We start from the raw sequence: 72,089 nt of genomic DNA, 5'->3' as shown, positions 1-72,089 counted from the left end.
TTTCCTTCTTAACTTCCACCATAATCATCTCCTTCTTACCACCTTTGTTTTCAACCTTTTTCTGCATGTGGGCCATTGTATACGCTCACACAATGTTGACTACAGTACGGTATTAATAAACTCTTGTAATACACTGTATTGAATGTAACTTCAATAAGGCAGAAGAGGAAAGGGTCTATATGTGCGGGCAGTCTGACCTAGAATGAAGCAAAGCATTTCTAAGCTTCCTCTGGTATGGAAAAGCAAAGGACTGTCCATAGGTGCTTTGAAGTGACAAAAAATGCACTAGTGCCAAATACTCTTCCAACTTTCTGAAAAATCATGGATTTCTGCCGAATATCACAGCCTAAGACTGATCATCCAAGCATGGGAGAGATCACCCACAATCCCACAGAGACAAAGACAGAGAGAGAGAGAGAAGAGAGAGAAGAACCATTGACTCTATTGTGACCATGTGATATTTGGTGTCACGTACTACACATATTGCAAGACATCATTCATTTATCAAATTAAAATTTATTAGAAATGTTTGCTTGTCTTCTGTTTTTTTTTAAATGTTTTATTTTTATTTCTAGGAGAGAGAGAGAGAGAGATACTGTGAACAGGGGAAGGTCAGAGACAGAGGGAGTCACAGACTGAAACAGCCTCCAGGCTCTGAGCTGGCAGTCAGCACAGAGCCCGACACGGGGCCCAAACCCACGAACCACAAGATCATGACCTAAGCAAAGTCAGATGCTTAAACGACTAAGCCACCCAGGCGCCCCATGTTTGCTTGTCTTCTGGAGCACTCACAGAACAAGTTACTCTTAATCCAAGATTATACTGTATATATGCTTGGTTTGTTTTATATTTATATTATATATGTGTATGTAAATACATATATATGGGGGCGCTGGGTGGCTCAGTCGGTTAAGTGTCCGACTTCGGCTCAGGTCATGATCTCATGGTTCATGGGTTCAAGCCCTGTGTCGGGCTCTGTGCTGACAGCCAGCTCAGAGCCTGGAGACTGTTTCAGATTCTGTATCTCCCTCTCTCTCTGACCCTCCCGTGCTTGTGTTGTTTCTCTCTCTCTCTCTCTCTTTCAGAAATAAATAAAACTTTAAAAATACATACATACATATATACATTCCAACATAAAACATTAGCAGATTTAAAACAATAATAAAATAACATATCATTCTAGCAATAGCTAATTGGCCAGTTTAAGACCATTTTTTTTTCAATCAAGGACAATTTGAATATCTAGGAGAAAACCTGAAAAAAAAAGTTTGAAGTCAAGGGAAACCTTGAGGGCCTGGAATCCTATAGTGAATAGAAAACCCAGAGGACACAGCAGTATTTGGCATTGCTTTTCTTCATGAGGAATGTAATGCTATGAAATTAGCAACTGAGAGACCAAGAGTGTGAACAGGACATTTAGCAGACTATGGAGTTGTTTGTATAAATAAAAGGTTCAAAATTGCTAAGTAAGAGGTGCCATGATAATGATATCAGTCTTTCAGTAAGGACTCCTAAGGAATTGTGTTCTTAGAATAAGGCAGGAACTGAAATAGGCCAGCCCTCAAGACTGAAGTTAATGTTCAACTTCTTTCCATCACTGCTTGGCTTAGATCTTTTTGACCCTTTCATTATTGTATTTGGTGTCCAGAAACAAAAGGAAATCCTGTCTGAAGGAAGATAACACCCATGGTCTCAATTTATCTCCACAATTTTTCATAAACATGATGTGGTATTCTGTGAAACATGCTGAGGTCTATGACAGAAAGAAAGAGAAAGAAAGAAAGAAAGAAAGAAAGAAAGAAAGAAAGAAAGAAAGAACGAACGAACGAACAAGAAAGAAAGAAAGAAAGAGAAAGAAAGAAAGAAAGAAAGAAAGAAAGAAAGAAAGGGAAAGGGAAAGGAAAGGAAAGGAAAGGAAAGGAAAGGAAAGGAAAGGAAAGAAGGAAGGAAGGAAGGAAGGAAGGAAGGAAGGAAGGAAGGAAGGAAGGAAGGAAGGAAGAAAGAAAAAGAAAGAAAGAAAGACAAAGAAAATGATATCCTGTTTCCCTCTGCGTGGTGGCAATGGAACTGGGTCACCCTGATCTCCTCTTGAGGGCAGCCTGCAGAAAACAGACCTGACTGACAACATCCATCAGCCATGCCTGTAGAGCCACTGAGGTGTCACAGCAAGGGCACTCTTTCCCCAGGCTTGTCCCAGCGATAACTGCGCATTGCAGGTATATCAGAACTGGGATATTTCTGCCTGATCAGGACAATGGTTGCACTCAAATTCTTTTCGAAGTCAAGAATTGATGGATGAGCAAAAGATTTCCAGGCACAAAAAGAAAATACTGCATCATCATCCCATTAGTCATCGTGTAGTGAGCACTTCTTCACACAGTGTTTTGTGACTAAAACCTAGACATCCCAATTTGGTAAAAGAATGTATGACCGTATTCTTTTATTTTTATGTTTGTCCTCTGAATTGTACTTGATCTTGTTTGTAGATGGTCAAAGGCAAAAAGCAGGCATACAAAGATGACCGGGAAGACGTTGACGATGTAGTAATTTATGTTTATTTTTTATTTCTGAGATGAGAGTGTGAGAGCATGAGTGGGAGAGGAACAGAGAGAGAGGGAGACACAGAATTGGAAGCAGGCTCCAAGCTCTGAGCTGTCAGCACAGAGCCTGACATGGGGCTCCAACCCACAAACCGTGAGATCATGACCTGAGCCAAAGTTGGATGCTTAACTGACTGAGCCACCCAGGTGCCCTGAAGATGTAGTAATTTAAAAACAGTTATTGGATTGACCATTCTAACTAGGGTTTCTAAATCTAAAAATGAAAATATTTTGTAATTACAGAGCAAGAAATGGTTATCACCTTTCAAGCAAATTAGGAGTCAAAATTTCAAAGGTCTTGAATTTTGATGACAAAAGTACAAGAAGAATTTGAGGTGAATGTAAACAATAACATATTAGAGATTCATTTGAAATCTGAAATCAATATTTATAAGATGGGTATTTTCCAATTGAAAAGCATTAATTATATTGAAGTCATCTTGTTAAAACAAGATGATGCAGAAAAAAAACCTTTAGATGCTATGATTAACTCTTATTACAGTTTCCAGTAAAGTTGGTTACACTCTTTATTCTTACTTCTATAAATTACTTTAAAATAACTTAAGGTTTAAAATCAAAAGGTCCTTTGGATCTAAGTGGTAAATGTTGATGGCTACTTTTACTGGCATAATCGAAGGTTAATACCTCTATCTGCAGTTAACTAATTGCCCTACTTTTTTTGACATTTCATCCAGAGACAAGCATCATCAAAATATACATTCCGTTTTCAAGCAGGCTGAAATAATTCTCATTATGTTCCGGTAAATTATAGTGGAATATCCACATTCTGATAATTCCCAGTGCATTTATTCTATTTCTCAGTTTCCTGGAAATTGCATAAATGGGTTTTGATTTAAACTACAGAATATCAGATATCTTGCAAGTATAAATTGGCACATTCCAGCCAAATTTTAAAATATTGCTGGTTCCCACGAATTGGTGACAGATAATGTAGAATGTAAGGCTGACAGGAAATTTCCTTCGTATTCATGCAGCATGGCATTGATGAGACCTGAATTTCACCCCTTAAAAGAGAGAAATATAATAGAATCATCTTCATCTTTTATGTGCATATCCAAAACTTTAATACTGGGGGAATCTTTTAATTCATCTCTGAATGAATCTTTGAATACACACACACACACACACACACACACAAACACACACACACACACACACACACACACAAACAGAATGGGGATTGGAATAGAGTTTAATATGTTAAGATTTTCTGCATTTGACATTCTAGCAAGGGTGAACCATTTTATCAAGACCATTTTTCCAACCAAGAACAATTAGAAAATTAAGGTTGAAAATGTTCAAAAAGACACGCCTGTTTGAAATCAACCCAAAACTTGAATGGCAGAGACCCTAGGGCATAGGAAAGCCCAGAATGGTGAGACATATTTACCAAAGTTGACACAAATCTTGTATCTAAGAAGGAAATTGAATTGATAATTAGAAATCTTCCCACAGAGAAAACTTCAGGCCAAGATTACTTCACTAGTGAATTGTATAAACATTTTGAAGCATAAATAATATTCAGATTATAACTCCTTCAGAATGTGGAAAAAGAGGGACATCCTTCACTCATTTAATGAGAACAGCCTAAACTTGTGATTGAACCTATAGAGAGCATTCTGAAGAAGGCAAAATGTAGACCATTACCCCTCATAAATATTGACACAAAGAGTCCTCAACGAAAATATAAGTAAATCAAGTACAATAAAATGAAAAAAAAAAAGTAATATGGCCAAGTAAAGATTTTCCTGGAGCTAAAGTTTTATTTTACATTCAAACATCAATCATTGAATTCTAGTTTGCACCTGGGAATGCAGGGGGCAAAAAAGGAATGTTGTTCTCACCCTTATAAAAACAAAAAAGAAAAACAAAACTCTGGACAACCAGCAAGTCTGATTTTTCTTGAAATTATCTGAGAGCAGACATAAGGCAACCAGCAAAACTGAAATCTGAGGAGAGCCAGAAGTCTGCAGGCAGAAAGAGGGGACTGAACCCCTAATCCCTGGGAGTGGGGGCAGCGAGAAACGGGCAAGAATCCAGTTAGAACAGTTAACCTGGAGGCTTGGTGTGTCTGTCCTGTCCCTCCCTGGGGGGAGGATGGAGCCTCTGAGGGCGAGAAGCTATGAAGGAGAGTGTGCAAGTGGCCCCCAATGAGCAAGAATCATGAGAAAACATCACCTCGTGGTGCAGGTCTGGGAGAGGAAAACAATACTTGATGCAAAAATGCCATAAGACTCCACTGGTAATCTCCCCTCTGGCACAAAATGACTCTGTCAGTGGACAATTTCTTTGCCTTCTGGGGTCTCTGAAAGTGGACTTTGGCGATCTCTAAACTAGATAATAAAAAACGGTATTAACTTCTGCGGGAGAAATAAGTGTACATTTTTTGAACTTATATTATGCATGTGATACATAAGAACAGAACATGAGACATTTTTATCTTTCTTCTGTTTTTTTTTTCCTTCTGAAATGTGTGGCTATGTCCCTGTGCTAATAATGACCTGTATGACATTAAGTTGTTAACTCCATTATTCTCCTTGCTGGAAACTTTCTGAGGACAGCCTGACCTCTGCAAAGCGGTATTTGTCTTACTATGATATTTGCCAATTACTGATTTCTGCTTTCAACAAATATTTATTTCTTTAGTACCACTTATGTGTCAGTCACTCATATAATGAAGATTCATGGACCTTATATATCTAAAGGGAGAGAGAGAACTTATCAAATAACAAAAAGAGTAAGTTTAACATACCGGAAATTAGTGTTAAACAGGAGAGAATGGTGACAGCTATTAGGAAAGACTCTCTCTGGACTGGGATGTCTCAGAGGGCTTCTTTGAGGAACAATATCACCTGAGATCAAAGAATAAACAGAGGAAGGATGGGAGAACAGAGGATGATGGGGGAATGTGCTGCATACGAAGTGCCTAAGGCCTGTACAGATGTATGTACAGTAGCCCTGGGGCAGAAGGACCATGAGATCAAGATGCTGAAAGAAGGCAAGTGACAAGAACCAAGAAGCAAAGAGTTGAGAAGGCTGCGACGAGCCAGGAAGAGACAGAGCCTGACGTGCAGAAGAAACCCAGCAGCTCTGTGAAGGAACTTGGGCTTTGTCCTAACGGAAAGGAAAAGCTACTGGAGAGTTTTAAATTAGGCAATGCTGGCAACAGCTTTGCATTTTGAGTAGCGCCTCTTAGTGGCCATGCTAGGAACAGCTGTGAGGAAAGCCTGATGATGACAGAACTGTGTTCAGAGAAACTTTGTGGTAACCCAGGCTGTACTTTATGCAGCCTTGCTGTCTGAGCCCACGTGGTGTGGTTGCCGTTGTCCCTCGGCTCGTTTGTTTGACTGCATTTCTCAGGTCCAGTTGACTTGAAAACAGTGTTGTTTTTTTCTATTTCAGGAGAAAAATACACGTGAAGAAAAATGATGTACAAGAGCAATGTGAGCTTGGCTGTGAGAAGCTGTCCAATGCTATTCCCCAACAATGGTAATTTTAATAAGCAAAATCATTGCTTTTCCTTAAAGGAACTTATAATCATTCATTTTATTATCACAGCAGAGATACTTGGCTCTCTAACGCCAAAACAGAGTCAAGAGATACACTTAGTGAGTTCTTTGGGATTGATTTTTCCACACTGAAACACAGCCCACACTGATGGTATAGCTTAGGCAATGGCATTAGAATTAAATCCTTGAGATCTTTATTCCTACATTCAGGGGCAAAAGCCACAGTTCTTAATTCACAATCTCTTCTGTGATCATAAAGCAATATCATGGTAAAATTCAAACACATTTTTAAAATGGCTTATCAAATACATACTCAAAAGAAGAGCTGTATGACCTTTAAGTTGTGATTTCTCTCCTTTTTTTTTTTTATTTAGAAGTCTGATATGATTACTTGAAAAGAACTTCATGTCATGGTTACTTCATGGTATGGAGGATTTAGAAAACATCATTGACTTGATAGAATATTCAATTCCATATTAACATTTTAATTGAGGTCCTGGCTTATGCCGCTAGGAATCAAAAATGTGAGTGATCTTGGAGAGCTTCTTGGCCATGTTCTCAATAGGATGAATGTTGGCCTCTCCTTTACTTTCTTTTTTTAATTTTTTTTTTTTAGTTTATTTATTCATTTTGAGAGAAAGAGAGACAGAGAGTGGAAGCGTCAAAGAGAAGGAGAGAGAGAGAATCCCAAGCAGGCTCCACATTTGTCAGTGAAGAGGCCAATGCAGGGCTTGAACTCACATACCGTGAGATCATGACTGAGCCAAAATCAAGAGTCAGATGCTTAACTGACTGAGCCACCCAGGCGCCCCAGCCTCTCCTTTACTTTCTTAGTAACATGGTAGATACAAGGACAATTGCTGTACTCAGAGAGGAGGTGTGGTCACTTTGGGTCACTATAAGGGCCGAGGTTCTTAACACTGGTGTCAATCCATATTTTCTTGAAGCAAACAAAGTATGTTTTAAAGCATTTATGGCATCATGTTCTTCTTACCCCCCTCCACCGAGAAAACTTCTTTTCCCACTGATCAGAAAGATGGATGTTATAATAGCAAAAAGAAAAATGAATAACTTTTTATATGAGGGTTGACTAGTGTACCAGCAAAGGATAACTGTTAGCCAACAGAACAAAAGAAAATTCACTTCCTGAAAGTCACAGAACCACAGGCAAAGGGCAGCTGCAATCGACCTGTGAGGTCAGTGAGCTGGAGAGAGGTTAGGATGGACAGAGAGCTGAGAAAAGGCCCCAAGGCAACATGAGTTCCAGGTCAGGGCTTGTGAAATCACAGTTCGTGAACTGACCCTGGAAATCAACCGTCATCAATGCTTTCCTCTCTGCATCACTTCACTTTCTGCTCATTATACTTTATTTGGAAGCAAAGTAGAATCAATAAAATAGCTTTTCAGGCAATCCACAAACTTCAGAAAACTTGTCATTCCACTTGTCCAAAGTTTATTCTAGAGCAGAAAGACTAAGATTTCATAATCATGCTGATGGTTGAGGAGCCTGTAGGTCTATGATGACCTCAAACCAATTCTGCTTCTCTGTATCAGGCACCCCTGTTCTGGCAACAGATAATGTCATGCCCTTTGCTGTGTCTTCCTTACCCATCAGTGATGAGCTGGTATTAATTTGATAAGAAAAGAAAAAGTATTTCTGAGTGAATGCTTTTATATCAGTGGATTTTTCTGTACTTTTAAAAAGACTTCTGTACAGGAACTATGGCCAAGGAAAGTAGGTTTAATTTTTCTCCTAGCTCCCAATGCGGTCATACCTGAATCTAAAGTATTCTGATATAATACCATGTAAGGTAACTATGGAGCATTGCAGCCCCTTTAAAACTGTTTGGAAACTTAAAAAAAAAAAACAAAAACCATGTGTAGCAACATGGATGGAACTTGAGGGTGTTAAGCTGAGCGAAATAAGTCAGGCAGAGAAGGACAGCTACCATATGTTTGCACGTATAGGAGGATTAGGAGAAACTTAACGGAAGACCATGGGGGAGAAGAAGGGGGGAAACGGGGGGTAGAGGGAGGGAGGCAAACCATGAGAGACTCTTGAATGTTGAGAACAAACTGAGGACTGATGGGTGGGGGGGAGGGGGGTGATGGGCATGGAGGAGGGCACTTGTGGGGATGAGCACTGGGTGTTATATGGAAACCAACTTGACAATAAACTATTAAAAAAACCCCACATTTTCATAGGATGAGCTCTTCCTTCCTTTTCCCCCTTTTTTAATCTTACTCTTTTGTGGGTTTTTTTTTTGAATGTGAGTTAAACATTCAATAAAAATGTCCTCTGAATTAACCTTTTGATGCTAATCTTTAGTAATATATTTTAGAAATGTCATGGCATATGTGAAAATATATCCGGAACGGTTGGGTCTGTCTACATGTGGAGATAAACAAGTTCCATCAGGTGCAGAACTATGTCAGTAGCCCAGCACTGGCCACTCAGGGAGCAAACGGTCTCATATGAAAACAAGTCTGATGCAAAACATCAAAATACACTGAGCAGTTCTCTCTTCCACTGTGGGATGAAAGCAAATTCGCTCAACACATGTTTACTGAGACATTTTTGGTCTTCACCAGTGGTTAGTGCCCAATAAAAATATTCAATGAGGCTAAATAAAGTAAAAACATGAAAAATATGTTGAAATTATATTTAATTTGCACAAAAATGTATTATTTGCTTATTTATAATGCAACAATCTTCTCTAAGAGTTAACCAATTTGCCAGTTGGATTAAAATGTCACTATCTGTTAGCAGATCTTCAGATGGTCTGTGAAAGCACCCTGGTGATAATAAGACTATTTCAGAAAACCTCCTCTGCATTTGGATTTTGAGGAGCACATGTGTTTCCTTGTGATGAAGGTGTGACCTCCAGAACCGCCAGCCTCAGCCCAGATACAAGCACATCAGAAGGCCTGAGGTGTTGCAGAGAGTATTGTGCAAGCCTTAGATGTGGGAAAATGAGTGAGTCGGTCAGCTATCTTCATTTTTAAAGACTCGTTTCCTGGATCTGAGTTTTTGGAAAAAAAAATTCACCCTCAATTCTTTGTTTTTATTCTTCATTAGGGAAAGAACCCTGAGATTGGAGGAGAAAAATGTAAACAAAAAAAGTATTCATTTATATTTTCTAAAGACTGACTGCCAGGCTTTTATTGACATCCTGTTGAACGTCGAACTGGTCTTTTTTACTGTCCTCTAGCCAGATACCTTCCTTAGAATTCTGCCAGTATAGTAGCTCAGGCTTTATCTGCACTTTAAAGAATGTAGCCAGTCAGCATGCCTTAAACAAAACCCATCTCCCTTGCTTTCTACTCAATCCTTGGAGTTTATGCTAAAATTTGTATGGCATTAAAGACTCTTTTTTTTTTTTTTTCCCATTGTGGTGTATTTCTTTTTAAAGTATCTCTCACTACACTTTATTTTTAAAAGAATTCTGCTCTACAATGTGTGTTTAAAAAACATTCTTCTTTTAAAAGCAATAAATACCAAAATAATTTTAGTTTTGCCCGTTCAAATTTATTCTGAGGCAAAGAGAAGAATTCTTTCAAATATAGCCCCTGGTAAGGATGAATTCAAGTTTGGCAGCAGTCGTATTCATTTCAAAGAGCTTGGTAATTAGAACTTATCCAAATATCTTACTTTCATTGTTTCTTAAAATCTCTGGTCCAAGTGTCATCTCTGATCTGAATCAAAATCGTTGATGTTAGGGTCTTTATTTCAAAGCACCCACAAGTTATTGCTGGGCACTTCTGGCTAGAGACTTAAATTTTATATCTGGCATCCTTTGAGGGAGATCAATGTTTAATATGCTAATCAATTGGCTTACCTAATGACACTTGGGGAAATCATTAACCAACCTTACATGTAAAAGTCACTTCCATTTTTATTCATTTTGGACCATATCACATGGAGCTGTCTATGTGACAAACAGATTGATTAGGAAGCAACACCAGCCATCCAAGCCTTCTGTCCATGTGACTTTTTATAGTAGTTCAAAAAAAAACCAAAAACCAAAAAACAAACACTGGTTTTTGTTTGATTTGGTTTAGATTCTCCCTACAGCATGTGACTACTGAATGGTGTGCAACCATTCCTTAATTTCCGCAGTTCAGAGGGATGACTATTGATCCGTATGACGTGTTCGATCGGACTTCTCGAAGTGAACTTGCTATACGCCAGAGGGCCATTTAAGTGATATCACACCAAGAATATGCTTCACATTGTAGGATACTCTGACCTCAGTAACAAATGTCCTAAAACTGTCTGTCTCAAGATGTCCTGATTAAATTTTGAGTCTATCCACACGTGCAGACTTTACATCAGATCATTCCAAATATACCTTCCAAATTTTGTCGATTATCTGTCCAGTCATTTTTGTGGAATGTGGGAGTAGACAAACAATTCAAAACTTTACTTGTAAAACTGGGTAATAGAGCTGGATTATTAGTGCGCAGCAGAATAAAAGGGTAAAATGCTGTTTTAGAAAGACTCTCATAGAGGTAACATGCAAGAGCAATTAGGATTTGAAATCAGGAGCACAGAACAATAAGGTAGGTGTGATTTCAAACAGACAACCAGATTAGGGAAGGTGAAGATGTGAATCCCCGGTGGGAACGAGCACAGCTGGAGGCGCTGTGAAGGAGTCTATTCCGGAGAAACAAATAGAACACCTAAAAGTTGGTCAAAGTACACAGTTATAGCTCTTGTATGTTGAATACCTACCATATGCAACAACCCTAATAACCTCCACAGTAGATACTACCTGCACGATTGTACATGTAAAGCATTTAAGAAGATAGCTGGCTGATACCACTGCACAAACCTGGTTATCAGCACGGATAGGATTTGAATTGTAATGTCTTTAACTCTTTCATTCTGCTGCCATTCAAGGAAGTCACTGGTGCTGAACGCTCACTACACATTCTCCAACAGTAAAGGCATATGCAGCATTGCAGCAGGGAAGCCAGAGCCAAGAAAGCAGGTGACACAGAGGAGTATGTCATCAGTTGACCAGACAACATTGGAGGAAACAAACTGACCCAATAATAAGAGCACTGTCAAAGTATGATGTATTACAAGGTAAAACTCTTTGAGCATTCATTATGAGCTGCTTTGTTTTCTAAGCACTTCATATCTCTTAATTCATTTTTATCCCTGTAACCACCTTGTGAGCTGAGAATCATTATCCTTATTCTGCAGAGAAGTTAAGTGACTTGAACAAGGTTCCATAGCTAGAAAGTGAAGAAGCTGGAATTTGAACAAGGACTCTTGTTCTTTATTGTAAGTAGGCGCCTAAAATGAAGAGAATTATTAAGATTGTGCAGACTGGCTACACAACCAGGTGTAGTGTCTTTTTTAGTGAAGTTCAAGGAATCTCTACAGAATGAGTGCACAGATAGATGCATGACTGAAAGAGGAGTAAAGCATGGAAGGAGCCCATGAGGAAGTGGTGAAAACAAAGCAGGTCTGAGAGGTCTGGGGGATGTATAGGAGTTCTAACCTGACTAGTGGAGCAATCTTGCAATGATTTGGAAACAGAAAACTAAGTAAGAGGTTAAAATTGGACGAGAGTGGTTTTTTGCACTGTTTAAAAACTTACAGACATTATAAAAGATTTAGAAACTACTCAAAAATGTAAAAAGGCATAAAATTCCATACTCCTCTACCTGCAGATAAACACCGCTAACGTTTTCAATGCCCACATGTAAAGTAAAAAAAAAATCTTTGTCAGAGAAAAACTGATATTTTCAACTAAACTTGATTGTGACTCCTTTTGTTCTAAAGCAAATCACATGATTTGTATTCATGGACAATGTAGGTCGCTTTCCAACAGGCACTGGTGAAAGAATATGAAAATTTCTAAGCCTCTTCCAGTTTTTTTTCTCCTAAAAGGCAGAAACCTGGTCTTTAAGACACAGTAGAACCTTTGGTGTGCAGAGTTAAGCTTGTAGCTAAGAAGGGGCTTCAGAGATAAACTGCCCAGTAAAATAAAGTGGAAAGAAGGATTGGTATTTGGATGAAGCCAAAAGAAGTTTCCTAAAGGAGATAAGTAAAGGTCCTGGAAAGCAATGAAACACGATGATAGGAGGAGCTGGAAGATATTTTATGATATGATATTTTACATGACATTTTCTTTTATAAGTGTTTCTCTTGGGCACATACACCCATCTCCCTGAAGTTTCAGTAAAGCATATATTCTGAGAGTCTATGTGTATGAAAATCAAGTAAACAGGCAATTTTCATATCTCTAGTAAGCTGGTATACAAGAGGGACACTCTTCACTGGATGATGAGATAATTTACTTACTGAACTAAAATAATGAGTGCTGTGGCTTATATTGGGATGGTTTGTTAAAAACAGGAGCTACCTCCTCACAGAGGCTCTTTCTCCCTGCGCTCTACTACTTGTTACAGCAGTGATCACATTATGAGCTGTGTAATAACGGTCTCGTTTAACAATAAAATTGATTTAAACTCTCAATATGGAGACCTTGGCCAGTGTTACTGAACCCTGCCTGTACGTTACAATCCTTTGGGTAGCTTTTAAAATATATCGTGCTCGGGCCACACCCAAAGATTCTCCTTTAGTTGCTTTGTAACTGGTTTAGTTGCACCTTGTAGAAATGTAGATTTGGGGATCTAAGATTTGATCAAGTCAGGAGAACATGCAGAAAAAGTGAAACTATAGGGAGAAATGCCCAGAGTAAAGGAGGGGGCACTTTAAAGTACCCACAGTGAGAAAGCAGAAAGAGAAAAACAAAATAAAACAAAACAAAAACCCAGGAAAACTGAAATTAGAAGAAAAGAAAAAAATATCCAGAAGAGGAGAGCTTATGATACAACCTCTGGATGAAGAGTCAAGAGCGGTGAGGAAGGCGCACAGTCACGTGCTGCTGGAAGTTAAGTGGATTGTAAATCCCCTGGATTTGGTACGCGGAAGGCCACAGGAAGTTGCAGACAGAGGCGGCTGTGTAGGTGTTGGGGATGGGGATGTATTATGGGAGGAGTGGACAGGATCTGTCAGGAAGGAGAAGGGGTGGGGGAGGGATAAGGAGCGGATGCAGCAGGTGAGGAAGACCTAGCTTCATAGAGTTTTGCACTTGAAGGAAAGAGCAATAAGGGGCAGACCACGTAGAAGTGGGGGACTCAAGGGAACATTTTTTTTAAGACTGGAGAGAACCGCGACTGTGTGAGAGCAGATGGGAAGCAACACTTGGAAAGACAGCTTGAAAAATATTGTAGAGAAAAGGCGTATTTTAAAAAGCGACAATGATGAGAAAGCATGAACCCCGGAGTCCAGGAGCAACGAGTGAGTGCAAGATCTGGAGCCGGATTGCTCAGTGTGACTCCCGGCCGTGCCACTTCCTGTGTGGCATTTTGTAAATGCCACACAGGGTGTGATTTTGTGTGAAGGAAATGTGTGATTTTGATTAAATTCTATAAGCTTCCTATGTGTCAATCTTCACTTCTATAAAATGAGCACAATAATATCCTAAGGAGTTACTGCGAAGAATATATGAGTAAGTACAAAAAAGGACATTAATTCAGTGTAGCAGTATGGTTTTGCTGTTATTGTTAATGGTATCTTTGACCCATACTAGCTTTATGTTCATAGAAAATCACACACAAAAATATTCCTAAAGAGGATTTTTCTAAAGAAGAAAACGGGGGTAGCTGGAGCTCCTATGAATTGAACATGGTCTTTGAATGAATGAGGAAAGCCAAGCCATTGGAGAATCCAAGTGCCTATGAAAAAGTGAGAATGTCCTTCCTTTCAACCTAAATTGAATAGCTGTTGGAATTGATGACTGCAGGGAATCATTTCCTTCCTTTGATAACTATTTTGCCTCCTTTAATTCACATTCAGTTATTATCCTGTGGGTATAATGATCTTTAAAATAGAGAGCATCTCACACAAAAGGCAATGCAGAGGGACCTGACACCATTAATGTTTTCAGTACAAGGCAGGAAGCTGGGATTATGGAAGGCTATTTTCTCCATGTTTTGATAGCAAGCTATTAACATAAGGCACCTCCCTCAATTTCACAGGAGAGGCTTTTATTTTCTCTTTTTCCAAGTAATAACTTGGGGTATTATAGATGGGAGTGTCATTATTTTTCCACTGTGGTTGTTCTGAAATTGCACAATCTGCTCATAGCCTCTCACTTCTATTTTTTGCTGGGCTCCAGTGATTTTATTTCCCTGGTGGCTCCTCCATTGGCCACCTCTAGGTAGTCACCAAGTGGGCATTGATTCTGTCACGTTTCTTTCCTACTCTCAGAGATTCATCCTTCCTCCTCCCATACTTTAGTAAATAATAGAGCTTTGTATTCATGTAATATTTTAATACCTCCAAGCTCCTTGCATTTACTCTGTTCTTATTGTTTGACTTCCAAGATTTTTATTATAATTTCAAATCCAAAATGTCTACTATGAAGACAGATCTCTAAGGCTCCTATTAATCAACTGTGGTTGCTTTTTCTAAATTATGACTGAAAATGGCTGCTAGTTTGGAACCACCTGACAATATTTTCTTCTGCTTCCATTAAAAGCCTTCTAATCACATCTCGGAGGCAGATGAACAGCCTACCAAGGCCCTATTTGGAAAATAGAATTGAAAGCAAATTTGAGGTCTAGTGATGTATGTACTGCAGAGGTATATCTGGTATGGACAGGAAGGCCACTGGGCTAGAGGCCAATGGGATAGAAGTCTCCAGCTGGTCACTAGCAAAAAGTAGGAAGAAGAAGAACAAAGATGCTGACCAACTGCAAAGGAATCGAATGACCTTTTTCTGGCAGCCCTGGGGAGGATTCTTAAAACTCCCCAGCCCAGAAGGACATCTGGGTGGCTCAGTCGGTTAAGCATCTGACTCCTGATTTCAGCTCCAGTCATGATCTTGCAGTTTGTGAGTTCAGGTCCTGAAACAGGCTCTGCATGGTTCATGTATGGTTCATGGAGAGCCTGCATGGGATTCTCTCTCCCCCCTTCTCTCTCTGCCCCTCCTGCTCACATGCTCTCTCTCTCTCTCAATAAATAAATAAACTTAAAAAAAGCTCTCCAGTATAGAGATTAAAATGTGAAAAGATTTTATTAGAAGAAATTCATGTGAGAGCGAAGATGGGGAATCAATAAGCTTAACAAAGACTGTGAAACAAGGGTGAACCTGACTGAAGGAAGTAGGGAAAGAGGGATGAATGGAAGCATCCAAACTAGCACATAGAGGCCTACACTGCCAACCAGTCTAAAGAAGGCTTAACAAGACCAGCGGGGAGTCCATGAGCCAAATCCAGTCATCACAGGAGTCCATGTCTTCCATGAATGGACTTGCCTTAGTGGCCCTGCTGCAGTCAGTCATCAGGTGGAAAATGTGGTTTCCACAGAACATAGAGAAAAATGTCAGGTGCAGCAGCTGGGTCCTTGGCCAATGACTCAGAATTTAGTGATCTGTAAAGCACATTGTCATGGCAACCGCAAGATCCATATGAAGTTTACACAGTTGGTACCTAAATATGCGTGGTTTTAGAATTATGCCTCATATAGCTTATGGCAACAACATATTTCCAGAATTTCTGATGTTTTTCAGGAATGAAGTAAAAGTGGAATAAGCCCATGGCTATACTCCACTGGAAACATAACAAAAATTGTGTAGGCATGCCACGACATACAGCATGTGTCTACCGCGGCTTCTCTAGGGTTTCTTTTTGTAAATAGTAATCTCCAAAAGGGCAGGGTCCAGACCTGAGTCCATGTGACTTGCCAAAAACCATATCAAAGAGGGGAGAGGTAAATACTGACTACTAGCCCTGACGAGATCACATACTAATGGTGAGACATTGGAAAAATCATGTCACTTGGGCTTTGAGTTTCTCCTTAATGAAATACTGGGGCTGGGTTACATTGTTTTTAAGATCTCTTTTGGCTCAAAAATGTTTGGTTTTGAATGCTCCCCACTTGAGTAGCTCAGCAAATATAGATATAGATATAGTTATATATAAATATAGATATAGATATATAATTTTCTTATAATTTGGAGAAGCACGAAACATTTTTTTAAGTATGTGGAAGAAATTAAGCATGTTGCCTTAATTATCCATGAAGACTACATCACTATGTAGGGTCTGGAAGGGAAAGTGGGAATAAAAATTACTGCAAAGAGTCGAAATGTGTTTCCACTTAGAGTGTTCCAAGCCCTGAGCTGCACAGCAGCAAACCCAGAGTTCTCACACCCTCAAGGTCCTTGCAGACTGTGTACAGGGTACGTTATTCTTCAATCTTTGATCCGTTACTACCGAGCACATCATCAGAAGAGAGGACATTTTGTTGTTTTTAATGGAACAATTTTTTAAAACATGGCCCACATTTGAGGATTTTTGCCTGATAACATTTTGAATCTAATACAGATAGGTGGTTCTGAATTTTCTTGTTTAAAGAAATTGCTATAAAACCATCCAGAATCAATATTTGAAGGTCTGTAGCCTTTTTAATTCATCAAATTTGATCAGAGTTTAGGTGACCTTAATTAAATCAAAACACATTTACAGTTCAAGTTTTAAATAGCCTCAATGTTCTTTAGAAATAAGCATAATGCAATTTCTCAGAGAATTAAATTCTTCAGAGAAGAACTAAGGAGTGAACAACAGAAAGAACAGGCTTAAGTAACGGCAAGAGCTTTGTTCTTAGTAAATGTACATGCTTTGAGACTAGTTCCTAAAACTTTTAGGACCCCCCAAAATCTCATAATAGAACTTAGCAGTACCTAGTATAAGAAAATCTAATCAACATTTATCAATGACACAAAAAACATCTTCATCATGAATTGGAAGGAGAGAGAGCTCAGTTAAGTGAGGACATATACAATATAACAAAAATCTTTTTGATTTTTTGGATCTTGCAATTCTGTAACAAATAAAGGAAGAAAGCACAATATTAAATCAAAACTGTATCTGTGATTTAAAAAAAAAATCACTAATTTAGGCAATGGAGATAATGGGGAACTTACCTGAGATAAATTTAATGCCACTGAAAATCTTACCAGGAATTAGACTGAATGATATAAATGACCACAGAAACACTTGGAAGTCAAGATTACAGTTATTGCCAGAAGTTGCCTGAAATTGGCTAAAATATCAGGGGTGTAATAGTTCCCGAATGCATCAAAAAACAATTAAGACTAAGTTAAAAAGAGGTGCCTGGGTGGCTCAGTCGGTTAAGCATCTGACTCTTGATTTAGGTTCAGGTCATGATTTTATGGTTCATGGGTTCAAGCTCTGCATGGGGCTCTGCTCTGGCAGCAGAGAACCTGCTTAGGATTCTCTCTACCCCTTTCTCTCTGCCTTTCCCTTGCTCACTCTCTCTCTCTCTCTCTCTCCCTCTCTCTCTCTCTCTGTGTCTCTCTGGCTCTCTCTCAAAATAATTAAATAAATATTTTTAAAAATTAAAAAAAAAGAAGTTAAAAACAAAACAAAGAAAAAGTCATCTCCCTGTTTTCTGCCATCCACCAAAATTGCCAACCTGTGTTTTCTTTCCCCTTCCAAGATTTTATTTAAATGCAAGTTAGTTAACATACAACATATACTGCAATATTGGTTTCAGGAGTAGAATTCAGTGATTCATCACTTACATACAATACTCATCATAACAGGTAGATAGGCCCTCCTTAATGCCTATCACCCATTTAGCCCATCCCCCCACTCACCTCCCCTTCAGCAACCCTCAGTTTGTTCTCCGTGGTTAAAAGTCTCTTACGGTTTGCCTCCATCTGTGTTTTTATCTTATTTTATTTTTCCTTCCCTTTCCTGGTTTTGTTTCCTAGATTACACATATGAGTGATAATTGTCTTTGACTGACTTGTTTTGCTTAGCATAACACACTCTAGTTCCATCTGTGTCATTGCAAATGGCAAGATTTCATTCTTTTTTGTGGCTGAATAGTATTTCATTGTGTGTGTGTGTGTGTGTGTGTGTGTGTGTATAAACCACATCTTTTTTTATCCACCTGGCTCTTATCTAATGTCCTGGCCCTGTTGCCAAAAGACTGAATGAAACTCTAATTCCAAGCAGCTGCCAGCAAAAGAATGATCAAAAAGGGTGGGACTCTCATAGACATTCACTTTCTTGAAGTTAGTTTCTTTTTGGTAGAAAGAAAAGCAAGAGTAAATTGATATTCCAACATCTAATATCAAATAACGAACTATTCTGAGACACAAGTAACGGGGTTCTAGGCCTGGGCCTGCTACGGCCTCACTGAAGCACCTGCCTTGCACATGGGGGTTAGGGTCACATAGGCTGGGGCTCCAGAAGTGACCTCGCACAGGGAGTTGCGGGGCCCACGTACTCCCATACCCACTTCTGCTGCAGCGCCCAAGGCCATCACCGCACAGCCCGGAGCACACAATCAGGAGCTATTGGAACAGCTATATGGAAAAGGCCACAGCATCTCATTTAGCCTTCTTATTAACAGCTATTTTTGTTGAAGATTGTTTGCTATTTCTCCACCTTTGTGGCCCTCAGCCAATTTTTCTTGCTAGGCAGTTTCTTATTTCACTTCTGGTTAGAAATAAATATTAGAAACTTTCTTGTTGCAAACCAGTGACCCTTAGGTCAATCAGCCTTCAGAGTTATTTAGTTTAGTCCTATAGACCTCTATAGTGTTTGAAAGGCAAGGCCACTAGGCAGGTGTTTTGTGATGCAGGCAACTTAAGTGGCTGTTGATTTATAGCCAACCTCCTTCAAGTATTGATGTTTTGTGCTTGGCCACTAGAGACCTGAGTTTGCACTGACATAAACTTTGCTTTTATATAAGACAGGAAAAGTAGACGGAAGCACAGGATTATTTTTAAAGATTATTAAATTTTTTTTTTCAATGTTTATTTATTTCTGAGAGAGAGAGAGAGCAAGAGCATGAGCAGGGGAGGGGTGGAGAGAGGGAGGCAGAGAATCTGAAGCAGGCTCCATGCTGTCAGCAATGTGGGGCTTGAACTCACAAACTACAAGATCATGACCTGGGCCGAAGTTGGACATTTAACCAACTGAGCCACACAGGTTCCCCTAAAGATTATTTTAAATAATTAGTACTTGTCCTTCCTCCCATAAAACCTCAAAGAATCATATGGTACTTAGGGAACCTGCTAAGAAGACACAGACACACTTACTCACACATACATGCACACACAAGAACAATTCAGCATTGATAACGTTACCCAGAGTTTTGTAATTAGAAATATATTTTTTAAAAAAGTTCTTAATTTTTAGTGCATATGTACATTTTTGGGACTTGGAGGAATGAAATTGTATTTGAACTTCAACATATAAAGATGGGGAGCATAGGATGGAGCCTGTTAATTGGGGGCAACCGAATCTTTCCAAAGTTTAGGATCACCACAGTCACTTTCTGACCTGGAATCATGACACTGTGCTCCTCACTGGGCATAAGTAGAGTGATGGCTTCATTTATCATCTCTTTGCTTCACAATTCGAAGAGTAATCTGCTGAAAGGGAACTTTATTCCAGGACAAATTACTAAAAACTCTGTGCATTAAAAACAACAGAGCTGCCTTACCCTTAGTTGGCTCCAGTTGGTCCTTATAAGCTTGGATTTACAGGTCTTAAGGAATACGACTAATTTTCTCTTTTCTGGGGACCCAGGACGGAGCAGTTCACATGTTTTCTTGGGTTAATTAACTATTCTTCAAAATCCTAGCATCTCAAAGGATTAAGAGTTCTCAAAAGCCATGTTGTCTAGCCATCTGTCAGACACAAATCCCATCTATCTTTTCAGGCCGATTGTTGAAACATAGCTGATCATTTGTCTCTAGCAGAAGAAAACTCATTCCCACATAAAGTGTGCCGATTGTTAGAAATTCTCCTACTCTGAGCTGAAATCAATCTCCTTGTTTTTTGACATATTGTCAGTTCTCCACTTGGGCTCATATATAACAATATTCCTTAAGACTTTTCAACATAGTGGTGCACCTAGGTGGCTCAGTTGGTTAAGCATCCAACTTTGGCTCAGGTCATGATCTCACGGTTGGTGGGTTCGAATCCCGTGTTGGGCTCTGTGCAGACAGTGCAGAGCTTGGTTGGGATTTTCTCTCCCCTTCTCTCTCTCCCTGCTCCTCCCCATCTCATACTTTCTCTCTCTCTCAAAAACAAACATTAAAATTTTTAAGGAAAAAAGACTTTTTAACACAGCTATGATATCTCTGCATTGCTATCTTTTTCTGTGTGCTAGATGTTTCTAATACCTTCAGCCATTGTTTCACTGCTGAATTTGGTGCAATCAATTTTTGCTCAAGGATCATGCTCAGCTCAGAACAGAAGATTTTCCATTGTCTCCATTCCTGGGCAGAAATTCCAGCTCGGTCCTGGATGTGCTAGCATCTAAAGCAACTTTCTGGGCAATGACCCATCGTTGACTATGTAAAAGAGGAAAGTTGCCTTCACTGAAGGGATTAATGAAGCAAGATACAGATGCTAAAAGTTTCCTTCTTAGAGACACTTATAGATGTATCTATATATGTATGTGTGTATGTATGTATGTATTATTTATACTTTTAAAAATGTTTATTATTTTGAGAAAGAGACAGAGAGCACAAGCAAGGGAGAAGTAGAGAGAAAGGGAGAGAGAGAATCCCAGGCAGGCTCTGTGCTAACAGCGCTGATGCAGGTCTTGATCTCACAAACCGAGAGATCATGACCTAAACCAAAATTAAGAATCAGAAGTTTAACTGACTGAGCCACCCAGGAGCTCCCTTACCTAAGGTTTATATCTCTGTCCCCCAACTGAGCATCAATATTAACAAAAAGAAAATAAAAATTTGGCTCATTAATGTTCTAAGTTCAAAAATATTTTTAATTTATTTTTTATATCTTCAATTTCTTGTCAATACTTCATTTACATTTAAGTGACATGTTCAGGTTTTCTGCATAGGTTGTGTGTTGCAGGGCTATTATTCTGCTGAAATGTCTTGATTATGATAGTCTGTTTTCTTATTATCTATTCTGTATGAATATTGTCTCCATTTCCTGATCATTTTGTCTCCCCATCCCTTCCAACTCGCCCAGAACAGTTGTATGCAGAGACAGCTCATTCGATATTTTTGAGGCTAACTAGCCTTCTTGTTCAGAGCAATGTCTCCTGGGTGCCTTTTTGTTGTTGTTGTTATGAAGTTGTGTGTGTGTGTGTGCGCGGTGTGCACGTGAGTGTTGTATTGGGGTGGTTATCGTTTCCTTTTCTTCTTTTCCTTCACGCCCAACTCTCTTTGGCCTCCGCCTCCTTGTCAAAGTCTCAGCCTTCTATCCCCGAAGGAAAGGCACCACCCCAAGCATGAGGCTTTCTGCATTTCCACCTCCTTCTTATCCCCAGGCTCAGGGCTCTGACATTCCCCGCCCTTCCTTCAGCACTTTCTCTCCCCGGGCTGCACTTGCTGATTTGGAGGGTTGACTGTGCCTGCTTTTCATCACTGGTCCCCACCCTGCAGGCCCCACACCTCACTCCTCTTCTCCAAACATGCTGCACATTTTCAGACAACGTTCTATGCAGGTGTGAGATCTGGGGCTGGACCTGCTAGGTTTGGATTTGGGTTCACTGCTTATACGTAGTTCAACATAAGTAATCTACCTTCTTGCCCAGTTTGGCTAAGGCACGGACAGTGGAAGGTTTTGTTTGCTCTCGTTTTTTATTTGTACCGATTGAAAAATGTGTGAAAATGTTGAAATTTAGACAGCACCATATAGCAAACTGAAGTTCAAAATGAGAATTTTGAAAAAAAAATAACATAAGGGAGGAAAAGTTAGAAAATGTATTCATTGAAGTTAATTTATTGATTCTTCTTTCTTTACATTCTTACTTTATGGTTATGTTGTGCTTTCCGAGCGAGGGCTACAATTTCCCGGAGCCCTCCCGCACAGAAAAGAGAAGCTGTGCCTGAAGGGCATATGTTCTGTTTCTGGCTTAGGAATAAAAGCAGAATTTGGTTCATGTGGACACTGATTGGGGAGGAAGGAATAAAGAGAATAACAGCTCAGGAGACTGCAACACCTCCGTCACAGAAACTTACTCATAAAATGTTATTTTCCAGAGCAGTTCTGAATTTGAACTCTTCCCTGGTGACTCACACAACCCTAGGTCCCGGGCTGGCCCCTGATCCTATCTTGTCCCTACCTCTCTGCACCTAGGCTGCCCACATGCCCAGCAAGTCACCATTTTTAGGAGGATCAATTTAATGAGGAGTCTGATCTGTTGAATAAGGGTCAAGTTTGGCAAAATGAAATTCACTTCTTCAACTGCTTTACATGTGCTTTCCATAGGCTGCAAATGTAATTTTCTATACTTCCGTAGATAATATTTTCCAGCAGTTTTTCAAGGAAAATGAAAACTAGACAGTGACCATAATATACCTAATTGATTTCATTGGCCCCTATATATCTGGTATAATAAATAATCAGAAATTATTTGCATAACTGTAGGTGACTCACGATAGTCCATCCCTGTGTCTCTTAGGTAATTTCATTTTACCTTCTTATTAGCTTTTCAGTTAAGCTTGACGAAGAGGAACAACTTTTGAGGAAAACCAAAAATCATGAATCTTACTTTTTAATTTTTAATTTAACAAATATAGGTTATTATCTGTACACTATTTTAACCATAACAAATAAGTTAAAAATTAATTAATTAATATTGAGAGAAAAGGCAATGGAACAATAAGTAACTGTCATTGTGGGGGAGGTTGACACTGAGAGGATTTAAATGTAAAATTTATGTTGACTGAAATAAGTCAGTCAGAGAAGGACAGATAGATGTTTTCACTCATATGTGGATCTTGAGAAATGGAACGGAAGACCATGGGGGAAGGGAAGAAGAAAAATAGAGACAAATAGAAGGGGAGGGAGGCAAACCACAAGAGACTTAAATACAGAGAACAAACTGCAGGTGGGTGGGGGTTGTGGGGGGAGAAGGAAAATGGGTGATGGGCATTGAGGAGGGCACTTGCTGAAATTGTGCACTTACATACAATTTGTGTATGTAAGCCAATCTGACAATAAATTATATTCACTTAAAAAATGCAAAATTATGTTTTTGAAAGGATATTATTTCTTTGGTATGTTAATTGAACTATCTACAAGGAACAGGTCAAGGAAGATTCAAGTTAAATTTGCCAATGTTTTATATAATATCCATAAATGTAGGGGCACCTGGGTGGCGCAGTCGGTTAAGTGTCCAACTTCAGCTCAGGTCATGGTCTCGCAGTTCATGAGTTCGAGTCCCATATCGGGCTCTGTGCTGGCAGCTCAGAGCCTGGAGCCTGTTTCAGATTCCGTGTCTCCCTCTTGTTTTGCCCCTTCCCTGCTCATGCTTTGTCTCTCTCTTTCTCCTTCTCAAAAATAAATAAACCTTAAAAATTTTTTTTTAATATCCATAAATTTTATTATCTCTTATTACTTGTAATAGCATAGCCACACTTATAATGGACATAAACTAGCAGCTGTTCAACCTTGCTCTTTTTTTTTTTAACAGAGTAATGATGAGATTTAGATATCCACTCTAATAAAATCGATATGACAAGGAGAAGATGATTCTCATCTCGACCAGATCCACGGTAATTTCATTCCCTTGTGCCCCAGAACCTAGGCTAATGCTAATTAAAGCATGATATTTCCTTAGGGTACCATTGTTCTAGACTGCCCTACATTTATGTAAAGATAAATATCATTATTTATTCCAGTGTGAGTCAGTGTGAGTCAGATAATACTTGTATTCCAATGCATCCTATCTGTAGTCTATTTTGTCAACAATTTCTGGTATCATATTACCATATATATTTTATAGTTAATGAAAGTGAGGTACCCAATGGCCATAGGATGACACTTAAAATTCTAGAACTGCCTGTTTTCTTCAAAACACGAGTTCTGCCCTTGGTAGAGGTTTTCTCCTGTTCCGAGGAATACTCAATAATTATGGCTGTGTTTATTTGCTTCCTGTTATTAGCTTTTTTGTACCAGGGCACCCACTGAAGATACAGTAATTATTTTTGGGACCAGAAGTTTAGATAATAACGTGGAGCACCCAAAACTTCATATTACTTTGATAATTATAAAGTTTCTTTCATATGTTTTTTTTGTATGGAAGAGAACATCTATGACATTAATGGACTGACGATTGAAACACTAACAAGCTACTCTTTTCCTTTGATAAAACATTTTATTCATTTTCTTAAATGTATGTGGATCCATATCAGGAAAGTTCATTTCTCCAGCATTTTTTTTTTTTTTGACATTATAACACTGTTGATGGCAACGCTGAGTATTCTAGCAACTTTTTGAAAGTTCCATTGAAAACATACAAATGTGCCACCGTTCAGGCTATGAATGGAGATATACTGGGGCCTTTGGAGCTCTGTTTAGCTATAAGGAGAAAGAATACCATTACAGAAAGAGCATTGAACTAACACTAAAGAAAATCAACTTCTGGTCTGGATTCTGATACAAATTCTCAACCTCATCTGCAAAATAGGAACGTTCGTCCAAATAACTTCCAAAGTCCTTTCTAGTCTGAAATGGCACATGTTAACAGGCCCTTTTGCTACTGAACATGGAAAAGATAAGTTTTAATCTCAAGGAGGCATTCCCTGACCTAAACTGTTATGAGACATTAAATGTTTTGCCACATGAAATTGAGTTTCTTCTTCACAAGAGTTTAAAAAGAGAAAATCATCTCCTCAGACTAAGGTATGTGCATGCTTCCAAAAAGGCGTGAGGGTGAAGCACTAGAGGAACTTTCAAGTATCTAATTAGAAGATTCTCAATTCCATTTGCAACAGTTCATAGGAACGAACAAAAGTCAGAGTCTAGAACCCTGGGTCTGCTGGGCATATAAATGTGCTTAGTGTAGTCAACTCCACTGACAATGGAAGACTCGCCATGCTTTGATGATGCTCTCCAGACAATGGTGTCTACATTTGGATATTTACCAAAATCACGGAAGCCACTTCTCTAAATTGGTTGCATGGCCATTAACTTAGATAATCAATGACATTTAATGGGAGAAGTTTGTGAGCACTTAAGAGTTAGGCAATTTACTAGATTATTTTCACATCTAACCCTTAGAACAACTATTTGAAGTAATATAATATAGTGATTTTTTTTTAAAAGTTTATTTATTTGGAGAGAGAGAGAGCATGAGCAGGGGAGGCGCAGAGAGAGAGAGAGGGAGAGAGAAAATCCCAAGCAGGTTCTGTGCTATCAGTGCAGAACTGTGAGATCATGACTGAAATCAAGAGTCAGACACTTAACTGACTGAACTACCCAGGTGCCCCATAGTGATGTTTTAGTCTTATCTATAAAACAGAAAAAAAATTGTGAATTTTGTGAGAATCAGGGAGATAATACACATAATGCATCTTAATACTTTTAGTTTATGCTGAGCCCTACACAAATTCAAATGGTATAGTCCTCAGAGAGCTTTAAAGTAATCCTTTAAAGTTCTAACTGACCTGACTCATGTAACATAACTATACTACAGAACAAAGGGCAGGATTATTTAAAGGAATGCAAAAAACAGGGGAGCCTGGGTGGCTCAGCTAGTTAAGCATCCAACTCTTGGTTTCGACTCAGGTCATGATTTCATGGTTCCTAAATTTGAGCCCCACATTGGGCTCTGCTCTGATAGCATGGAGCCTGCTTGGTATTCTCTGTCTCCCTGTCTCTCTCTGCCCTTCCCTACTCATGTTCTTTCTCAAAAATAAGTAAATAAACATTTTAAAAATAATAAAATAAAAGAATGCAAAACCCAAAAACAAACACATAAAAAAACCCCAGCACCAAATTGTAAAATTCACAATGTCTGGCATCCAATCAAGAATTATTAGGTATGTTATGAAGTAGAAAAATATGATTTATAATTATAATAAAAAGGAGTAGATAGACACAGACCTGGAAATGATAGCAATGATGGGATTGTAGACACAGACACTTAATAAAGAGATATTATAAATGTGTCCTGTAAATTAAAGATGGTATGAAAAAATGAACATAAAGAGTAGAAAAGTTTAAGTTATAAAAAAGACTCTAGGCAACTTCTAAAGATAGAACACATTGTACCTGAAATGAAAATTGCACTGGCTGAAAACTAAGCATATTAGATACTTCAGAAGAAAAGATCAATGAACTCAAAGACATAGCAATATAAAGTATGCTAAAATAAAGCACAAGGAGGCAAACATTGAAAAAAAAATAGAGCCTCACTAATTTGGGGGACAATATCAAGCAGTCTGTAAGTATGTACATGGGAACCCAAAAGGTGATGGGAAGTATAAAAAATATTAGAAAAAATAATTACTTAAACCTTTCAATTTAATGAAAAATATAAAAACATAGATCCAAGATCAATAACCCTGAAGCAGAATAAACAGAAGTAAAACCACTCCAAAGCATAAAATAGTTGAAATGCTGAAACCAAATAATAAAGTGAAAAATTTAAATGCCATCGGAGAAAAGAGACACATTTTATCCAAAAGGATAAACACAGGAATGATAGCAGCCTTTTCATTAGAAATTAGGGAAGTGAGGGGCACCTGGGTGGCTCAGTGGGTAAATCATCTGACGACTCCTGGTTTTGGCTCAGGTCATGAGTTCAAAGCCTTGTGTCCTGCTCTGAACTGACAGTGTGGAGCCTGCTTGGGATTCTCTGTCTCCCTCTCTTTCTGCCTCTTCCCCACTCATATTCTCTCTCTGTCTCAAAAGTAAATAAACATTAAAAAAAAAAAAAGAAATTAAGGAAGTGAAAAGACAACAGAGTGGCACTTTTAAAGTGCATTTTAAAAGGACTGTCAATCTGGAAATGCTCTCTATCACGATGGTGGTAGTGATTATAGAACTATATGCATTTTTCAAAAATCATGTGATTGAGCACTTAAAAGGGTAAAGGTTATGAAATGCAAATTCAAACTCAATCAACTGAATTTAAAACTATATATATATGTATATGTATATATATGGATATATATATGCTTTAATGTTCACTTATTTTTAGAGAGAGAGACAGAGAGACAGAGCAGGAGCAGGGGAGGGGCAGAGAGAGAGGGAGACGCAGAATCTGAAGCAGGCTTCAGGCTCTGAGCTGTCAGCACAGAGCCAAACATGGGGTTCGAACCCACAGACTGCGAGATCATGATTTGAGCCAAAGTCAGATGCTGCACTGCTTAACCGACTGAGCCACCCAGGCATCCCTAAAACGATATATTTAATGATCATAAATAGCACTGGAAAACTGAAGTTACATTGCTCATTAGTTATTAAAAACTGAGACTATTATTTCTGTACATAATTATTGAGTTTACAGTGGTGTTTAATTTTTAGTATCAGTGGTTCATAACTGTCAAAGCCTCTGATGAAAGCCTCTCTATACAGAAATGACTCTAAATGCATATAACATTTTCTTTTCATTTTGGGAGGTTCTTGGTTACCTGCAGCCCATCCACACTCAAGTTAGGAAAGCCTTGTCTATTTGCAGGATTTAACCACATTACTATAAGTCTCCGAGCCATGTGAAGGTAGCTGGACACCGTGATCATCTTGTGATTGTGTAGGACTTACTGCACGTGTATAGTGCACACTGCAGGGTTAGAAGGTTAGAGTCAAGCCATCACTAGTGATGTGCATCCAAAGCTTCTATCATCCTCTTCTGTTTCAATGATCTTTCTGTGATGACCAGTCGGTAATCAGTTATAACCGTAACCAGTCATAGATGAATCTATTGGTGAGTGTACTTGAGTGTGTCGGTTCTCTGCGTTCTTGTTCTTTCTCCATTTTGGGATAGTATTCATACGAATGTAACAAAATGTATTCATTTATTCTTCTGTTGAGGGACATTTATGTTGTTTTCAGTTTGGAGTCATTAAAAAGAAAACTTCTCTGAATCTTTGGTGGATATGTGTTTTCATTTCTCTTACATATATACATAAATATAGTTGGGTCCTAGGGCAGGAGTAAGATAGTCTATGAGAAACTTCAAATGGTTTCCCAAATTGGTTATAAACACTACCTTCCCACTAGTCACATTCAGCTTTTAGAATACGTTCCCTCTAAGAAAGAGTATTAACAGTGAATCATGGGTATTGTTTGTGTCTCCTTAAGAATGAAGAGTTTAAGCACCTTTTAATGTGACTGCTGGAATTTATTACATCGCTTGTGAAGCATCTATTCATGTTTTATGCACATTTTTAATTGGTTTGTTTGACTTTTGATCAAACTTTTGATTGTTTATTTGTAAGAGTTCTTTGAATATTTTTGATACAAGTTCTTTCTCAGATACAAATGAAATGAAATGCAAATCCTGCACTATCTTGTGGCCCCCAACTGCCTTCCCCAACTTCTTCTTCCTTTGGGGATAATTTCCACAACATAAATTAAAAACAGAACATCAAATTTGTGTTGAGGTTTAGAACAAAATATACCTATGATAAAATCGGCTTCATATAAATAGAATCCATCCCTTCTTCTCAATGTTGTGCTGTTCCTATTTTATCAAATTAATAATTAAAAGTTAAAATTTCAAGTATATCTATCAAAATAATAATTTTCAAATGTCAGTTGATCTTTCAGTATCTATTAATCACACAATGAAAAGACCTAAAAGTGAAACCAGTTATAAACATAGAGGTGTTTAATTTAAAAGTTAGAGGGAATAGTATAAAATGTGCAATTTCTAAGATTGGGCAGAGTTTTTGCCCCAGTTTTCCCTAATTTAGTGCCACAAATAAGAGACTTATAAGTGAGAAAATAACTAATATAAGTAAAATATATAAATATATGTATACTTAAATATTTATGTATTTAAACTTAAATATTTAAATATTAACTATGTTTTTACTATTACAATAAAACAAATATTAGATATTTATTATATATATAATAAGAACTTCACTTGGAGAAAATTTTCAATCGTCCTTCCTAGATAAAAATTAACAAGGCAGGGGCGCCTGGGTGGCTTAGTCGGTTAAGCGTCCGACTTTCGCTTAGGTCATGATCTCGCGGTTCATGGGTTCGAGCCCCGCGTCGGGCTCTGTGCTGACTGCCAGCTCAGAGCCTGGAGCCTGTTTCAGAGTCTGTGTCTCCCTCTCTCTCTGACCCTGCCCTGCTCACGCTGTCTCTCTCTCTGTCTTTCTCCTAGAAATAAATAAAACATTAAAATAAAAAAATTAACAAGGCACCAGAATCTTCCATATGGAAGGTGGAATCTAATACATTTTTCTTTGCAAAATTGAAAAGAAACTATTTTTTATGTTATATTATTAAATGTAATTTTTGATGATGCATTACAATGTGATTTAGAATGTAAAGTAGACAAATTAAAAAGAAAAAAGAAATGAGGGTGCCTAGATGGCTCACTTGGTTAAGCATCTGACTTTGGTTCAGGTCATGATCTCACAGTCTGTGGGTTCAAGCCCCACATCAGGCTCAGAGCTGTCTGCTCAGAGCCTGGAGCCTGCTTTGAATTCTCTGTCTCCCTCTCTCTCTGCCCCTCCCTTGCTCATGCTCTGTCTCTGTCTCTCTCTCTGAAAAATAAATAAACGTTTAAAAAAATCATAAAGTAAAACTTTCTACATTCCCACCAACTTATTTATATGAGCACTCATCCTCAACCTTCACAGTCATGAAGTTTAGAAAATAAGAAAAAACATGTTTTAACTAATTTAAAATTCGGTTTGCCTGTCACTTACTGAATGATAGCCTGCCTATCTTCCCTCCAAAAACAGAACACTTTTTGTTCTGTCTAACCTACTCTCATCTCGGCTTCCAGGCAAGACTTTCCAGACTATGAACCCCACGGGGCACACATCTTGTATAATTTGATTTACCAATATTTTAAACCCAAATTTAAATTTGCATTTTTTTCTAATCAAGACATTGCAACAACCACGGTCTTTGTACTTTAGCTTCTTGTTTTCATGTTTTCGTATATATGGTAAAAGTCCCAGAAGCTACAGATTACTAGTTTTCTATGATGAATTTTTAAGTGCAGTTTTCATCTTCTCTGTTCTCATTAAAATCACTAAGTAAGTAAGTTCTAATGACTCCCTCGGTCTACCTTAAATAGCCAGAATTCGTTTGCTCTTTTAAAATTCATTCCTTACTTTTTTGCTTATAGATTGTTCCACTTTATCTATAACACTAATGTTATGGATTAATCCAGGTAAAACACGAAATGATAGCAATTGTGTAGCTCTTACTTCTCCCCATGCACATCACCACCTGTGTGCTGAAAAAAGAGCCTTTATAATTACAAAAGGATTATAAAAAAATTCATTGTGTGCACCAGAGATGGGGTGTATTATTATTTTTTGCATCAGCTAATATAAGACATTTCTTTTACACCAGAAACGATCTATCCCTTCAGGCTATCTGGAAAGAAATATTATCCACTAAGGACATTTGAGAGGCATATATATAGAAAAGTCTATTAACCATTAACCCACAAAATGCATTCAAAGATCAATTAAAGTAGTCTCACTATCAACAGACCGCGAGAGATGAATTATGGACAAGGATCGTGTCTAGAAAAGCCAAATTGAGAAAAAATATTTTTTATCAGTACTAGGAGAAGTAATAGACTAAATAAGAAAAATTTAAATAGTAATGAGGGAAATGATGACAAACGGGGTAACAAACAAATTATGAAAAGGAAAGATGTGACAATAAAGGGATACAGCATCAAGGCAAATAGAATTTTAATGGCTTTGATGGAAGCAATTTTGCGATTGTCCTCGTTTCCTAAGAATCATGAATGAGCAACCACTGGACTCTATTTCTAGAGTGGAGAGTGAATTAAGAATGATAGAGAGAGTGAATTTTCTATTTAAGAAGAAGAAAATCCTTATATAATTCAGTAATAACTGTCTAAGAAAATGAATCACCTGTCATTGGGTATATCAATCAGAATGAATGATAGGGATAAAGAATCCAGTATATTTTTAGCCATTTTGAAAAGGTATGCCTTAATCCACATGGTTTCAAGTATATATAGGTAAGTCACAGAAAAAGACAATTGCAAAATCTGTCTGGAGATGCTCAAAGACTACCGTGGGCCATCATTCTAGTCTGTGACCCAAAGTTAGAATTCTTCCCAAATTATATGTTACGAATGCAGAGTGAAATGTCACATCTTCTGTTCTCCTAGGAAAGTTTAAGCACTTAATAACCCAGCCAACAGAGACATTTCACTGAGGATTTTGGAAAGAATCTGCTTGAGCTTATCTGGAGCCATTAGTTGCCTGGTCTTGTTTTTCCCAATCTCATCCTCATAAACCTTTTAAATTGATTGGCAATTATTTTGTGGTATTTTATGCACTTACAATGGAAATATTAAACTCTCCATAGATTTGTTTTCCAATTTTACAAAGTATTTTAATTAAGCACCATGTTTAGCTTTTGACCTACTAAGGAATTCCTATACCTTCTAAAGTAACTCTCTTAATTATGAATTTGTTGTTTACTTTCTAAAGAGTTGACAGAAGAGTTAAAAATAAAAACCTCTATTTCCTTAGCATTCCAAAATCATGAATCACTAAGAATACACTGGCCGTCAGTATATATGTTTAGTCTTAATATTTAATACAATGAATGAATGCTTTATAGCATGGCACAATTTTGACCAAACTGAACAAAATATCTTTTCATAAAGAATTGGCTACATCAGGGGCGCCTGGGTAGCTCAGTCAGTTAAGCGTCTGACTTTGGCTCAGGTCATGATCTCACGGTTAGTGGGTCTGAGACCTGCATCAGGCTCTGCTGACAGCTAGTTCAGAGCCTGGAGCCTGTTTCGGATTCTGTCTCTCTCTCTCTCTCTGACCTTCTCCTGCTCACGTTGTCTCTATATCTTTCTCTCAAAAATAAATAAAACATTAAAAAAATCGTTAAAAAAAGAATTGGCTACTTCATAAGAAAGTCTAGAATAGTTCTTGTGTATTAATCTGTTATTGCCTTTTTCCTTTTATGATAAATCCTGTCAATACACAATATTTATTTGAAATTTGGAAAGGGGATATTCAAAATATCTGTTTTTTTTGAATGGACATATATTGAACAAACATAATGGTGACATTCTTTTTTATTGGATAAGATTAACAAAGAAACAGAGTTGATTGTTATACCAGTAAATAGTTGTACAGAAAGGGAAATGTAAGAATATTTCATAATGCTGGATCAACTATAGAAAAAAAGCAGGTTAAAGTTTCTAGGATCTCCCAGAGGGCCAAAATCAGTTCATGATCCCACTATCCCGTGTGGGGAAACTTTTGTCTTCTTGCAGGATCCACTTCCACTGGTAGAATAAAATTCAAGGGACACCTGGACAACTTAGTTGGTTAAACTTCCGACTTCAGCTCAGCTCATGGTTTGTGAATTTCAGCCCCACCTCGGGTCTTCTGCTGTCAGCATGGAGCCTGCTTTGCATCTTCTGTCTCCCCCTTTCTTTTTCTCTCCCCCTTTCTGTCTCTTAAAAACACTTAAAAATAATTTTAAAAAAGAATTGACCCAAACGCCTAACACTGTAGATCTTCAAAACCCCTTTCCCTCATGCCCATGAGTTAATGTTCACAGATTCATTGTCTCTTTGTGCATGCCCATCATGTTTGTAAGCCTTCTGACCTTAATAAATACAGAGCAAGGACCCTTAAAAAAAAAAAGAATAAAATTCTAGAAGGTGGAAATCTCAGCCTGTTAAGTGTGAGGATATATTCCAGTCGCTTAGAACAGTATTGCACAGAGTAGTATAAACATTGAGTAAGAGTAAACTTTTCTTTCTGAATCATAATCAAAATAAAATGAATAAAGTTTAACTCCTCTTTTGAGGAGAGTTTTATAATGATGGTGATTTAATATAGTTGAGGTGTACTTTGTTCTGATGGAAGTGATTTAAAAATAATAGGAAGAAAATAGTGTTTAAGGCGAAATTTAGAAACTAGATTATTAGCTAGCGTGGGACTGTGGAAAGAAATAATCAGTTATTTTAGCTGCTATTTATGTTCTTCTTGAAGACAAGGTGAGTTAATGGTCTAGACATTAAGATCATAATGAAATAAATTTCTCCAAGGATCAATAGTTCTCTGTTAAGGCAATTTGCATATGAATTAACAGTTAATTTCTGTTCAACTAAATAATAACCTGAGAAAACAATAGCAAGTCTAGCACACCTTTAGTTTGATATTCTAATTTTCAGTTTAAAATAAAAAAGGATCATAAAACCAGTCTTGCTATTTTGCCCTTGCTGACACTTTTTTCTCCTCTGTCGTGATGAATAGAACTTAAGGTGTTAAAGATGACCTCTAAAGTCTCCAGAATCTCTAAATTGAGCACCCTCATTTGGTAGAAAAAGGAAACCACAGAGGTTTGGGGGCTTACTTACTGCTGCAGACCTAAAATATACAAAATGCATTTTAGTTATACTTTATATTATTAAATATCACAACCTCTATGTTTTCAAATATAATATCACACATTCCGTTGTGGGGTTTTAGTAACCGACATTGCTTAATTTTAGAATTTAGTGGGTTTTTTTTGCTCCAGCAGCCAAAATTTTTTGAATTTTCCTATTATAAACAAAAAAAAAACCCACTGTGCTATGTTTTAGATATCTAAACCAACCATAAAAGTATCTTTTTTTCACTTTCCTTTTCAGAAGAACAAACACAGGATTTATTTTATTGAGGTTTGATTTACATAACTATTTATTTAATGTTGACATACAAAGCTCTTAGAGCAAAAAGAAAACAATTGACAAGGATTTTCTCTGGGCAACAAGATTATTAGATTTTCTTATTTATATTCCATCAAAAGGATGATGCTTCTTAGACATTAGTAACAACAGCACAAAGAGATAGAAGGCAAGATATGAATCATCACTTTTTGCAATGTTTATTGGCTTATGTTTTTATTTTGCTTAAACCTTATTTATTTTTCAGTTAGAAGTGTGCCATCATTCCTAGTTTAACTGTTAGTGACTATTTGGTAAAGAAAGGTAATGGCTAAAATTTTTCCAATAGAAAAATCCAGCAATCTAGCTCCCTGAGTATTTTTTAAATTCCTTTTCTCTTGGCTTTATTGATATACTTGAAATTAGATATTTAAAATGTATTGTCTTTTAATCCTTTGGCAAAAAAATAGCTTAGCCACTTCAAATAAGAATAATTTTATATCTTTCATTGTAACTTTATTTTCTCCTTGGGCATTTGGGGTCAGAATTCTTTTTCCTTATTTAAATATGTATTATACATATAATCACAGATGTAATTAGAATTTGAATGTCTTAAAATCCACAGGACGCAATGTACCTCTTCTTTCCTCTTTTTCTTATTGACTTGAAATTGGAAATTTTACTTCATTTTGAGCACCTCTTTTAGCATGATAACACAAGGGGTGGCTTTTTTTACCCATGTTTTGTATGGTTTGCATTTCACAAACTTATCAAGCATGAATTGCCTTTAAATTATTTTCTGCTATTCACATGAATGCTGCAAATTCAATAAAAGCAAATAGCTATATTAAATATGCAGATGGTTTGTAAGACTTTGATAAAAGACATTTGTGATGGACAGAGTCACTCCTGCCTCAACGGATTAATGTTCAGGCTAATAACACTTTGCATCTCTTTGCATGGCTCATTCTAGAACTGTGGTACTTCTCTGGGATCAGTGTTGGGGGAGTGCAGCTGCGTCTTACTGAAGCAAACCCAATTACAGAATTTCATTGTATAGCCCATGATTTAGAGTAGAAACATAATTTGTTGGCTGTAATATTTAATCCTCAAGATACCTTTAAAATACTTCAGGAAAGAACACAATTACTTGGAAATTCATTATTTGATGCTTGTTTAGGGAAAATAAACACTGATCAAAAGGCTGAAATAATAGAGCAGTCAGTTGAAAGCAAGTTCGCTACAGTCTTTTGGGAAAACATGCTATAAGCTTTCAGAAGACCCTGGTGATTCAAGTTTTTCATATTCTCTTGCCAACATACTTAGTATTGCATGCTTTATTTTACAGGGCTTCAATTCCCATTTTACTATGCATTATTTTTTAAAGAACTGTTTTTTGTTCTTCGCGTTTTTTTCCCCCCTCCAGAGCTTGGAGATAAAGCTTAAGTGCCTTTGTAGTACTTTTGGGTGAGATAGGCTGAAAACATTATATTCCTGTTAAACTATGTGCCCATGTCTCCATGCTATTTGTCCTTTTCTGTTTATACAGTTATAAAGTCTTTCACCAGATTTCCTAACTAATATAGAAATTGATTTTATTCATTTTCAGTGTCCTGGAAAGTTTTAGTTAGAAGGAAACTACTCAAGAGTGCCTGGGTGACTTGGTTGAGCGTCCAACTCTTGATATCAGCTCAGGTCATGATCCCCGGGTTGTGAATTGAACCACGCATTGGGCTCCATACTGAGTGTGAAGCCTGTTTAAGATTCTCTTTCTCTCCTAGGGCATCTGGGTGGCTCAGCTGGGTAAGTGTAAGACTTCAGCTCAGGTCATGATCTCACAGTTCGTGGGTTCAAGCCCCTCATCGGGCTCTGTGCTGACAGCTCAGAGCCTGGAGCCTGCAGCCTGCTTCGCATTCTGTTTCTCCTTCTCTCTCTGCCCCTTCCCCATTCACACACTGTCTCTGTCTCTCAAAATAAATAAATGTTTAAAAAGAAATTAAAAAAAAAGATTCTCTCTATCTGCCCCTCGCGTGTGCGCTCTCTCTCACTCCCTTAAAAAATAAAAAAAGAAAAAAAAAAAAAGAAAAAGGAATCTACTCAGCACTAAGCTTTCCATGTCAGAAGATAAAGGGTAAAATAGAAATTTAAAAAACATCATGAATAACTGAACTAATCCTCAATGAGTTAAAAAAATAAACAAACCAATAAATCCCTAGCTTCATCTTCAAATAATGACCATAAAGGACATTTAGAAACCTTCAAAACGGAGCCCCAAACTGAACTCAGCTTCTGGACCCAACTGAATTTGTTTTAGCACATTCTCTTTGCCAGCTCTTCAAACCCTTTTTCCTGGGCCCACTGTTCATAAGCTAATCTCTGGTTGTCCTCAACGTTTCATGTGGTATCCACCTCATTCTTGTTCTCTTTGGCGTGGTGCCATGATCCAATGTTTCCAGACTTTATCACAACAAAATCTATCAGGCTTATGTTTCATTCTCTCAAGATCTTTTCACGAGGAATTAGCTAGCTGTCCTGGGAAACTCATTGACACTGATACAAAAAAGAATGACCATTTTATTATGTGCTGTGTCAGTAGGCATTGTGAGAGTCACAATGCCTAAGATCGATGGTTTCAAATATTTATATTTTAAAATTATTCTTAGCTAGTCATAAAATTCAATTTTCAAATAAGGTTTATATAAAACAGATACACATGAAGCTGCTCCGGGTGAAGTGGAGAGACAGGATCAGGGAACTCTGCCTTTCCCTCCTACTTGCTGTCTGAGTGACCCCAGAGCATCTCAGGCATTTCTACAGTTCCTGACAGTCTCCAGACCATCCTATTAAGGCACTGGAGGAGCTAATGGGGACGTTAGGCGTATGGTTCACACCTTTAGATCAATACTTTTCAAGGGGGTGTGTGTCCCCCACAGGGATGTTTGGCAATACCTGAAGACATTTTTGGTTGTCATAACTTGAGGAAGGTGGGAGGGGGTGCTTCTGACATCCAATGGGTAATAGACAGGGATGTTGCTAAATGTCCTACCTACAATGTACAGGACAGCCACCCACACAGAGATTTTCAGTCTAAAATGTCAAACGGTGCTGAGGTTGAGAAAGTCTGCTCTAAAGGGGGCAGGGCACCAGGAACTGCTCAGGGAGGGTGGTCTGGCTGAAGAGGAAAGAAGGACTCCAGCCCCTGGAGCCACAGCCTTAACTACAGAGCAACCACTGCTTGCCCAGGGCCCGGAAAGGTAGGAGGAAGAAAGCTTTGCAACACTGTGGTATTTATAATTTTGTTATATTTGCACATTAACTAGCAGCCAGAGCCAAACAAATAAGCTTAGCAGTTAGCAAAATTATTAAATAGAAAGTTACAGTGTAAGCACAACAAGTTTGTATGTAATGAATTCCAAAGATCAGGGTTCCCTTGTCTGAGGCACCCCAGCTAAGGCCAGAGACACCCCCGGCCCCTCCCGGCTCAGAGAACAGAGCGGAGGCCAGGTGCCCACACAGCGCAGGCTCAGGGTCCGAGCCCCTGTCCCCCGTCCTCACGTGTTAGCAGCACCTGCTGTCCCCACGGGTCAGCCTGTAGGTTCCCAGACGTTCTCCCTCGTAGAGGGAAATCCCATCTTACTTTGAGCGAACTGTGGAGAAGACAGGTCCGTCCCCAAGTTCCAGATTCTCCCACCAGGGAAATGCTCTCTAACCTACAGCCTCAGGCTGGGGCCCAGGCTGAACTCAGCCCCAGTCGCTACCAGGCCTTGTTACTCACAAAGAAATCATTTTGAAATTTTAAAAGATGACTAAAATACTTCATTACAATTATTAACTCGGTTAAGGGCCTTTGCCCAGTTCCAAATTCCTAAATAGGCTTCATGTAAAGGCCCCAGAGGCACCAAGGGACAGTTTTAACGCGGGTCATCAACTCGAAAGCACTGGAGAGTCTAAGAGGAAACATACAATAAGTCCCCCACCCCACCCCCGCCGTAATTATATAGAAAAGAGAGAGAGAAAATCCCGTCCTCACCCCGCGGGCCCCTTTTGTGTTGTTCTTGCCAACGCAGCAGCCCTCGTGCTATATAGACGCGCGCCGGCGGCCCATCACTGACCCGCATCCACCAGCCATGGGGAAGGTGAGCCCGGCGCGGCCGCAGGCCGGGAGGGGCCCCCGCGCGGCGGGGCTGGGGGCCAGGCCGCTGAGCCTCTCCTCCCCTTGCCTTGCAGATCACCTTCTACGAGGACCGGGGCTTCCAGGGCCGCCACTACGAGTGCAGCAGCGACCACCCGAACCTGCAGCCCTACGTCAGCCGCTGCAACTCGGTGCGCGTGGACAGCGGCTGCTGGATGCTCTACGAGCAGCCCAACTACGCGGGCTGCCAGTACTTCCTGCGGCGCGGGGACTACCCCGACTACCAGCAGTGGATGGGCCTCAGCGACTCGGTCCGCTCCTGCCGCCTCATCCCCCACGTGAGTCCAGGCCCCCCGGGCCCGGGGTGGGGGTGGGGGGGGCGCCCGGAGCCACACCGGTGCTCCTCACGTGGTGTTCGTACTACAGGGTGGCAGCCTCCCTTCGCTGCCTCGAACGCTGGTCTCCTTTCCTCTGTTAGTATCTCCGAGGTTTCCTTCCCCTGAAAAAGTGTGCGAGGTGATGCTTTTCATTCACAAGTGCATTTTGCTCTGCTAAGATGAGACTCCCCTCTGCTGGGAAAACCACGTGCACAGGTCAGAGAGTCTGTGTCACAGGTGGTGAGAGGCAACGCGGCAGTACCTTTCCACCAGTGGCCTGGGGCCACTTACCGGGCGTGTGTGTGTGTGTGTGTGTCTCTCTCTCTCTCTTTCTTCATCTGTAAAATGGGGCTAGTGAAGGCAGCTAGCCCGCAGGCTGGAGCCAGGGTGAGAGGTGGGTCCTAGCACGAGGCAAGCCACCCCTCCCCCAATACTACTGTTAGGAACGTCGAGTCCAGCCGCCCCTGCGAAGCCCACCGTTACCCAAATAAAGCCCCAGCAGCCTGGGATTCCGCGGTTAGGGATTCTCTCATCTGACTACGACAGGGTCCTGCGGAAAATGTACCACTTGACACCGCTTGAAACCCCCTCAGAGGGTTTCGTGCCTTGCTGAGCGCCAGGCTAGCGCGAGGAGCCTGAGAACCCGGGCTTCGCTTTCCCTCCGGACTCTCGAATGACACACGGAAAGCTCTAGTCCTGAGCCTCTCATAAAAGAAGAAAAGGCTATAATGGTTGTTCCACGTGGGTCGGGCTGTTGTGGAGACCAAACCACGTGACGTACATGTGAGTCCTTTACAAACAAGAAGATTCCTTCCTAGCAGCCCTTCCTTTAGCTGAAGGACGATCCTTGTGAGAGCCTTTCCTGAGAAGGATTCTGTGGTGAAAGAAGGAAGACAGTGAGACAATTGGTGCCCTCTGGGAAGGGACATAAAGGAACAATAGCTCAAGGAAAGAGACCGGATTCGCTCAGGACAAACAGCCTAACTTTCCAGTTTTCTAAAGTTTTATACTCCCTTTGTCCTGTGCAGACCTCCTTCGTGATCTTGAACTTCCATTTTTATTAATTACCTAAATTATATTTTGCAGGAACATATGTTAAAGCTGAGAACTGAAATCTAATCTTTTTTTTTTTTTTTTTAGTGTATTTATTTGTTTTAAGAGAGAGAGAGGAGCAGAAAGGGGCAAAGAGAGACACTCCCAAGCAGACTACACACTGTCAGCATGGGGCTCAAACCCGTGAACCATGAGATCATGACCTGAGCTGAAATCAAGAGTCAGCCACTTAACTGGCTGAACCACCCAGGCGCCCCCTGAAATCTAATCTTTGTGATGGTTGTTGCTTTTCAAAATGTTAGAGACGCAGGGCTTAAAACAGAAGAGACTGAGAATTGCCTGGGCTGAATTGCCACCAATCCACCTTGCTTTGGGAAAAGCAATTTGGCTTCCTTTCTCTCTAGCCTTTTCTAACGGTATCAAGATTCAAAGTAATGCCTTTTGCTAGGGATATGTTTGCCTTTTTAATATCTAATTATTTTTTATATCCTCTAAGGAGAACCCTGGACCACCAATAGTCTTTGAAGGAAAGAGCAAAACACATATATACAAATTGTTACTTAAGAACGATCATAAATAGATCCAGCATGTGTGTTTCATCAAGGTTGTGCCCCCCTAACCGCCCAAAAAACCTCTAGGGAGCATCATTCACATAGTCATCTATATCACGGTCTATGTGAATGGTGGTTGGTTTTTGTTTTTGTGTTTTGTTTTTTTGAGTTTTGCCGTGTACAACCTATCCCGCTATACACGGCATCCCTGGTATTGGTAGTCTCCTTTAATTTGGTCACCTTTGATATCGAAAAAAGAAATGCCCAGTCCCCTGGTGGGGTGTGTTGGGCTGAGGGCTCAGGTGGGTTGCTAAGGGCTAAGTTGTCTGACTTTTCCTCATCTGCTAATTGCTGAACCCGCAGACCAGCTCGCACAGGGTCAGGATTTATGAGCGAGAGGACTACAGGGGCCAGATGGTAGAGCTCACTGAGGACTGCCCCTCGCTCCATGACCGCTTCCACTTCAGTGAGATCCACTCCTTCCACGTGCTGGAGGGCTCCTGGGTCCTCTACGAGATGCCCAACTACCGGGGGCGGCAGTACCTGCTGAGGCCGGGGGACTACAGGCGCTACCACGACTGGGGGGCCGCGAGTGCCCGCGTGGGCTCGCTGAGGAGGGCCATGGATTTCTACTGAAATGTTCGTACTCTACCCTGTTCTCCATCTGGAAGTTAATAAAATATTTCCTGCGTGTTTGATGCAATCATGTGGTCCTCTCTTCCTTTTAGGCTCAGGAGAAAGAAGGCTGGGACTAATGTAAATTTGCCTCCAGTAGAAAGGGCGGTACAGGGGCAGCAGTTGAAAGAGCAGCCTCTGGGGCCCAAATGCCTGGTCCAAAGCCCTACTAGCTATAGGGGCTAAGTGATGGGGCAAGTCCCTTAGCATTTCTGTGCTTCTGTTTCCCAACTTGTAAAACTTGGGATAATAACACTCTTCATCTCATAAGGTTGTGATGTGATTACGTGAGTTTTTATTTTACAGTCACTGACATAGTTGAGCTCTGCATCTAGTAATTTCTAGGAAGCTGTTCTGTGAGCCTGCTGGTGAAACATCTGCTCACCCTCTTGCTACTCAGTAGAATTCACTTTTGGAGATTGCGTTAAGTGGAACCGCTGAGTGAGGTTGCCTCTGAGGGAGCCAGAGATAGATACGTTTGTTAAGATAACTGCATCTGACATCTCTTAGGTCTAAAAATATGTGATTGGCTGAATAGATTTATTATTTATGTATCCAGGGCATAAATATAAAAGTATCACCTTAACAAACAGCCTAAAGGACTCTTCCAAACATTTTTCTACTCACGGGAGCTACAGAGCCCTCGGGTAGTAGGCTCTGATAAAAATGAGCACAGAGTGCCAAAGTAAAAGCAGAAAGTACATGATCAGGAAAATAAAATGTTGCAATCACGCAAAGTTCGTAAACCTATTATTGGCCAGGCTGAGACTATCTCCTAGCTTGGATCAATCTTCATTACATCTAGTTCATGAATCAGCATTTGACAATAATAATAATAAGAGCGCTAAGAAAAAAAAGAAACTTATCGAGACTATTCATTTAACTGAGTTCAAAATTTCTTTGCAGGCAGATGAAGTTCCTCAAATGAAATCTAAGTAGGTATTCTAGTACACTACTTCTCAATTTCAGATGTCTACATGTAATTGAGAAAAAAAGCAAATTGCTTCCCAGTTAGGGGTTTGCCTTAATTGTGAGAATGACAACCTCTTGCTGAAATAGGGTCTTGGTGAGCTGAGCGGCCACGATTATGAAGGAACCACTGCAAATGATTTTCTACTTGAAAAAAGAAAAATAAAGAAGAGAATATGTTCAGCTAGGATATACATTGATCCTCAAACCTCAAACATCAGAGGAATAACGTAGTCAGATTCCTTATGCCTACCATTTTACTTCCCTACCACACATGCACGCTCCTCGGGGTGTGAAGAAGCACTAAGGGCGTTTAGATCTGCACTGCCCAAGTCAGCAGTCATTATCACATGACATTACCAGACACTTGAAATGAGATGAACCCAAGCGAAGCTGTGTCGTAAGTGTAAAATACACACCAGATGTCAAAGGTTCGTGGAGAAATGAGAATGCCAAAGATCTTATTATTTTTCATATGAATTTAACATTGAAATGATCATATTTTGAAATATTCACTTTACTACTATCTATTATTAAGTTAGTTTTACCTGTTTCTTTCAACCATTTTCATGAAAATTTGAGATTCCACTTGTGCCTCTCATTCTGTGTCCGTTGGGCAGACATCCAGGCTGGAAGGAGGAGTCGTAATTTGTATTCAGATACAGCTCAGCCTAAATACTGAATTATATAAAACCTGAAAATGAAGAGGTGGCAGAGGTCATGTTTGAGTTTTATATAGTCATTAAACATCCATTCCTTTATGTATGCGGAAGTACTCAGTGAAGTTATCATTGTCACCTCCCATGGACTGAGGGGGTGAGGGAATGGGTCCCAGCCTTGTCTCATCACGTGGTTTTTCCACTAACTACACTGAATTGAAGTTCTGACAACAAATATGAATGATCCTCCATTTTACAGGGACAAGTTCCTTCTTTCCTCAGCTAATTTTCCCTGTCCTCCTGCCCCTTTACACAGGTGGCCATTCAATTACAGCATTTTTATTCTGGAAGCTGACACGATTACCTCCCCTACTAGATTCTAAACTTCTAGATCTACAGAAAATATCATGAACACATTTGTATCTTCTGAAGGATTTAGTAGAGCGTACCTAGGACCAGGCCCAGTGGTGTTGAGTGAACACATTCAAAAAAGGAGAAAGTGTATGTGAATCAATGGTTTCTGCAGATTGGATAAGAGAGTTTGGTACAATACTGTTTCTGGAAACAGCGGCTTGACCTAAGTGAGGTAGAAGGGGTGAGTCCTTGGTTGGCCAAGGAGGTAATGGGAATGTGAGAAGCTATTGGTAGATAGTAATTAGGGGTGTGGGGTTTATGACCAACTGGAAAGTACACGTCCTACTCAACAGCGTTATGATTCAACAAGTTTAAAACACATGGAAAATTTGATCCAACTGAACCTAAGGGCTGCTCCTTTGCCACCTCTGCACAGACACCATCTACTCTAAAAAGAATGCTTTAGGCAGAAAGAGACAGGTTTTCTTAAAGGACATTTTTTGGGAAATGGCCCTTTAAGTCCCCCTCAGTCTGATGGCCATGGGATATCCCTCCACATAGCTGATTTCTCATGTGTTCAACTCATTATCCATAGAGAACCATGTTCTCCAAGTTAAAAGGAACATTTTCAGGGTGCCTGGTGTCTCAGCTGGTTAAATGTCCAACTCTTGGTTTTGGCTCAGGTCATGATCTCAGTTTGTGAGATCAAGACCCGAGTCGGGCTCTGCACTGATAGCTGCTTAGAATTTCTCTCTCTCTCCCTTCCTCTCTCTCTGCCTCTCCTCAGGTTGTGCTCTCTTTCTCTCTCTCTCTCCATCTCCCTCTCTCAAAAAATAAATAAACATTAAAAAATTTAAAAGCAAAATTTCCATTAACTAAGAACTATAGGCAGACAGGTGGGAAATGGCCACTTATCAACCTGAAGCTGGGCTACTACCTCAATGCACGTTCTTACATGGCCTTATTCCGCCTGCAGTGTACATCCTCACATGATGGTAGTAGAAGGCACTTCAAGTATCTTTTCTCTGTGGGCTTTCTGTTTATCCCCACCCTGTTTTTATGCAAGACAACAGAATTATCATTTCCCATTGAGCACATTAGTAACAGGAAGGGAATTCATTCTGGAGTTTCCAAAGATCTGCCCCATCATGCCACATTCTCTACCCTCCTGCCATCTCAGTCTCTGCCGTTCTCCCTGTACAGAGTCAAAAAAGAGTCTGTAACACCACTGAGGTATAATTTCACATTCTCATTTTTTACTTTCCTCCTAGTATTGTTGAAAACGGTTTGCGTTCTTATTGCCTTTTTGCTTTTGTAAGATGCATATGAGGAGAATAAAATTGTCTTGTGCCACACATCCACACTAGACTTTTGTCTTGCAGTGATCATAAAATGGGATGTGCTCAAGGTCAAGGTGGGGAGCTGATCATCTGAGCAGAGTGGTCGTGAAAAGCCTTTGATGATTATAACCAGTGCTGTACACTTGGGGAAATTTTTTCATGGAGACGAAGGTCGAACCCACAGAATTGTCTGACATATACAATAACAATGTAGGAGAGATGAGGGCTCCCAGATTAGGGAAATTCCTAGTAAGCTGATGAAAAACAAATTGTTTAAGACAATGAATTAAAAGAAACCAGCTGGAAAATCAAGATTGCCAGTACTGTTTTGCTCAACCATTTGAAAATTTATTAAACCAAGGATTAGATTTCATACTTTTATGCTTTAAAATAACTTTTGTTGATGAGCACTGGGTGTTATATGGAAACCAACTTGACAATAAACTATTAAAAAATATTAAGAAAATAAATGATAAAACATACAAATATAAAATCTGTAAACCATATTTAGCCCTAATGAGTAGTATTAAATGCATACAATGCCATGATAAACTTCTGTAATTCATTTTAATCAGGAAATATATTATCAATGACAGAATGAAGTAAAAAAATAAATAAATAAAATAACTTTTGTCAGTTCTTCGAGATTTTTTATAGTTTTGTTTTATTTTAATTTCAAATTCATTTTCATTCAATCACAGCTGCCCTGAATTATTTATAAGAGAGACACATTTTAGGTAATATGAGGACCAACAATAAAGTATTGTTTAAGTGATGACTATACATTTGTAAATTAAAATTTATGGAGTCATTTAAAAATATTGCATAAAATGGATCTTACAGTCAAAGTTGAATCTTTAAAATACGATTTGATACATTTAAATTATGTGTGTGTGCACACAAATGTGTATGACAATTGTTCTGAAATTATATATGTGTACATGTATGTATAGAAAGAAATCTGACCAACATATATCATAGGATATTAAAGTTGTTGTCTCTATATAGATAAGATAATGTATTTCTTATTTTCTCAGTTTACTTGTCTATATATTCTGGTTCTTCTATTAAATTATTCATTGTTTTTACAAAAAAGCAAATCAAATAAACTGAAGGAAAGAAACAATGAAACTCTAAAAGAATAACAAAAGATGTTTAATACATCCCTTAACTTTTCAAACACTGTTGGCATTGTTATAGATTTTATGAAAAGCATGAAAAATCGCTGGCTAAAAAAATATTCATCTTTGACTTCACTCTGGCCAGATCAGTACCCTAGCCATTTTTGAACAGGATCTCATACTAGTACTTAGGAGAATAACTAAATTTTAAAGAAATTGTAATGATGAGAAAAACAACAAACTGTTAAAGAAATAAAAGACGTATGTACAGTGGAAAGTGAGAGAGGGGATTTGAACATCCTGAAAGCCACTGTCATCCATACTAGAATGTCCCTCTATTTATTTCCTCTATTTATTCACTCTAGTTTTCCAACTATTGGAAAAAAAATCAGATAAGATGGAGTCCGGTTTGATGGCTCCTGAAATGTATTCTAGTCTGGAATGAAGAATAATTAAACAAGAGGGACCCAGATGCTTCCTACCTTATCAATGGTCCTGACACATCTATAAGAGTTTGCTAAGTACAAAGAATAAGCTCTTGTTGTGAATATGGGATGCGAGTAAAATCTTGTATTTCAGTTTTAGAGGAGTCCAAAGAGATTTTTTCCCCCTTTGAGATGCAGGCTCTGACATTTCACAGAAATATTTGAAAACGTTTGTCAAATAGCTGGATGAGAGTAGCTTTTACAGATTTTGAAAAATAAAACCTACAGAATTTGGGAAATCCACAAACTATTCATTAACATGCCCAGCCAAAAACCTGGATGTTGCATACTGTTCTTTTTGAATAAATGTTGATAGATCAAAGGCAAAGAAAAAGGCATATCAAAAAGGGATTTTTTAAAAAATTTTTCAAACCATATGCTGTTTTTCAAAACTCAGTTCAAGTACTTTTTTGACAAGATGAGGGCAATGGAAAGTTTCTGTTTGTTCTGACATGCAATTATTTTTACCAGCCACATTTGTAGCAATAAAGAAAGATGCTATCAGGCTGACTGACTGACTGAAGGAATTCTCCACAGTGGAGGAAACAAGAATTTTGATAAAAGGCTCTGAGTAACAAAGTGATAAACTGTTCACAGCCTTGAAGAGGTGAAGAGTTACCCATAGTGATTCCTCTTATGAACAACCTTTACTCTAGCCAGGAGAGGAGCTCAGGGTCACCCTTACTAATTAAATGGAAAGAAAAAAAACCAGAAATCTTTGATTCATAACAAATATACATTGATGGTAGTTCAACCTTACAAGCGGTGTGCATTTCACACAAGAGGGCCATGTGCGATACACAGCTACTGATTATGTTCACTCACAAGCTTATGCCAGATGTGACCCAAATCAAACCTGATATCAGATTACAGAGAGAAATAGGAGAGCGCAGAAAAATACGTTTGTCTGCAGGATTTGGGGTTTGTTTTCTATTTTGTTGTTTACATACCTCCTTTGTGAAAATGTAGGCAGTGGAGCATTTTGAAAACTACTTTCCCGTATATTCTCAGGCTACGTGCACACCACCCTCGGAACACGCATTAGTTGAGGACAAGACATTACGCATTCCTCAGTTTATATAAAAACATATGTCTTGCCCATGTGTTTGTCTTTAACTGTGTGTGGCCTTGTGCCTTGTGCTTTTTTAAAATGGTACTCCTAACTACTAATAGCTTAGCTCCAGTAAGAACAGATCCATGTTAGTGGGGCTTGGTGCAAGTTGTTTCATGGTACAGTGAAGTGGGAACGGTCTTGGAGTCAGAGCACCTGACATTGGCTTCTTTCTCTTCCAGGCACAGACATGTGCCTTTGGGCCTACTATCAAGCCTTTAAAAGTCTTGATTATTTTGTCTGTGAAGTAAGGAGAGTGAAATATTGTATTTCATTTGCCTTGGATAGTGCCAAGTACAGAGTAGGTGTTTAATAATTGTGCTTGTCTTTTCCTTTCCTCACCAAAACTGATGGTTCTTTTTGCCTGGTAATTCATGGTGGAACACAGTGCTTTGTTGAATACAGTAGGAAAAGCAGAATTTCAGTCAAATGAGGATATAAAGAAAAATGAAAATACTACCTAGCACAGTATCTGACATAGTAATAAATGCCAGTTTGGTTTCCTTTCTTTTCTTTAAAGGGACTGTATTTGAGATAAAGTTGACAGTGTTAGATTTACAAATTATACCAATCTAATCTTTCCACTAGTGGATTGGTTTTATCCAATGAGTTGCCATCACTAAGTAACAAAATAGTAGAACAATAACTTGGAACAGAAAATCTTGGTTATCTGAATTCCAATGTCTCTATTACCTATTGATACGATTACACTCAGTGGCTTCTAATTCTTTCTTTCCTTCTCCCTCTGCCCTCCCAGACTTGCTCTCTTTCTCTCCCTCTCAAAATAAATAAATAAACATTAACAACTTTTTTAAAGATTATACTCAATGCCTTCCTACATTAGTTCCATTAGTAAATTAGTAAATACTTTAGTCTATAAAGTATTCACAGGGCAATCAGAGTTTATCATCCTTTTATAAAGTTTTCCTTATTCTGATCCTGTTTTTCCTTTGAAACTCATCAGTGGAGAAAAGGAGGGTCCCAGGGACAGGACGGTGAAATTCTGAACCGAAATCTGCTTTGAGTTGAGAAATGAATGAACGAATGGATGGTTTTGTCTTCTTTGCTTCAGGATGTATTATAGTAGATCTTCCTTGGTTGCAGGGGATATGTTCCCTCACCCCCAGTGGATGTCTGAAAGTGGATAGTATCAAACCCCATATATATTATGTTTTTTCTTATACTTACACACCTATGATGAAGTTTAAGTTATAAACTAGGCACAGAAGAGATTAAAATAATAACTAATAATAATATAGAATGCTTATAACTATATACAGTAATAAAAGTTATGTGAATGTCTTTCTCTTTCTCAAGATATCTTGTGGTACTGTACTCATCCTTCTTCCTGGGTTGATGTGAGACAATAAAATGCCTGTGTGGTGAGACGAAGTGAGGGGAATGACGCAGGCGTGGGATGGAGCATCAGGCTACTATTGACCTTCTGACATATTGTCAGCTCATCTGCTTTAAACCGTGGCTGGCCTCGGGTAACTGAGCCTTGGGTAAGAGGAGACTACTGTACTTCCGGTCAGCACGTTGTGATATGAAACAAGTGCTTCTGTGAAGTGGATTAAGAACCAGAAAATAAACTGGATAAAAGAATGCTCATCCAGAATGGACATCAGTGCTGACTGAATGCGGAGAAACAGGATTTACTCAGAGTTTTTTGGTATTCAAAAAGAAAATCACTCAGTGTCTTCCGAATTCTCAAATTCTGTCCCAGCGTCCCTTCTCGGGGATCATCGGAATCAAGGAAAAGGAGTGACAGGATGAGGGTCTGGTCCTTCTTTTATCTGATTCATTTATTTACCCTCATTTTATCAGTGTTCCAAAAGGGGAAAGATGATGACTTGTGAGAACAAGATTTTGATATCATCGAATCAGAAGTGATACTGATTATAGTAAATATAATGTAAGTAAATATATAGTAAGTATATAATGATTATAGTAAAAATAATATTCAAATGATTTTATTGTTACTAACTTTAAGGACCATAATACACATGTACATAATGGATTTAATCTTATTTCCATTTTCATCTCTCCTTTCCCTCCTGGACAATGTATCCCAGTACTGCTTCTGCCAGAGCCAGGTTCAGATTTGAAATCAGTTAAGTGGCGGTTCCTTTGAATACTTTCTAAAATTGAAATCTAATTATCTCCAGATTGGTACTTCTGAGTTACCATGTTTTACCCAGACAAGGTTTTATTCGCATTATCAGTCAAATGTTAAAAGGAGAAAACAGCACTGTCACGGGGATAATTTGTCCTCATATTCCCTGTCGGTCACTCGCTCTTCTGCGTTTCCACACAGCATGGTGTGGATGTGTACCAACCACTGTTGGCTAGATGTCTACCATCTATTCTTCCTCCTTCTTACAAAATTCAAATTGTGTTCAGGAGTTCAGCCTTCTTGATGTGCTCTGTGATTCTCATGGGAGGCAACAGCAGCCCCAGCTCAGAAGCGGTTACCAGCACTAAGCCAATTGTGTTAATCCTGCCTGTCCATCCAGTTAAGGAACTCAGCTTTAAGCCAGACAGATCAAGACATTCTTCTGATAACTGATATGAGACGAGAGTTGACATATAACCTTAGACTGGCTCACCCATACTAAAGAAAAGGCAATTGTTTCATGCTGAAGTAGAAACTTTCTCTTTGTCCTGCTGGGTTATTTGAGTTGCTATTTTAGCTATCTGGACACATCATGGGCAGGTTTGCAGTACCTAAAAAGTCTGGAAACAGCCTCATTTTAATAAAGCCAATTCACGGAAGAAGGCAGAGCTGAGGGAATTGCAGAGAAGTCAGAACCCCATTTTAACCATGCTTGGGGACTGTCCTCTCTCTGAACTTCCTATTATATGAAATACTAAATAGCTTTCCAGTTTAAGCTAACTTGAGGTGAAGTTCCCATTCCAAGCAGCCCAAAGCATTGTAACGGAGATACATTATAACAGAGGCAGGGAAGAACCGACTATATCTGGAGCTCCTGAGAAGGCCCTCCTGAACTTAATCCAATTACATTTTTTCCAAACTCCACACTTGGTGACTGAGATTTTGGCACATGACCAGGCCTGTCCCATCAGGGTGGAAGAGCTCCATACCTACAAATTGAAAAGTTGGAAGAGCTGAACTTTCTTTTGATTCCCCAGTGGATAAGAATGAGAATGGACCTAGCTTTGGTGTCTACACTAAACCAAGGAGACTCCTTTTCCCTTCTGCCATTTCAGACTGAATTTTCTGTTCCGGACAACTGAAAGCATCTTACATGAGAGTTAAGCCTCTAAAAAAATACTACTGTGGGTATATTTCTAGTTGAGTTTTCATTTTTTGTGTGTGATCTACATGCGATGACTGCAATTATTTTTCAAAAAGATTTGTGGGTTTGAAGACCAGAAACCCATTCTTTAAAAAAATAATAATCTTCAACTGGGAAATTAAACCAATGTGAAGACAACATATTCTTTGCTTTAAAATGTTTATTGTCGGTGGAGAACCTGTCCTCGAGTTCCTTTCTTTCTGCAATTCATGAATAGAGAATAGCAGATTGCTCAGCTGCCCACGTTGTTTTCCAAGAGCCCATGAGAGGGGCTGCAGAAAATGGGAGATCTTCTTGATCGAAGCTGCCATGGTGTGTTTTCACTTATCTCAGGCCAGGCACAAGCAGTCCATGCTCTACATTAGCAAAATAGCAAAAGTTGATGCCTACGAAACTTTTACTTGTATAATAACACGACCTGCACTTTAAACACATAGTTAAACACTAATATTAGTGCCAGAGTTTTCAATGTAGTCCTGCTGGGAGGTTATGTACATTGCTATTGCTTAGAAATTTTTTCAGACTTCTTTTTTTGGAAACCCTGCTACAGCATTCAACATATTCTTTTGACAATTGTCCATGAGAGCAAATCTCCTATTAAGTGTGGAAGCAGCTTATGAAACTGCACCAGTGATGTAGCAGGATGCATTAGCTGACGGATTCAACCAGCAATGTGGCTTTTGATCAAAACAATGAAGTGAGGTTATGGAAAGCCTATGCGTGCAAGCAAATGCAGAATATTTTTGCCTCTGATTTGAGTGGGACCATGAAAAATACCCGCTGTCATCTTCAGAAAAATAGAAAAATGTTCAACAAGTCAACCAAAATTTTCCTAGAGGAATACTAGTCTACTATGAGAATGTATTCCTCTGGTTAGGAGAGTGCTTTCCTCTTTTAGAATGTTCTCTGAGAATGTGAACATTTCTGAGTGGGACAGATGGAGGATAACCTGCTGATCACATACTTAATCAAAAATAATATGGTGGGGGGGCGCGCCTGGGTGGCTTAGTCGGTTAAGCGTCCGACTTTTGCTTAGGTCATGATCTCGCGGTTCGTGGGTTCGAGCCCCGCGTTAGGCTCTGTGCTGACTGCCGGCTCAGAGCCTGGAGCCTGTTTCAGAGTCTGTGACTTCCTCTCTCTCTGACCCTCCACTGCTCACGCTGTCTCCCTCTCTCTCTCTCTCCTAGAAATAAATAAAACATTAAAAAAAATAATGTGGTGGGGTAGAGGCATCTGGGTGGCTCAGTCAGTTAAGCATCTGACTCTGGGTTTTGGTTCAGGTCATGATCTCATGGCTTCATGGGTTTAAACTCCACAATGGACTGGGCACTAGCAGTGTGGAGCCTGCTTAGGATTCTCTCTCTCTCTCTCTCTCTCTCTCTCTCTCCCTCTCTCTCTCTCTCTCTCTCTCTCTCCCTCTCTCTCTCTCTCTCTCCCCTCCCCCACTCATGCTGTCTCTGTCCCTGTCAAAATAAATAAATAAATAAAAATAACATGGTGGGGAAAGTGGGAACTGGAAGAGATAGTGTTAAATCCATGTTTGTTGAAAGGGGCAGAGAGGATGTTGATCTGAAACAACAATCTGCCTCTCCTGGGAAGTCCTGCCTAGGCCTTACCTACGGGACAGGGAAAGAACGGGTACCATGTGATAACCCCATATCACAAAGGCCCTGGCGGGTATTGGGAAGAGATTCTGCCCTAGATCCCTACGAGTGATAGAATTTATTGCATCTCATTTGCAGTAATTCCAAAGCTCCACCCATTCTTGAGCTTCTTACACTCTGAAAGCCTTTACAGCTTCTTTTTGGTTGGTGAAGACTTTTGGATCTTAATGATTTCACACACCCCTGGTAGCTTTCGACTTCATGCTAAGGGCTACTGCTCACTTTCCATGGCATGAAGAGAACAAAAAGTGATTTTTTTTTCTTTAACAGATAAGGAACTTTAGATACACTTTTCATTTCTCCCAGTACTTTTACTTCAAAGATTTGTCATGTCTGTTTCTGAAAGGAATGGAGATGAGTTAGAGATTAAAACGTACAGGGAAGGAGGCATTTACATCTAACACAAACCAGATCCCATTTCTAGCAAACAAAATACACTTCAGCTGAGTAGACCTCACACACTTTGGGACAGTGAAATAATTATCTCCAAGCTCTCTGGCATCTACTGCAAATAGGGGAAGCATAATGGGCTGCATAGCTTTTATTTTCTGGCAATCTAAAGTGGGTTCATTTGTCTCTAGATACATATTTTTACTTAGACTGAAACCTCAGCTTACATTTACAATGGGGGCCCTTGCTTAGAAATGGAGTGACTTTGTGCAGGAAAATAAACAGCCAAGAGAAGGTGGCTTGATGGGAGTGAGGGGATGATTTCCTACCTCAAATAAAACCGACTGTGCTGAGAGTTACAGTACTTGCAGACTTGGAAAAACATAGAGTAACTATTACAATTCAATGATAAAAAGACAAATAACTGAATTAAAAATGGGCAAAAGGATTTGAGTAGATATTTTTATATTTCGTAGAAGATATGAAAAGATATTCAACACTAGTAGCCATCAGGGAAATGCAAACCCTAACCCGCATGAGATAACACCTTATACTCACTTAGGTGGCTCTAAACAAAGCAAAGCAAAAACACATAAAAAAACATAGTAAGTGTTAGAGGTGACGTGGTGAAATTGGAACCCTCATACACTGCTGGTAGGAATATAAATGGTACAGCTGCTCTGGGAAACAGTCTGGCAGTTCCTCAAATAGTTAAATTCTATATATTTACCCAAGAGAAATGAAAGCATATGTTCATATACTAGCTTGTTTATAGCATCATTGTTCATAATAGCCTAGGATGAAAACAACACAAATGTCTACCAACTGATCAATGGATAGACAGAATGGGATATATTCATACAGTGGAATATTATTTAACAATAAAAAGAAGTAAAGCACATGCCACAACATGTGTCAGCCTTGAAACATAATGCTAAGCAAAGACACCAGTCATAAGGGATTGCATATCGTATGATTCCATTGATAGAAAATTTCCAGAATAGACAAAGCTGTAAAGATAGGAAGTAAATTGGTGGTTGCCTAGGGATAGGGTGAGTGATTGGGTGGTATGTGAATTATATGGTAAAACAGTTCAAGAACATGGGGGAAGGCTTCAGGATGTCTGGCTCATAATGTCACAGACAAAATAATCTTGGAATTTTTAAGCCATTTTTTTCTCTTTTTACCAATAACGTTCTTTATTGCTCTCCAATAAAATTTTACATTTGATACTTTATCTAGAACGTTGATAAAAAGATACTTTTTCAGAGCCAAAAGATGTGTAGAATGTATAAGTGGTTTCCACAAAGTCCTCTGCAATCAGTAACAGATGTGCAAACAGAAGCCTGGTTTTGTATTTCAACCTAGGACTTGGTCTCTTAGCAACACAGCCCTTCAAATTGTTGGTTTCAAATACTTGATCCCATAAAATAAAATTGTATTAAACAGCAAGGAAATATGGTCATAGGGATGCAACTTCTATTTTATTCATTATTTAAGTTTATTTTATTAAAATTAAATTACAAATTTTATTTTATTAAAATAAAAAATGTGTGGATTTTGACCCAAGACCTTTAGAAAATACAGCACAAACAAGCCATAGCTAATTCAAGCCAAAGTTAAAAGGAGTCATTTCTCATCTTAAACTGTGATTTTTAAAAAGAGTGTCTTGTTCTTCTTTGCAAGAGTGCTTTCTTAGAAGGCACAATCTGTTGGTTGAGGTCAATTTTTTACCTCACAGTCACTAATTTTTAGAATAGTATTTGGTGCTCAGTATATTATTGGGTTGACGAAATACCGGTGAAAAATGAGCACAGAAAGAACAGAGTGTTTTTAAACAGCCTAGGAGGAGCTGAAAGTTAAAGAGGTCTTTTTGGCGATGCATTTAAACTCTTATTTCAATCGGCTGTGCCCTTTTTAATAGCTCAAATCAAATGAATTTTTAGCGTCATCTGTGTCCTGCGGATAAAATGGAAAGCTGTCCGGTTGAAAGGAACACAGAAACACAGTTTCCTAAAAGTTTCCTGTGTCTGATGTTCGATGCCGTTAACTTCTTATTTTTCTTGTTCCTATTAACATTTCTGTTGTTTTACCTTCTCTTACCTTCTGCTGTTTTAGACTTTTGGTCTCTCTGATATCTAGATGAGTTTCCTCCACAGAATAGGGACTCACAAATGTCTTTGTTTTGGTGACCGTGTGTTTGTTTTCCTGCTTTCATATTGTTGGCATCTAAAAATCCCACCTTTCCCAGATCCGCATCTTTGTCTTCCTTATCCCTCTTCACAAAATGAATTACATTTCTAGGAATGAGGACTCACGTCTAGTCTGGGTCCATGGTTAGGGTTTAGTTAAAAGCAGAGAAGTACAGAGGTTGCCCTGTGGTTGTTGACTGGGCATGCTGTGACTGATGACAGGTAGCCAGTAGAAAGGGCAGTCACTAAAGTTGCAGAAGAAAATGCTGTCCTTCAAATTTCTGTTGTTTCAGTTGGCTGTGTCTTTGTTGGATGCTCACTTCACAGTGTGAGTGTGGCTGATCGACAATGTCAAGTAAATAGTGCTGGACTCTGGTGATTGGAATGAAAAGGAAGCTACATGTGCTCTCATCCCAACCCCAAAGGTCTACCATGGGTAAGGAGGTAAAATTTGGCTAAACATAAATATTGATTAGCATGCAAAGAGAAGGAAGACCATAACTGAGCTGGAGTAGAAATCAAAGTATGCCAGTGGTAGGCAGTCAAGCGTCTCCCAGTTCCTGTCTTTGGACAAAATAAGCATCTAGTGGTAAAATAGTTGGCTATATACCTCCATTCTTGAATCTCCTTTAAAAAAAATACTTGGTTCTTATCTATCTTTTTAGGTATTTACAGTTTCACTTCAGTTTGGGGAGTAGAGTATAAAAAGTATAAAAACAGGTATTGTGTGAGGTCCCACACAATGGCAAATTGCTTCTTTAAAAATCTGCTACTCCTGTTGAAACCTCACCTAGATGCTCTAATCAATGTTTTGAGCTATTTCACTTGTTGTCACTACTACCTTGAATATCTTTCACCCTCTAGGTGCCAAACTGTGTCACTTTCTCCTTCAAAAACTGGTTTTGAATTCGTAACCCTCATCCTTTCAGGTACTCAAGAGTAAAAAGAAAACATTTGGGTTATGCTTGACTCCTCTTCCTTACTATTCCACATGTAACCTGTCTGTCAGCTTTTTCTTCAGTGCATATCCGTAATCCCATCACTTTTTAGGTCCACAACTGCACACTGCACTAAGCCATCTTCGTCTGTTGCCTGGATTTACTACAATAGCCTCATGGAAGGCCCTCGGCATCTTCTCCTTTTCTTCCACAGTCTACTTTCAGCACAGGAGCCAGTATGATCCTATTATAACTAGTCATATTATGTTACTTTTCTGCTAAAACTCTGGTGCTGTGGTCCCATCACTTAAAGTAAAACCCGAAGTTTTATTTTAGCCTAAGAGTCCCTACGTGATCTGACTGTTAGCTCACTGGCTTCCTTGTATGTTACTCTCCTGTTTGTTATTTTACTCTGAAACAGTTAGATGGAGCAAGTCATCAGGCTTGTAGATTAGAGGTCTTTCTCTAGTTGTACCCTCTGCCTGATGCATTCTTCTCCAGATATTTTCCTGACGAGCAATTTTGTAACCTTCAGTTTTGCTCCAGGAGCACTTGCTGATTGTTCCGTTCTGTTCCACAAACCTTCCATTTCACCGTCTGCTCCAGCACGACCAGTCACTTTTCCCTTTTATGACCCATGGAAACTGCCTCCCTCGAATATATTTTAAATTATTTTTTATTGTAATCTGTCTCCATCCACTAGAGTTAAGCTCCATAGGGAAATAAGCCTTTGCTGTGTTCACTGATGATTCCCTTGTCCACTGAACTGCACCTGGTACATAATTATTTACTCAATGAATATATCTCTTTATGTTAAGACACTGAGTCACTGAAATGGAGATTGGAGTTGCGATGGTTCATTTTAGTTCATTTTGTTGGAATATGTGTTTGTCATGAACCACATGGATAGAAGGATGTTGGGTAGTTGACATATTTATCATCCCCAGGATCTCAGCTTAAATGGAGTGTCTAATAGAGGTTCACTTATGAACCAACGGGTTTTTAAATTAAAATATCTAACTCATGACAACTGTTTGTCATTCACTTTACCAAATCCCAATGCAAAACAAGAGCAATGGATGAGTCAGCTCTATGATTCATCTGTATTTTTTCCTTATCTGCTAATCTGTCCCTTTCACTATTTGATCTCTTCCTATTCCATGAATCATTTCTCTTTTGGAAATTTCCTGATTTCTTTCCTTTTTTTTCCCTCTAATTAAAACTTCAATAAAAGTAATAAACATATTGCAAATAAAATAAATATATCAGTGAAACAAATCAAAACAAAACAAAAAAGCCTTGATGCTATGGTTTAGATTTTACATGAATATTTTTTATACTACTCTTTTTTGTATATATCCATAACGTACAGACTTTTGATATCTCCATTAGTACATTGTTGGTTTTATGTATGTGTGCATATATGTGTGTGTATTGGTAGGTGACATTTCATTTTCATACATATATTATATATATATATATTTTTTAAGAGAGAGAGAGTGCAAGTGTGGGAGAGAGGCAGAGGGAGAAAGAGCACACATGCATGAGAGAGACAGACAGAGAGAGAGAGAGAGAGAGAGAGAGAGAGAGAGAATCTTAAGCAGGATCCATGCTTAGCATGGAACCCAATAGAGCACTTGATCCCACTACCCTGGGACAAATCAAGAGTCAGACACTTAACATGAGCCACCCAGGTTCCCCTCTACATGTATATTTTTTTAATTTCCAATATCTGTTATAGAAACTGGGAGAAATGAGGGAAAGTGTAAATAAGAAATTAAGGTCACAAAATCCCTCCACTGAGACTGTAAGCAATCACTGCTTACATTTTGTTAGAGATCATCACTATTCACATATCTGTGTCTTAAAAAATATATTAGCTATTTCCTCCTTAATTTCTTTAAAAAAACAAAATTGCAGATTTAACTAGAGCTGTGTATATCTTTGGGGATTTTATACATTTTGCATTCATTATATATGTATTATATAAAATGGTATCATTACCAGCAAACAATATAGACAGGAGCAAAGGAAACCATTTCAAATCCATTAAGAGTGATCATTTTTAAATCATTGAGCTTTTTTCAAACAAGTCTCTATACTGAAAATAGGATAAAGAGAAATAAAGTTTTTTTTTTACCTTAAATCATTTTCCCATTCTATTTTTGTTAAAAAATATGAAAGAAAATGCACTTGAATTCATCAAGAGAAAATTGAAATGAATATGTGAAATTATTTTAGGAACTAAAGTTTCTAAATTTTTCTTAAAGTGACCTGTATTAACACACTTCAACTTCACATGTTAACTATTGAACTCCTACTATTAAAATACTAAGGTAATTACTATACTTATGATTTCTTTCCTATCCCATTTTCTATAATTTCATGATTTTTATATTTCAAAAAAACTAATATGCATATTCTATTCTATTCTATTTGGCAGCCCAAATACCCATAGTTTCATCATCCTATTTCCCTATGGAGGTAGTCTTTCACTGTAGTTTCTCCATAACTGACATGGGAGGTAGAATCATGGCCCCCAAAGAGATCCACCTCCAACCCCCAGGACCTGTGAATACACTACCTTCCGTTGCAGAAGAGACTTTGTAAGTCTGATTAAGTTAAGGATCCTGAGATGGGGAGACGATCCTGAATTATCTGGGTGGGTTCAATATCATCACAATACGGTGTTTAATCTCAAGAATCCTTAGATGTAACAGAGGGAGGCAGGCAGATGAGAGAAAGAGATTTGAAAACGCTGTTCTGCTGGATTTGAAGAAAGGAAATGGCCACGAGTCAAGAAGAGTAGGCATCTTCTAGTCTCTGGAAAAGACAAGGAAACTGATTTTTTTTCTAGAAGTTTCACCCACCCTTAATTTTAGCCTATAATGAGGAGCCTCATTATGGACTTCTGACCTACAGAACTGGAAAATAATAAACTCGTGCTGTTTTAAAGTTACAAAGTTGGTGTTATTTATGATAGCAGCAATAGGAAACAAATATACTTGAGTTTTTTGTTCTGATTTATGTCTTGAATATTTGGATTTGGTCCAATAGGCTTTCATGAGTGTTCAAGATGCTGTATTCCCTGAGTTCTTAAATGTTTGAGAATTCACACCTCTTGTGTTTATGTCAAAAGGATATAAGCATATCTTGCTACTCAGATCCTTTGTTTTTTAATGTTTACTTCTGAGAGAGATAACATGAGTACAGGAGGGGCAGAGAGAGAGAAGGACAGCGGATGTGAAGTGGGCCCTGTGCTGACAGCAGCAAGCCTGATGTGGGGCTCGAACTCATGAACTGTGAGATCATAACACAAGCCAAAGTTGGATGTTCAACCAGCTAAGCCACCCAGGCATCCCTACTTATTTTTTTACAAACATCACTCCACTTTCTTCTCATAACATGATTATTCCTAGGGAAGTTTTTTTCTCCTTTCTTCATGACTAAGTTTTCTAAGATACTTGAATTGTAGTAAACTTTACAAATCTATCTCTTGGTATTGATTATTTTCTGTCTATATTTTCACTAAGGAATAGAAGGTTTTTGATCTACAGAGTGCATGTTTATGTGAGGGAAGGGTTTCTTCCATATATATTTGGTTGTAATTCTACATGCTCCTACCTTAGGAAAAATCAGTTAGGTTAGTGCTGAACCTCCTTATCTTTTAAATACATCATTTTCATAATTTATATTTTGCTTATGTTCTTTACCTTACTGAGTTGTGAAATTTCTTCAGTCCTGGCTACTGTCACTCTGACTATAATTGCACTCTAATGTATTCCTTCCTTCTAATACGACTTTGCCTCTGGAATGTTTTTTTTTGCTTTACATCCTTTCCTCCTCATTGTCATTCAGTCTAGTTTGCTTTTTCCTTTCCTTTCCTTTCCTTTCCTTTCCTTTCCTTTCCTTTCCTTTCCTTTCCTTTCCTTTCCTTTCCTTTCCTTTCCTNTTTCTTTCTTTCTTTCTTTCTTTCTTTCTTTCTTTCTTTCTTTCTTTCTTTCTTTCGTCATCTAACCTTTCCTTTAAACTTCACTGTGCCTTTGTAGAGATTTTTCTAGGTAATATTCCATTTGGGAGTGACTATGGATAATTATTTATCAGATGTTTTCCTGTTTTCCTCTTCTCTCTTTAGTGATTCTCTTGCGAGTCATTGCCTTCACTTGCCTTTTGCTCAAGTTTCTTCACAGATGTTTCCATTGATTCCACATATTTCTTTATATTATTGATTTTCTTTGAATGGAGAGACCTAATTGTGAGATGTGAGCTTGGGCAGTTGCAGCTTTTGTTTGGGTTTTGATTTTTAAAAGACTCTCTTTTACTGGAGGAAAGTGCTTTTTTTTAGTTTTCAACGTTCTTAAAGAGAATCGGCTACTTGACATCTAAGGATGTCTAATCCACATCTTGAAGCTAACAGCTTACTAATTGAGCAGTCTTTGCCTGCCAATTAACAACGTTATTCTTCTGGTTTCTACGTCGAAAACCTTGGGTCATCCATGGTGTCTCTATTTCTCTTTCTCCCTCCAATCCACAGCAAATCCTTACATTCAAAATATATCAAGAACCCTTCACTTTCTGTATTGTAGATTTCTCTCTGATCTCATCACTTGGAACTTGCACCCTTGATGTCTTTTCTGTAGACAGCCACAGGCCTCTACAGATAAATAGGTTAGATCATGGTGATCCTTAATTCAGAACTCTCTAATGCTGTCTATGTCATGCAGATTAGAAGCCAAAGTCCTCATAGTGCTCAAATCTCTCTCCTGATCTGGGCCCCATCTTATCACTGATTCCTTACAACGCTCTTACTTATTCCTCTCCAACCACTGGCTTCCTCTCTGCTGTTCTAGAATACTAGGTAAGTTTGTACCCCACCTCTCCCAGGTCCTCCCAGGTCTCCACATGATTGGTTACCTTTCCTATTTCAGGCTTGCCTAACTACCATTTTCCCAAGTAGAACATTTCTAGATACTCTTAATTGAAATTGCAAACTTTCCTTCGGCCCCACTCCCAATCTTACTATCCATTTCCCTAATTTATTTTACCCCATAAGCATTTATCATAATCAAAAAATACCATATATTTATTGAATCACTATATTCTGCACCCGAAACTAATATAACATAGTATGTTAACTAAATGAAATTAAAATTTTTAAAAAGACAAAAATGCCATATATTTTTCATACTAATCTTGTTTGTTGCCAGTTTCCCTTGTAGAATATAAGGTTCATGACACAGGGCTTGTCTAAGGTGAGTTTTTAGCCAAACAAGGCATTTGGGTTATGAAATTTAAGGAGATGCTCACAGAGTCATGCTAGATTGGTGAGGCAGCTAACTGGCAGGACTCACCTGAGCCCCAGCCTTGCATTTTTAAAAGCAGAGATTTTTTTATCCATTTGTTGGTGGATACTTCCAAAATGCCCACAGTAGTGCCTGGCATCTAGCAAATGTTGAATACATGTTTCCTGGCTGAACATCTCTCAGATATTTAATAATTTCAGAAAACAAAACATATCCCAATTAGTGTCTGATAATCAGTATTGGAGTTTAATAACAAGTTCATCTCCAGTGACCTATTTTAATTTCATTAAGTATTTTCACATTCTCAAGGTGTAAAATGCTTGATAGAATATTCAACCCCACTCATATAGGCATATTTTCAGAGATGGAGCTATTGAGAAATAGTTCCTTACCCATTGGTAGATATTTAAAATCCTTTCCCACATGCCAGAGGTTATACAACATAGACCTATATTGTGCTCATGTACATTTATTTGCGTATTATACTTGCCCTAACATACAAAATAAAATACATTGACTTTATAATACTTTGTTTTTTATTATTTATTTATTTATTTAATGTTTTATTTATTTTTGAGAGAGAGAGAGAGACAGCGTAAGCAGGGGAGGGTCAGAGAGAGAGGGAGACACAGAATCTGAAGACAGGCTCCAGGCTCTGAGCTAAGTGTCAGCACAGAGCCTGATGTGGGGCTTGAACTATTGAATCATGAGATCATGACCTGAGCCGAAGTCTGGACGCCCAACTGACTGAGGCACCCAGGTGCCCCAATACTTCGTATTTTAAATGGCTAAAGCTACTATTGTTTTGGTTCGTTTTGGTTAGTTAGTTTGTTCCCCACTATTGAGATCTACAATCTGATGATCATCTTATGTTCCTTTAGTTTCTTCACCTCATTGCTTTGTAGTTTGTGTGAGAACAGAGTGGGATAGGAGAGTACACAGCATTTACAGCACAGCTACAGTAGAGAAAATTTCTAGGGGTAAAACTTAGGATATTCCTAGTATTCTAGTTGCGAAAAAGGCAATATCCATTATAGCTGAAATTCAAATGTATAACATGTGGATTAGAAAACAGACTAAAATACTGAATTCTAATATCACAAAGAGTTATTCTCTAAAACAATTTTTCTGGGATTCAACATCAGGTGACTTCTCTTTCTCACTCTCTCTCTCGCTCTCTTTTTAGCTTTTAATTAAACCTTAATTTGGCCATGACATTCTGAGAGATTTAGATAATTTTCAGCCTTCCCACAGTGATTCGTCATTCTCCCCTTTTGACAGTGAGTTCTTCCCACACAGAGAATTTCAGCTGTACAAATATAATTAGTAGCAATATTGCATTCAGTTTCATGTTTAAACACACTTACAAGAATTATTAATGATTTTGAAGTAATTAAAGAAGTAGAAAGAAATTACTTTTCCTTATGGAGCAGAGAACATCAGAACATTTAAGTCCAGTCTTTGGGAAAAGTGAAACAAGGAGAAAGATGTGGGAAAGGAAGGAGAGTGGAGAAGGGGCAAAAAGAGAAAATGAATTCAGAGTTTTTAACCCTTGTGTAGCAATGTCTTCATTTCTAACCTTGTGTCGAATGTCTTCACTCTTGTTCCCTTTTCCGCCATTGCTCATTTCAAGCATGTTTAGAACTCTTTAGAAAGGGAAAAGTGTTTGCCATCCATCTATTTTCCAATCTATTTTTGAATCTTTCTAGGTCAAGGAGGTGAGGAAAAAATAGAGACATTTCTGATACCCTGAGCATTTCTCAAAGAGCTATTCCTCCAGCCATCGGTTTCCAACTACTCCCAAGTTACAGGCATGGTTCGGTAGAATGGGCGGTGTCCATAGTGATCAACGGAATGCATAAAAGGGCAGAATTAGCAGATATTCTTAGATCAGTTTTCACATTGCAGAATTTTAAAACAACCATAAAGACATGAATATACTTTTATTGTTTTCTGAACTAGGTATAAATATCACGGGATATTTTTACTTAGAGAACGTTATTTGAAATTAATCTTGTGTTAATTTACTTATTTACTCAGGCATATATTGGAGAAAAAAATGCAGGAAGATAAATGTCATTTGAAATGTTACCATGTCAAAATCAAACTTCAAAATATTGAAGTGGGGTTATCTGCTTCAGAAAGGTCTATCCCTTGCGGTTTAATTTTATTTTATTTTTTTATTTTTTATTTTTGTTATATATAGTTTATTGTCAAGTTAGTTTCCATAGAACACCCAGTGCTAATCACCACAAGTGCCCTCCTCCATGCACATTACCCCCTCCCACCCACTCCCATCAGTCCTCAGTTTGTTCTAGGCATTCAAGAGCCTCTCATGGTTTGCCTGTCTCTCTCTCCCCCACTATTTCCCCCCTTCTTCTCCCACATGGTCCTCCATTAAGTCCCTCCTAATCCTACTGCGGTTTAATTTTAAAGCAGAAACGTTATGGTGTAATTTCCAGGTTTTGCCTGGGGATTGAAAGAACTAGAAAGAACATGGCTCCTATGTTTAAAATAAAAATAAATTCAGGCCAATAGCAAATTCATGAATTTCCTTGATCTCACAAGAGAGCTGAGGAAGCAGAGCACTGACTAACCTTAATTCTAGAAGAGGACAGGGACGTGTAGGGAGAGACTGGGTGAAAGGGGAACACTTCTTAGCTGGGGCCCTGCTGGCCAGGGAGTAAAACCAATTCAGCTAAAACGGGTGGTGAACTGGTGGAGGCTAAATGCAGGCTGGCCAGAATGCGTGAATGATGCGGGGAGGGGTTCCATGACGCCTGCAAACCTTACTCTCTGACTTTCCATGTTCAGGGGCACAGTCCTGGGAGTAAAGATGCTCCAGAATGATAAGGAACACTACTTGGAATCTTCACCTTAATCTCCTTTATAAAACAAAAGCCTTAATCTAAGTGGGAAGAAGGTAAAAAGAAAAACAAGTAATAATATAACTGTAGCCCTTAAGGACTTCATGAAAACCCATTTCAGCTAAGGGAAAGCAACAGAAATAAAGAAATGTAAAAAATCCTTCTGCCCTCTAGGGAAATTTCTCAACTTTGACACCATTTAGTACTTTGAGGCAGAGAAATCTTTGTTGGGGGAAAGCTGTACTCTGCAATGCAGATGTTTAAAGCACTGCCCAGTTTTGGCAGACAACAATGTCTTTTGAGGGCGGCCTGGGTGGCTCAGTCTGTTAAGAGTCTGACTTTGGCTCAGGTCATGATCTCATGGTTTGTGGGTTTGAGCCCCGTGATGGGCTCTGTGCTCACGGCTCAGAGAGCCTGGAGCCTGCTTCAGATTCTGTGTCTCCCTCTCTCTCTAACCCTCCCCCACTCATACTCTGTCTCTCTCTCAAAGTTAATAAACATTAAAAAAATTAATGACTTTTGATATCACCAAATGTGTCCTGGTTGGAGGACAGGAGGAGAACAAAACTGCCCTCGTGGAATTACTGTCATGGAAATGAGGTAGTACATGTTCTGGGCCCAGGACCACAGTTAGAAAACCGTACCCCTGATGCCCAGGGACCCGCCTAGGACTGAGAATATCAGGGAACCAACCCCCTCCCCACCCCTAGCTACTCTCCACCATTAGGTTAATAAGTCTGCAGTACAAGTAACAATTAAATACTGCTCGAAAGCTGCAAAAAACATACATTTTCTGAGGCACAGAAAAAGCAAAGAACTAAAACTGAGGGCAAAGCATAACTTGAGAAAAATCCTCCAGCAAATCGGCCCCCACCTGAAGCACTGGGTGTCAGCAGAGAATTATGAAGCTTGTGCACCAAGGATAAGCATAGTGAAAAGAAATGTCAATCACACTGCAACTAGACTAATGCTATCTCACGCTAAATGCCTAGTAGAAAGAACTCAGGCCCATTTCCAAATTAAACATTTACCTGACTCCACCGTTCTATATGACGTGAAAAATGCAAGAAAACCTGTTTTTGGTAAGAGAAGATTAATCAACAACAAGACTCAGATGACGCACAGATATTAGAATTATCTGAAAAAGAATTTTAAAAACTATGATTCATATGGTAAAGGTTCTAACAGAAATGGTGAATACCACGCAAGACCAGATGGGTAAGAGGAATGAATCAAGTGGAAATGCTAGCAATAAAACATAGTAGAGAGAGGAAAGATGCTCTCAGTGGGGTCACTTGTAGAAACAGCAGAGCCAAAGAATCTGTGGCCTTGAAGATAGGTCAAAAGAAATAGCCCAGACCAAAATACAAAGATTAAAAATGACTGCCCCAAACAGAACGAAATAGCCAAGAGCTGTAAGAAAATGCCAAATGTCCTCACATACTCATAATTAAATTCGAGAAGGAGACAAGAGATAGAACAGGGCAAAAGAAATATTTGAAGACATGATAGGTACAAATTGTCCAGAAATAACAACAGATATGGATTCACAGATGTAAGAAACTCAGAGAACAATAGAATAAATACACATTCTCAAAACTACGGGCACAGCATATTCAAATTGTTGACAACAAAAAAACAAAGGGAAAATCCTTAATAGTTCAGGTAAAATAAGAAAATCCTCTTCATGGCATTTGAATATTAACTGCTATTAAGAAGGTGTCTAAACAAATACCATCAACATTTCCCAAATTAATATGAAACATAAACATCAATGTATATGATTGTATATATTGATAAGGCAGAAGTGAACAACGAGAAATTGAAATTTAAAGTTTTTTAAGTGTTTATTTACTTTTGTGGGACAGAGAGAGCATGAGTGGGAGAGGAGCAGAGAGAGAGGGAGACAGAATCTGAAGCAGCCCCATTGCGGGGCTCGAACTCACAAACCGTGAGATCATGACCTGAGCTGAAGTCGGACACTTAAAAGACTGAGCCACCCAGGTGCCTCAGGATAACTCTTTTAAGGGCAATGGTAAAGTAACTTGATATTGCATGATTTTGTTTTAAATCTCAGTCAAGATCTCTACTCCTGCCAACTTTCTTATTTGTCTAATATTTTATTAATGCTATTTCTTCTTGGGAAAAAATACAAAGAGAAAATGACGTTTTTACTGCCTACTTTGAAAAGTAAAGATCTCTATCCATTATCTTTCTATTCACACTAAAAACCATTAAAAAAGCAAGCCATGTATAAGATCTGTGCATTCAATTCAATTTTATGACAATAATATTGTGAGATTCACTCCAATTTGTTTTGACTGTGTTTTTCCTTTAAAATAGTTTTTAACATTAGACAGAATTATTATTATTGAAAATTGTTATAGAAAGATAACAGTAAATTATTATTATAGAATTATTATTACTATAGAAAAAAATAGCTGAAAAATAAAACCAAACAATAGTCTACTATATTGCCAGAATGCTTAAACAGCTGATGACCTTGAAGACTTGTGCATCAATTATAGGTGGCTTATAGATCTAAATGAAAAGGCCAGCATTTGTAAAGCACTTAAATCATAATGTAAGGGAATATCTCCATGATATCCTTCTTCTCTCTAGAGAAGAATTTATTAAGCAAGACATACAAAAACACCAGTGTCCAAAATTCATATTTATAAACTTCTTTTTATCAAAGGCATTTTAAGTTTCCTTAAACATTAAGCATACACTTATATGACCCAGCAATTCCAATTCAAAGGGTTTATCGTAGAGAATTGAGACCATTTTCACACACCTGTGCATGAATGTTCATAGGATCATTGTTTTCAATCATCAGTATAGGCACACCTCAGAGACATTGTGGGTTCGGTTCCAGATCACTACAAACATGGCAATAAAGTAAGTCGAAGGAATGTTTTGACTTTTCAGTACACAAGAAAGTTATGTTTACCCTATAAGTGTAGTTTAGTAAGTGTGCAATATTATGTCTAAAAAAACGTGCACTTACCTTAATTTAAAAATACTTGGGGCACCTAGGTGGCTCAGTTGGTTAAGCATCCGACTCTTGATTTGGGCTCAGGTCATGATCTCATCGTTGTGATATAGAACCCTGCCTTGGGCTCTGCACTGGACGTGGAGCCTGCTTAAGATTCTCTCTCTCCCTCTTCCTCTGCCCCTCTCCTGTTTGTGTGCTTCCCCCCCCCCACCTCTCTCTCTCTTTCTCTCTCTCCCTCTCCTTTTTTCTCTCTCTCAAAATAAATAAAATTAAATTAAAATTATAAAAACAAAAATACTTTATTGCTAGAAAATGCTAACAATCATCTGAGTTCTCAGTAAGTCATAATCACTGATCACAGATCACCATAACAAATATAACAATAATGAAAGTTTGAAATATTGCGAAAATTACCAAAATGTGATAGAATCACAAAGTGAACACATGGTGTTAAAGAAATGGCACCAGTAGACTTGTTCAATGCAAAGTCACCACAATCTTTCAATTTGTAAACATAACAAAACAAAACAAAACAAAACAAAACAAAACACCCAAAATATCTGCAAAGCACAATCAAGTGAAGCAAAATAAAATGAGCTGTGCCTATAATCAGAAACAACACAAATGTCCTTTAACAAGTGACTAGATCAACATGCTGTAATACATCCATACTATAGAATATTACTAAGCAATTTTTTTAAAAAAAAATGAATTGTTGATAAAACATTGATGAATCTCCAATGCATTAAATTGAATGAAAGAAACCAGTCTCAAGAAAGTTATATACAAGATGATTTCATTTATATGGCATTCTGAAAAAGGCAAAAATAGAAAAATAGAGAATAGATCAGTTGTTACCAAGGGTCCAAGGTGAGAGAAGGGTCTGAATACAAAAGGCAGCACAAGGAAATTCTTTGGAATGTCAGAATTGTTCTGCACCGTGGCAGTAGCTACAAAAATTGTGCATGTTTAAAACTCATAAATCTGTATGCCAAAAACATGGATTCTGACTACTGCAATTTTTTAAAATTAAAAATAAATTTTAAATGCAATATTAAGGAGATATGCAAAAGATAGAACACGGATGTGTCTAGAATCTAGAACATAGTAATAAATTAACAAAGGGGAAAAAGCAATCCAAAATGTGGAAAATGGTGGCAGAGATACATCACAAAATTAAAACAAAGAAGCAAATGGACAATAAAGGAAATTATATACTTGTATTCATTAACATCTAGGCAAATAGAACCATAATAAGATATTGCTCACATAACAAATGGTTAAAAGTTGTTTTAGCAAGTGTTTGTGAAAATAAGAAGCAACAGAGCCCTTATGCAATGAAAAATGGAGTGAAATTACTTCAATCACTTGTGGACAGTTTAGAATTAGTAACATTGAAAAGATACCTGCCCATCAGTTCTAATAGTACTAATGTATGTGGCCCAGGAAACATGTTTAGAAGAGTTTATTATACCCCCAGACTGGAAATAACCCTAATATCATGAATTCATCTTACTACCCTATGGCTTTCTAATTTTTTCAACTAGGGTTCTATGTAAGTGATACATTTTGGAGATATTGTATCAATACTCACTCCTACTCTTAGATTGATTCAGAAAAGGCAAATTAGATGTGGGAGAGTTTTCTGGTCACTTCTTAGAAAGTTTAGTTTCAAGTCCAAAAGACAGCCTCAAGAAGAATCGGACAGCATGATGCTTTTGGACTCTTGTCTTATCAGGCTACCATGCCTGGGACTGCTAAAGCTTTTCTACAATCAGCCTGAGGACGAAAGTTAAAGATATTAAGTTAATGTAGGTTAAGTTACATTAAAGATAGTAGAGCCTAGGGACAGAAAGGACCAGAGTCCCTGTTGCCTATATTAGTCCATTTGTATCAATGAACTCCTGGGTCCACCTTACTCTGTACTTATTTCTTTAGCCACATTGGGTCAGAGTTTCTGTTACTTAAAAAGAAAATACCCAAACTGGTACAATAAACAGGCCTAGAAATGCCAGTTTTGTCTATGTGCCTAATGTCCATCTAGACAATAATTTGTTACTATGATCAAATATCAAGGTAAGCTCTTTTGGACAGAACTCTCCACTTCCCATACCATAATATAATGTGTTTAAAAGCATCATAGTGTATTTCTCATACTATTTTTAACCTTCACAAGAAATTGTGAAAGTCTCCCTAATGTTACTCTTTAAAAAAAATTTTTTTTTAAATGTTTATTTAGTTTTGAGAGAGCATGAGCAGGGGAGGGACAGTGACAGACATGCACACAGAATCCAAAGTAGACTCCAGGCTCTGAGTTAGCTGTCAGCACAGAGCCTGACACGGGGCTCTAACCCACAAACTATGAGGTGTTCAACCTGCTGAGCCACCCAGGCACCCCTCTATTGTTACTCTTAAAGACATACACCACGGGCCTTCTTAGCAATGCTATCCTATGAATGTGACCATGCTTTCAATATGTCTTGCCTTTTATTTTCTAAAGCAGAAAATTTTAAATGTCTAAGAAGAAAATTTTATACAAATAATCAAGGTTTTACTAGAGAAAATGTTACAAATTATATACAATCAAAAATGTATCCATTTATGACTGGTCTTAGCATTTTGTTTAAATACTTCCAAAAACTTTAAGAACCTATGAACAGATGCTTGTATAAAAAATGACACTAATTAATGTGCATTGTTCTGGAATCTGCCTTTTAAACTTACCATTATATTGAGAGACTCTTTCCAACCACATTATGTTTCATCTATCTGATTTATTTAGAGCTATGTTAAACACATCTGGATAATTGAACTGGCATTTATTATAGAAAAATTAACTTAGTGATCTAAACACAATAGGACTCTCTATTTACACTAGTCACCTCAAAATTAGCGCTGAAGGAAAAGACTTCAATTAGAATAACAGGCTATTTATTAGAACTATTTAAAGAAAATAGTTCTAAAAATACTGTCCATTACTCAAACTGGAAAGTCATGAGCCATGCTCTGATTTTACCTTTATAATTCATTTAAAACATTATTATTCTTTTTCATCCTGTAAGTTCTTGGCCAGGCAACACAAAATGATACATTTTCTTCTGAATGCAGTATGATATTAGTTTTGCCTTTAATCCTTTCTCTCCCGTGTAATAGCGAAAACCTGCTTAATGAGCTCTGCCAGTAAGTGCTGCCAAAAAGTGTCTGTAATCTCACTGGCTTGACACCAGATCTATAAAAATTCATCTATTTAGAGTGTTACTATGGAGACAGGCAGATATTGCCTTACAAAATTACCAAAGATCATCTAAATGTTGCTCTCCCTCATGTGCTTGGAAAAGCCTGAGAGGATAGTGGGCTAAGAAGAGAACCATGAAAATATCCATGTACACTGGAAAAGTTTGGACTTGTAGTTTGTTCACCCAAAAAGTTATGACAGTGTAAGCTGCAGAGTTTTACAATGCTCTCAAATTCTCTCTCATTGCAAAGGCCATCTTTGTGCTCAATTCGTGGCCCACTAATGTCATCAATCTACAAGACCCCTTTGTTTTATTTCCTTTTTTCCCTTTTATTTCCATTTTTCAATACCATCCAAACCCATCCACCATAAGTAACATGGAATAAGATGTCTGAGTTTTAGGATATAATTATTCTTAATGTGACCTGCTGTTTCCACACTGCTCTGCAGGTGGGCTACACAGTCTACACTTCCCCTGGAACTGAGTTTCTTCCACTTTCCAATGCCCAAACGCTTTTTTTTTTTTTTTACTGTACGTACACTTTTTTTTAACAAATAGTTTATTGTCAAGTTGGTTTCCATATAACACCGAGTGCTCATCCCCACAAGTGCCTCTCTTTGTGCCCATCCCCCCTTCCCCCCCCCCTTAATCCTGTTTGTTCTCAGCATTCAAGAGTCTCTCATGGTTTGCCTCTCTCCCTCTCCCCCACTATTTCCCCCCTTCTTCTCCCCCATGGTCCTCCGTTAAGTTCCTCCTAATCCTCCTATACGTGCAAACATATGGTATTTGTCCTTCTCTGCCTGACTTATTTCACTCAGCATAACACCCTCAAGGTCCATCCATGTTGCTACACATGGCCAGACTTCATTCTTTCTCATTGCCATGTAGTATTCCATGGTATAGATAAACCACATCTTCTTGATCCATTCGTCTGTTGATGGACACTTAGGCTCTTTCCATGTTTTGGCGATTGTAGAGAGTGCTGCTACTGTACATACACTTGATTACACATATGCTTGATTAACAATCTTTTGATTATTGCCATAGCTCTGAAAATAGATGGTCTTCTGTGACTCAACCTTTCGTTTGTTCTGAGTTTCAACTACTGACCCCCTCACTCCAAAGATATTCCATGTCCTTCTCTACCACAGGGCTCTATAAAAGAGTGGACTTTAAAGCTTTCCCTTCTCTGAACATCATTACCATGATCTGGATTTTCCCTGTCCTTTCTCTTCCAACAGAAATGTGACTTCTCTCTGTAGTCTTTTTCCCCTTCCAGGGAACTTGCTAAATAACGTTATAAATTAGTCCATGCTGACATCTTAAAGACCTTAAGTCTCTGCTGACCATCTTGGCTGCTTTGAAGGAGATGAGCTCCATTATCTAAGACTAGACTGGCTGGGGGGCGCCCAGTAATGGTGGTGAGCACTGAGCCTTATATATAGCCACCACATGGGGGCGCCCTTTTCTGTTCAATGGAGAGATCCCACCTGCTCCACATCGTCATCTCAGACTGATCCTAAGCCACAATACACACACTGTGTACCAGGGAGTCCTTGCAACCTTGTTGAACAGATGTTTGGCCCCTTTCTATAACAACAATTGTAATGCATAAAGAACAGCAACAACAAAATAACAAATACTATTGAGGCTTCACTGTGTCTCAGGGATTTTACCTCTATACTCTCTACACAAACACCCTATAAGGTAGGTGACATTACATCTATTTTAAAGATGAAAACATTGATGCTAAGATTAGTTAGAAAACTAGTGAAATATGAATAAAGTCCTTTGTTTAAAGTTTTGTTCCAATGTTAATTTCCTAGTTTTGATAGATCTACCATGATTTTATAACATATTAAAGAAAGATGGACAAAATATATAAAGGAATTTTGCACTGTTTTCTAACACTTCTGTAAATCAAATAAAGTTATTTGGAAATTAAAAGGGTTTTTTTCAATTTTCTTTTTTGAGAGAGAGAGAGTGTGCACACGTGTGCTCACCAGCAGGAGAGAGAAACTTAAGTAGACTCCACGCCCAGCACAGAGCCCAGGGCTCAGTCTCACAACCATGAGATCATGACCTGAGCCAAAATCAAGAGTCGGAGGCTTAACCAACCGAGCCACGTAGATGTCCCTGAAATTAAAAATATTTTTTTAAATATTTTTTTTATTTAAATGTTTTATTTATTTCTAGGAGAGAGAAAGAGACAGCGTGAGCAGGGGAGGGTCAGAGAGAGAGGGAGTCACAGACTGAAACAGGCTCCAGGCTCTGAGCTGGCAGTCAGCACAGAGCCCGATGCGGGGCTCGAACCCACGAACCGCGAGATCATGACCTAAGCGAAAGTCAGACGCTTAACCGACTAAGCCACCCGGGCCCCCCTGAAATTAAAAATACTTTTAAATGATATTAAGGAATTTGTTCAAGGTCAGTTTTCAACAGTAACTTGAAATACACTAATGGAAATATGAGATATGGTCTACAGAGAAGCAAGAGGACCCAAGGATTTAAAAGGAATAAGGGA

At 38.5% G+C, this 72,089-nt stretch overlaps 1 protein-coding gene across 1 annotated transcript; it reads left to right on the top strand.

The window, feature by feature from the left end:
- Positions 1–37,957: 37,957 nt before the first annotated feature.
- LOC120243753 (gamma-crystallin E) lies at positions 37,958–40,579 on the top strand. The gene is made up of 3 exons (XM_039249985.1): positions 37,958–37,966; positions 38,058–38,300; positions 40,307–40,579. The coding sequence occupies exons 1-3, from the start codon at positions 37,958–37,960 to the stop codon at positions 40,577–40,579; spliced, it is 525 nt and encodes a 174-aa protein (XP_039105916.1).
- Positions 40,580–72,089: the final 31,510 nt, after the last annotated feature.

Source organism: Hyaena hyaena, unplaced genomic scaffold (genome assembly GCF_003009895.1).
Source record: "Hyaena hyaena isolate Hyena2069 unplaced genomic scaffold, ASM300989v1 scaffold_353, whole genome shotgun sequence".
Taxonomy (NCBI): domain Eukaryota; kingdom Metazoa; phylum Chordata; class Mammalia; order Carnivora; family Hyaenidae; genus Hyaena; species Hyaena hyaena.
This window is presented reverse-complemented; position numbering and strand designations above follow the sequence as displayed.

Bases quoted from the DNA above. Each gene is read 5' to 3' on its own strand.
- LOC120243753 (XM_039249985.1), top strand. The intron at 38,301-40,306 runs GTGAGTCCAGGC...CTGAACCCGCAG, and splicing joins CCTGCCGCCTCATCCCCCAC to ACCAGCTCGCACAGGGTCAG.